At 36.1% G+C, this 72,089-nt stretch overlaps 2 protein-coding genes and 1 non-coding gene across 3 annotated transcripts; 2 read left to right on the top strand and 1 right to left on the bottom strand.

Annotated features, from left to right (window-relative positions):
* Positions 1-13,538: 13,538 nt before the first annotated feature.
* On the top strand, positions 13,539-13,645 carry LOC114380671. The gene has a single exon (XR_003659844.1). It is a non-coding gene; the product is annotated as a small nucleolar RNA R71 (small nucleolar RNA).
* Positions 13,646-38,712: 25,067 nt separating this feature from the next.
* LOC114378581 (probable aminotransferase TAT2) lies at positions 38,713-48,441 on the bottom strand. Its single transcript, XM_028337218.1, has 7 exons — positions 48,096-48,441; positions 44,018-44,357; positions 41,581-41,799; positions 41,059-41,118; positions 40,489-40,644; positions 40,260-40,353; positions 38,713-39,096 (listed from the first exon to the last, which is right to left on the bottom strand). Exons 1-7 carry the CDS (start codon positions 48,410-48,412, stop codon positions 38,963-38,965), a joined length of 1,320 nt encoding a protein of 439 aa, XP_028193019.1. The 5' UTR covers positions 48,413-48,441; the 3' UTR covers positions 38,713-38,962.
* A 14,330-nt stretch (positions 48,442-62,771) lies between these two features.
* LOC114378935 lies at positions 62,772-65,411 on the top strand. The gene is made up of 3 exons (XM_028337519.1): positions 62,772-63,546; positions 63,799-64,530; positions 64,663-65,411. The coding sequence occupies exons 1-3, from the start codon at positions 62,772-62,774 to the stop codon at positions 65,409-65,411; spliced, it is 2,256 nt and encodes a 751-aa protein (XP_028193320.1).
* The last annotated feature ends 6,678 nt before the right edge of the window (positions 65,412-72,089 follow it).

Raw genomic sequence — 72,089 nt, 5'->3', positions numbered from 1 at the left:
ATTTGACACTTGAGTGTCTGCATAGGTGCATGCATGACCAGTTTTGCATAAAGTTTCCAAATCATCATTTTTGCATTTGTGTCATGGAAATAATGTGGGGCATCCCTTTTATCCTTGAACTAAACCAAACCCTGACATGTATCATGTCTAGCCATTCTACAAGCTTTGAGCCAAAATCCTGACTCACCATAAACCTTGACCCAGGGTGAGAATGTCAATCCTTACCCTCGGAAGCAAAAAAAGGGAGAGAAGGAAAATTTCCAATCAAAGGAAAAAAGAGAGGAAAGGAAATTCCCAATCAAAGAGTGGGAGAAAGCAAAAAGAAAAGAAAGAAAATTCCCAATCAAAGAATGGGAGAAAGTAAAAAGAGAAGGAGAAAAAGGAAAGAAAGCTCATGATCAAGGATCAAAAGAAAACAGAAGAAATGTGTAGAGAGGTCTTTGGACCAGACAATATCTGAACAATACGGAATTGTCACCAAATGAACAAAAGAAAGAAAAGGAAACCATAACCTAAAAGTGGTCTTCTCCCTTTGATTACCAACCAAAATCCTGTGCGTCGGTGACTTGTTCGCCTCGCGTCAAACAAAAACAGAAAAGGAAAAAAGCCAACAAAAAATCAAAAGCCAAAAACACACAAAAAACCGAAAAAAACCCATCAAAAGAACCCATTCCCAAGGGAAGTCCTATTGATCCATGATCACGCATGTAATTTTTGATTTGATAGGAAATAATTTGCAAAATCAGGTCATGACATATCTATGGTTCGGAATTAGGATAAAACACTTACCTGTGCAAGATTGATACACTTTGAGTGGATTTCTTCTGTTTTGTCAAACCCAATGTTTCCTCTAAATGGTCATTTAGAAATGAAATGCTAAACATCCAAAATCTCATTTATGGTTATGGGGGATTTCATCAACATACTCTCCTTCCCCGGTGGACGCATTGTTTTTCACTCAAAAAAAAGCATATGCTGCTCTAATCAGTTGGAATATTTGTCTCTTTGCTAAAGCATGTTTGCATTTTAGTGGAGAAAACACCGAGACTTTTTCAAGTCTCACAAGTTATTCCAGAACTACGTAGGTCTGAGTTCCTCATTGGAGGATACGTAGGAGCAAGAGCCTCGCTTTTGTCGACCACACCACCTTTTGTTACCATGACCCAAGAGCTGGTAGCCCGTGGAGACGCCTTACGGTTATCCGCACCTCGTCATTCAGTGACCCCAAGTGTGATTGATAAGCAGAGGCCAATGTGGTCATCTGCGCCCTTTCCGGAGATGTCAGCATCTTCCGGTGGAGACTTTTTCAAGTCTCACAAGTTATCCAGAACTACGTAGGTCTGAGTTCCTCATTGGAGGATACGTAGGAGCAAGAGCCTCGCTTTTGTCGACCGCACCGCTTTTTGTTACCATGACTCAAGAGCTGGTAACCCGCGGAGACACCTTATGGTTATCCGCACCCTTTGTCATCCAGAGGCGACGGGCCCGATGACACGCGGAGACAAAATTTGGTCATTCCGCACCCCTTTGCCATTCAGACACAGTCGTGTCCGATGGCGCGCAGAGACAAAAATTGGTCATTATGCACCCTTGTGTCATCCAGAGGCGGCGGGCCCGATGACACGCGGAGATACCTTACGGTTATCCGCGCCCTTTTGTCATCCAGAGGCGGTGGGCCCGATGACACGCGGAGACACCTTACGGTTATCCGCACCCTTGTGTCATCTAGAGGCGGCGGGCCCGATGACACGCGGAGATACCTTATGGTTATCCACACCCTTTTTGTCATCCAGAGGCGGCAGGCCCGATGACACGCAGAGACAAAATTTGGTCATTCTGCACCCTTGTGTCATCCAGAGGCGGCGGGCCCTATGACACGCGGAGATACCTTACGGTTATCTGCACCCTTTTGTCATCCAGAGGCGGCGGGCCCGATGACAAGCAGCGGCCAATGTGGTCATTCTGCACCCTTGTGTCATCCAGAGGCGGCGGGCCCGATGACACGCGGAGATACCTTACGGTTATCCGCACCCTTTTGTCATCCAGAGGTGGCGGGTCCGATGACAAGCAGCGGCCAATGTGGTCATTCTGCACCCTTGTGTCATCCAGAGGCGGCGGGCCCGATGACACGCGGAGATACCTTACGGTTATCTGCACCCTTTTGTCATCCAGAGGCGGCGGGCCCGATGACACGCAGAGACAAAATTTGGTCATTCTGCACCCTTGTGTCATCCAGAGGCGGCGGGCCCGATGACACGCGGAGATACCTTACGGTTATCCGCACCTTTTTGTCATCCAGAGGCGGCGGGCCCGATGACAAGCAACGGCCAATGTGGTCATTCTGCACCCTTCGTCAATCGCGGCCGACAAGCCCGTTGACATGCGGAGATTTACATCATCTTCCGCACTTACAAGATCTGTCACACTGACTTTTGAGTCATGCTGACGGGCGGAAATACCCGAGTGGTTATCCGTATAAACATTCTTTTGCTATCTGTAAGACAAAACGCTTGATAGCATGCAGAGACTAACATAGTCTTCTGCACCTTTTGTTCCTCCGGGATCAACAAGTCATTTACATGCGGAAATTTTATGGTCACCCGCGACTCTCGTCAACCGAGAGGAACGAAATTAGTGTCATACCCTAATTTCGTCCGGGGACCTTTGCTTGATGACATGCGACCTTTCTTTGGTCCTTGTGAGGTGCTTGGCACCCATCATTAGGCAATTTGTGAAATTCCGGGAACAACAAGTCATTTGCATGTGGAGATTTTATGGTCACCCGCGACTCTCGTCAAATCGAGAGGAACGAAATTAGTGTCTTATCTTTACTTTCCTTTTATCTCCAATAAAAGACAAGTAAAGAGGGGCAACTGTCATACCCTAATTTCGTCCGGGGACCTTTGCTTGATGACATGCGACCTTTCTTTGGTCCTTGTGAGGTGCTTGGCACCCATCATTAGGCAATTTGTGAAATTCCAGGACATGCCGGAAAACCAAAAAAATATTGATGCACAATCCGTAAGTTTCCGTGACACACCGGAAATCAAATGGAAGCATCGTTGCATAATTAAGTGAGATTCCGTAACATTCCGTAAGTCAAAAAGGGGATGATTATGTAATCCGCAAGGTTCCGTAACATTACGGAAAGAAAACAAGTATCGTTACGAAATTCGTAAGTTTCCGTAACTTTACGAAAAAAGAATCACCAAAAAAAAGCAGAGGGAGGTGTACTTAGTAAAAATGGGGGTGCAAATAGCACCCAAGCCCACTTGGGCCCTCCAGAATATTCCTCCAGAAGGCTGTTGCTTCTGGAGGAAGCAACCTGGCTCGCCTGGGCGAGCTGGGCGGCAAGCATCTCCCTTATTTTGCTATAAATAGGGGAGGAAGTGAAGAAGAAAAGGGTTCAGCCCCTTAGGCACTTCTCTCTCTTTCGAATTTGCTTGGAAAAATTGTTTCCGTGAAGAAAATCTAAGCCGAGGCGCTTCCGAAACGTTTCTATAATGTTTTCCGTGAGGAATTTCGCGAAGGTTTTTGACCGTTCTTCGACGTTCTTCATTCGTTCTTCATCGTTCTTCGATCTTCAACGGGTAAGTACCTCGAACCAAGCTTTTCGATTCATTCTATGTACCCGTAGTGGTCCACATTGTGTTTCATGCATTTTTATTCTCGTTTTGTTTACTTTTTATACCCCCTGTTGACGTGCTTAAGCCATTTTACTTAAGTCATTTCTCGCTTAACTTAAAAATAAAATCAATTTCCACCGAACGTTTGAATTGTATTATCCGTTAACTTCGGTTAAAATAAATTCCGACCGTTTGGTCGTGTTGTAACCACGTTCGAAATCAAAAAGAGGTAAAAAAATAATATAATAATCAAAAAAACATCTTTTAGCAAAATAAAGCGGAAAATCAATCGGACGTTTTCTCTTTGGGATTTCTCATTCTTAATCGAATTGATTAATAACTAAAGTGAAACTAAGGCTAAAATCAACTCGCCTAGTCAAGCTCGTCCATAAAAATAGGCTCTTGAAGTTTGTCATTTCAATTTCTCACTAAGTAAAATGGATCATTTTCAAGGTCCAGCGCCTTAAAATGATCACCTCTTAAGTAAAAAAGAATCACTTGATAAGAAAGAACTACGTAGGTCTGATTTCCTCATCGCAAATTGAGGAATACGTAGGAGCAAAGGGAAACACCCTTGTCGACCACAAAAAGGGAAAAATATAAAAAGGGTATAAAGGATATAAGGACATAAAAGGGAACGTAAAAATCAAAGTCATGTTTGCACATTCGATTAAAGGCTATCGTCCCTTGGGACGGACGTGTGGGGTGCTAATACCTTCCCCGTGCGTAAATACAACTCCCGAACCTTTCACTTAAAAGTTCGTAGATCGCGTCTTTTCCGGTTTTTCCGACGTTTTCCTCAAATAAACGTTGGTGGCGACTCCGCGCGTATTCCTTTCGTGGAACACGCATCCCACGAGTCTCGCATCGCCCTCCCGTCGAAGGGTAGGTTGCGACAGCATCCAACACGTAAAGAGTTAAAGAATCAAGGTCGTCATGAAAATCATCAAAGCATCTCAAACATGGCAAGATAGTCAATCAGCTCAAGAATGAAAAGTGAGAAAGCCTCAAAAGATATGCACTCTATCTCTCAAGTGTCTAGGCTATTGTTTACTCTCAGAGCACCCATGAAAACAAACACCACATAGACTTGGCAAGACTAAAATTGACAACCACATCACAAACACATGCACATGAGGATCAAAAGGTCTTTTAAGGTTGTAATGGGTCAAAGACAAGGTAGATGAAAGTATGGGATAGTAGCTAAAACCCAAAGGAATAGAGGAGCAATGGGGAATAAGTGGGAAGTCATAAAAAGTAGTAAACCCCAAAACCAAAATTACAAATTAAGCTTTAAAAAGTAAACCCAAAACAAAATCAACCAAGTCCCCAACCAATCCAAGTCTTCAAACCGAAACCCCATTTATTCAACTTCATTCTTTTTCTTTTTTTTATTTGATTTTTTTTTGTATTTTTTTTTTGAACGTGAACAATAGCAATTGAAAGCATTTGAAAAATAAAGCAACAATTAGGCAGTGTATGTATACATCATCAAGCATGGCCAATAAAAACATATCATCCAATGAAACATACCCCCCCCCCCCCCTCACACTTATTCCCAAAACAATTCCAAAGCTCCAAAATTCCTTAAGGGTAGGGTGAAATCATGGTTTTTCACTTAAGGCTTGTAATGAGCTTCAAAACAAAGAAAGGGGAACATAGGCTCAAAGGGGCTATCAAAGGAATTAATTCAAGGTAGGCTCATTTAGCTAGAGGCTTATAAGAACAAAATGCCTAAATTATCTCCCAACATGCATGTGAAGCAAGAAGTATCAATAAGAGTCAAGCCAAGGCTATTGTGCAAGCAATCAATGGGGCAAAACACACCGAATAAAATAGATGATGATGGCTCAAATTCTCACTAAGGGTAAATCTATCACTTTCAATTCGAACTTTCAAAACTAACTTGACATGTAGAGAAAAACAAGGGTTTCAATTCACAAAATGCTAAGAAACTCCTATTTCAAAAACAATTACCCATTACCTGTACATAACCCAAAATTCAAAGAGGAACATGCAATGTTGTACACAAAACATAAAACCAAAATAACAAAATTAACCTAGAAAAACCTAATAAAATTAAACTAGAATACCCAACAAAATTAAATAACAATCTCCCCCCCCCCCCCCCCACACTTAAACAACACATTGTCCTCAATGTAGCACAATCATAAGCTCAAAAGAACAATCAAAACAATCAATAAATTTGGACAAGTGCAATAAAAGTAAAGAAGGAGGCAGAAAAAGAAAACTCCCTAAGTCATGGCGGAAGAGAAGTAGGGTGAAGTAAGGAGGTCTCCTCCACCACTACATCCACTAAGCAGGGATTTATGAGGAATGGTTTCAGCCAGTGTCCATTGACCTTGAAGCTCTTATCTGTGGATTCACTTTTGATCTCAACTGTACCATAAGGAAAAATATTAGTCACCACAAAAGGACCAATCCACTTTGACCTTAACTTACCACTCATGAGTCCAAGCCTAGAGTTATACAATAAAACTTTTTGTCCAACCACGAAGTCCTTCTTAGCTATCAAGTTGTCATGGAACTTCTTGGTCTTCTCTTTGTAGAATTTGGAATTCTCATAGGCTTCTAACCGGATTTCATCTAGCTCACTTAGTTGCAACTTCCTTTCCTCTCCAGCCTGATCAATAGAGAAGTTGCAGGTCTTTACATCCCAGTAGGCTCTGTGCTCTATCTCTACAGGAAGATGACATGCCTTGCCAAAGATAACCCGATAAGGAGACATTCCTATGGGTGCTTTGTAGGCAATCCTATGCGCCCAAAGAGCATCATCCAGCCTGGTGCTCCAATCCTTTATGTTTGGCTGCACAATCTTCTCCAAGATCCTTTTTATCTTCCTGTTTGAAATCTCAACCTGCCCATTAGTTTGGGGGTGGTAAGGTGTGGAAATTTTGTGCATGACCCCATACTTTTTTAGCAAGGCATACATGGACCTGTTACAAAAATGGGTGCCTTGATCACTAACGATGGCTCTATGGACTCCAAACCTGCGAAACATATTAGATCTAACAAAATCCACAACGACCTTAGCATCGTTAGTTCTGGTGGGTTTGGCTTCCACCCATTTTGAAACATAATCAACAGCAAGGAGAATATAAACAAAACCAAAAGAGACAGGGAAAGGCCCCATAAAATCTATACCCCAGAAATCAAACACCTCACAGAATAACATGGGTTGTTGAGGCATTTGTTGTCTCCATGAAGGTGAGCCGCCTGCTCTCTGACAAGGCTCACAAGTGCTACAGATTTTCCACGCATCCTTGAAGATGGTGGGCCAATAGAAACCGTAGTCAAGCACCTTGCGAGCTGTCCTCTGTATGCCAAGATGACCACCTGGTGCAGAAGAATGACAGAATTGCAAGACCGAGTCAATCTCATGGTCTGGAATGCATCTCTTAATAACCTGGTCACTGCACAACTTCCACAAATAGGGGTCCCAAATATAATGCTTAGCATCTCTCTTAATTTTATCATTTTGAGCTTTAGAGGCTAAGGGAGGAAAAACAGAAGCAACCAAATTATTCACAATATTAGCAAACCAAGGAGTGGGGAAGGAATCAGAAATACTATACAGAATGTACAAATGGTCATCCGGAAAATCATCCCGAATGGGTGAGTCCTCAGACGCACGCTCAATCCTACTTAGGTGGTCAGCCACGAGGTTCTGTGCACCACTCCAATCACGGATCTCCAAATCAAACTCTTGGAGCCAAAGCATCCACCTAATAAGTCTAGGCTTTGATTCAACTTTCTTCAACAGGTACTTCAGAGCTGCATGGTCAGTATAAACAATAACACGAGTACCAAGAGCAAAAACTATCGCTAATAGCTCCTTCTCTGTGGTAATGTAATTTTCTTGAGCAGCATCCAAAGTTTTGGAAGCGTAGTAGATCACCCAAGGCAGCTTATCAATCTTTTGAGCAAGGATAGCCCCTAATGCGTAATTGGATGCATCGCACATTAGCTCAAATGGGGCTGTCCAATCAGGTGCCCAAATGATAGGGGTGGTAGTCACCGCACGCTTGAGGAAATCAAAAGCCTCTTTGCATCATTCATCAAAATCAAACTCCACCTCCTTTTGCAGCAGATTGGATAATGGAAGGGTCACTTTGCTAAAATCCTTGATAAAGCGCCTATAAAACCCTGCATGACCAAGAAAAGAACGAACCTCTCGCATGCAAGAGGGGTAAGGCAATTGTGAAATAACATCTATTTTTGTAGGGTCTACCTCTATGCCCCTATTCGAAATGATATTCCCTAAAACTATACCTTGTTCTACCATGAAGTGACATTTTTCAAAATTCAGCACAAGGTTAGTTTCAATGCATCTACTAAGAACTCTATCCAGACTATCCAAACATGTATCAAAAGAGGATCCATAAACAGTAAAATCATCCATAAATACCTCTATGCAACTCTCTAAAAAATCACTAAAAATGCTAAGCATATACCGCTGGAAGGTATCAGGGGCGTTGCATAGGCCAAAGGGCATCCTCCTATAGGCAAAAGTGCCAAAGGGACAGGTGAATGCGATCTTTTCTTGATCCTCAGGAGCAATATGAATTTGTAAATAACCTGAAAACCCATCAAGAAGACAGTAATAAGATTTGCCTACCAAGCGCTCAAGCATTTGATCAATGAATGGCAGGGGAAAATGATCTTTTCTGGTTACCAAGTTCAGCCTCTTATAATCAATGCAGACTCACCAGCTGTACTGCACTCTTGTGGGATAAGCTCATCCCTTTCATTCTTAATTACTGTGAGGCCTGTCTTCTTAGGAACTACTTGGACTGGACTCACCCACTGGCTGTCAGAAATGGGGTAGATGATTCCAACTTGTAAGAGCTTGGTCACCTCCTTTTTCACCACATCTAGAATGACGGGGTTGAGTCACCGTTGTGGCTGCCTCACTGGCTTAGCTCCATCCTCTAAAAGTATCCTATGCATACAGGTAGATGGGCTAATACCAGGAATGTCTGCTAAATTCCATCCAATGGCTTTCTTGTGCTTCTTGAGAACTAGCAACAACTTCTCCTCTTGCTCAGCAGCAAGGGAGGCAGAGATGATCACTGGAAATTTTTCCTTGTCCTCCAAGTAAGCATATTTGAGGGTTGCTGGTAAGGGCTTCAACTCTGGTGTGGGTGGTGGCTGAACAGTGGGAGGAACCAGGGTAAGGGAAGAAAAAGGTTCCTCAGCATGTACCCCATAAAGCAAGTCAGAAGTATATGTACTTCCTGTTGTAGAAGCAAAGCTTCATGGTGAATCAAAGGTGATTCAAAGGTATTTTGATGATAACAATGATGATAACAAAAGATGATGACAAAGGAGATGACAAAAAGCTCAAAGATCAATCAAAGAACAACTCAAGTAAATCAAAGATCAATCAAAGGACAACTCAAGTGAATCAAGAACAATTCAAGAGTTCAAGATAGGAATCAAGAAGAATTCAAGACTCAAGAAGAAAGTTTAGAGTCAAGAATCAAGATTCAAGGTTCAAGATCAAGATTTAAGACTCAAGATTCAAGAATCAAGAGAAGGCTTAATCAAGATAAGTATGAAAAGTTTTTCTCAAAAATTGAGTAGCACATGATTTTTCTCAAAACATGTTTACCAAAGAGTTTTTACTTTCTGGTAATCGATTACCAGATTGCTGTAATCGATTACCAGTAGCAAAATTTTTTTGAAAAAGTTTTCAAGTTGAATTTACAATGTTCCAATTAATTTCAAAAAGTTGTAATCGATTACAATGTTTTGGTAATCGATTACCAGTGTGTTTGAATGTTGAAATTCAAATTCAAATGTGAAGAGTCACATCCTTTCACAAAAAAGCTTTGCGTAATCGATTACACTGATTTGGTAATCGATTACCAGTAATAGTTTCTGAACAAATCAAAAGATGTAACTCTTCAAATAGTTTTTGACTTTTTCAAATTGGTTTTTAAGGTTTTCTAAAAGTCATAACTCTTCTAATGGTTGTCTTGACCAGACATGAAGAGTCTATAAAAGCAAGGCTTTGTTTTGCATTTCATTATTCTTAAACACTACTTCAATCAATCTTGAATACTTTTCCAATCAATTACACTGATTTGGTAATCGATTACCAGTAATAGTTTCTGAACAAATCAAAAGATGTAACTCTTCAAATAGTTTTTGACTTTTTCAAATTGGTTTTTAAGTTTTTCTAAAAATCGTAACTCTTCTAATGGTTGTCTTGACCAGACATGAAGAGTCTATAAAAGGAAGACTTTGTTTTGCATTTCATTATTCTTAAACACTACTTCAATCAATCTTGAATACTTTTCCAATCAATCTCTTACAATCCTTTACAAGCCTTGAATCTCTTTGAACTTCTTCTTCTTCTTTGTACCAAAAGCTTTCTAAAGTTTTCTGGTTTTCTAAGCCTTGAAAACTTGTGCTATTCATCTTTTCATTCCCTTCTCCCTTTGCCAAAAAGAATTCACCAAGGGCTAACCGCCTGAATTCTTTTTGTGTCTCTCTTCTCCCTTTTCCAAAAGAACGAAGGACTAACTGCTTGAATTCTTTTGTGTCTCCCTTCTCCCTTGTCAAAGAATTCAAAATGATACAGTCTAGTAATCGATTACCAGATTGCTGTAATCGATTACCAGTAGCAAAATTATTTTGAAAAAGTTTTCAAATTGAATTTACAATGTTCCAATTAATTTCAAAAAGCTGTAATTGATTACAATGTTTTGGTAATCGATTACCAGTGTGTTTGAACGTTGAAATTCAAATTCAAATGTGAAGAGTCACATCCTTTCACAAAAAAGCTTTGTGTAATCGATTACACTGATTTGGTAATCGATTACTAGTAATAGTTTCTGAACAAATCAAAAGATGTAACTCTTCAAATAGTTTTTGACTTTTTCAAATTGGTTTTTAAGTTTTTCTAAAAGTCATAACTCTTCTAATGGTTGTCTTGACCAGACATGAAGAGTCTATAAAAGCAAGGCTTTGTTTTGCATTTCATTATTCTTAAACACTACTTCAATCAATCTTGAATACTTTTCCAATCAATCTCTTACAATCCTTTACAAGCCTTGAATCTCTTTGAACTTCTTCTTCTTCTTTGTACCAAAAGCTTTCTAAAGTTTTCTGGTTTTCTAAACCTTGAAAACTTGTGCTATTCATCTTTTCATTCCCTTCTCCCTTTGCCAAAAAGAATTCACCAAGGACTAACCGCCTGAATTCTTTTTGTGTCTCTCTTCTCCCTTTTCCAAAAGAATGAAGGACTAACTGCCTGAATTCCTTTCTCCCTTGTCAAAGAATTCAAAACGACATAGTCTGAGAATTCTTTTGATTCTTCCCTTTCCCTAATACAAAAGTGTTCAAAGGACTAACCACCTGAGAATTCTTTTGTATCCCCATTCACAAAGTATCAAAGGTTTAACAGCCTGAGATCTTTGTCTTAACACATTGGAGGGTACATCCTTTGTGGTACAAGTAGAGGGTACATCTACTTGGGTTTGACTGAGAACAAGAGAGGGTACATCTCTTGTGGATCAGTTCTAGTGGAGGGTACATCCACTAGGTTCAAAGAGAACAAGGGAGGGTACATCCCTTGTGGATCTTTGCTTGTAAAAGGATTTTTACAAGGTTGAAAGAAATCTCAAGGACCGCAGGTCACTTGGGGACTGGATGTAGGCACGGGTTGTTGCCGAACTAGTATAAAAACTCTTGTGTGTTTGTTTCCTTCTTCCCTACTCTTTTACTTTTCGCTGTGCATTTTAATTTCTACTTTTACTTTTGGTTAAGTTTCTCTTCTACTCCTTATTCTCTTAACTACATAGTAGTAGCCTTAGAAGAGTAAATTTTTAATTAGTAAAGGTTTAGGAATAATTAATTCAACCCCCCCTTCTTAAATATTCTGAGGCCACTTGATCCAACACCTGCAACATGGTTAGTGCATTCTGACTCTAAAAAATCGACATCAAGAGGTACAACATCAGACTTAAATTCAAATTCACACTCAGCATGAAAGTCAGCCATAGGATCAAATTCAAACTCAGATTCAGACTCAATGCATAAGCAATAACAAGTATGCAAATCAGATAAAAATGGATGTTTCCTACCATGAAGAATAGAATCAAAATCAAACGTATAATCATCAACAATCTGATCAATTAGCTCAGCACGAAAAACAGAATGATCCTCAGATAGATGTTTCATGGCATCAAGAATGTTAAAATGGACAACAATATCACCAAATTCAATAGACAATGTGCCAGCATAAACATCTATCTTGGTTCGAGCTGTTTTCATAAATGGCCTACCTAAAATAATTGGAACTGAACCATGGGAAAATCCCTTTTCCATATTAAGAACATAAAAATCAACAGGAAAAATAAGTTCACCAACCCGAACTAGCACATCCTCTATGAAACCTGCGGGGTAGCAACACTTCTATTTGCCAAATGAATCACCACATCTGTAGATTGCAAAGGTCCAAGAGATAAATAATTGAAAATTGACAAAGGATTGACACTAACTGATGCTCCTAGATCTAGCATGGAATTCTCAAATTTATTGTTCCCAATAATGCAAGGTATAAAGAAAGTACCTGGGTCCTTACATTTCTCAGGAATGTGAGGAACATATTTACCTATCAATGCTGACACATTTCTACCCATGCTAATCCTTTCATTGCCCTTGAACTTCCTTTTGTGGGTACACAACTCCTTTAGAAACTTCACATATCTTGGAATCTGCTTGATGGCATCTAGCAGAGCTATGTTCACCTCTACTTTTCTGAAGGTCTCCAAGATCTCCTTTTCCACTTCTTCCATTTTTTTGTTTGGCATTGCTCTAGGTGGGAATGGAATAGGGATAGGAGGCTGCGGTAAGTCAGAATTACTAAAAGAAGGTCCACCTACATGAAAATTTTTGTTTGGAAGCTTTCTCTTTTATGCAACTATCTCATCCTCTTTTTCAGGTGTAGAATGAAGCTTGACAGGTTCAGGTGTAGGTGCTGCTACTGGTGGAGGCACTTGAATTTGGTTTCCATACCTCAAGGTGATGGCACTCACATTTTTCGGATTCTGCACAGTTTGTGAAGGAAATTTGTAAGAATTTTGTGACTGAGCTTGGTTCAACTGAGTAGCCATCTGCCCCATCTAATTTGTCAGACTCTGAATGGAGGCTCTTGTGTCTTGCTGAAATTGCATATTCTGGATGGTCATTTGCCTCACTAACTCTTCTAAGGAAGGTTGAGGAGGAGCCTCAGCTGCTTGTTGTCTTTATTGTGGCTGCTATTGTTGCTGCTGCTATATTAGAGGAGGAACATATGGCTTGCTTGGACCAGCAACATTCTGAAAAGGAGGGATAGGCTGTTGTTGTTGTGGAGGACTTGTCCATCTCAGATTTAGATGATTCCTCCAACTTGGATTGTATTTATTGCTTAAAAGGTCATAATTATTTTGTTGTTGTTGGTTTTGCTACTGAGGAGGTCTATTATAAATGTTTGCAGCATAAGCTTTAGGTTGCTCATTGATTCCAGATTGCTGCAAAGAAGGACAAAGATCTGTATGGTGATCTGCAGAAGAACATAGACCACAGACTCTGGCAAAAGGTGTAGATTTTTTATTCATGGCAAGCTGAGTTACCAGGTTGACCAAGGCATCAAGTTTTCCTTCAAGCTTTTTATTTTCAGTAGATGAAGATGAATCCGTGGCCACCTCATGGACTCCTCTAAGAACAATAGCATCATTTCTTGCACTGAATTGTTGGGAGTTGGAAGTAATCTTCTCAACCAAATTCCTAGCCTCAACAGGGGTCATATCACCAAGAGCTCCACCACTGGTAGCATCAATCATACTCCTCTCCATGTTGCTAAGTCCCTCATAGAAATATTGAAGAAGGAGTTGCTCTGAAATCTGGTGGTGAGGACAGCTTGCACACAATTTCTTGAATCTTTCCTAGTACTCATACAAGCTTTCTCCACTAAGTTGCCTGATACCTGAAATGTCTTTTCTGATGGCAATGCTCCTAGATGCAGGGAATAATTTCTCCAAGAACACCCTCTTAAGGTCATCCCAGCTGAAAATGGACCTGGGAGCAAGGTAGTATAGCCAATCTTTTGCCACTCCCTCCAGAGAATGAGGAAAAGCCTTTAGAAAGATATGATCTTCTTGGACATCAGGGGGCTTCATGGTGGAACAAACAATATGGAACTCCTTAAGATGCTTATGAGGATCTTCACCTACAAGACCATGAAACTTGGGCAGCAAATGTATTAGTCCAGTCTTGAGAACATATGGAACACCCTCATCAAGATATTGAATGCACAAGCTTTCATAAGTGAAATCAGGTGCAGTCATCTCCCTAAGAGTCCTCTCATGAGGTGGAGGTTGAGCCATGTTCTTAGTATGAAAATTAGTAGTCGAATGCTCAAAATCAGAATATTCAGAATCACCGGCAATAGAATACTCAGAATGCTCAAAATGCACAGAATGACCAGGATGCACACTATGCCTAACTAATCTATGAAAGGTTCTATCTATTTCAGGATCAAAGGGTTGTAAATCACCTGGATTATCCCTACTCATGCACTATATGCAGCAAATCAAGTATCTCTCAGCAAGCACCTAACAAGTGGGTAAAACTACAGCTATACTCAAACGATATCCAAATGAGCTTAAATTTTGTGAGCAACACCTTAAAATCATGAAAAGATAGCACAAAAAATTTCAAACAAAAATTCAAAGTCTAACTATGAAAACTACCTAAGCAAAGTTTAGAAAAATAAGACAAAAATACTTGAAAAAAAAACTTAGTAAACGGCTGATTTTTCAAGTTTAAAACGGCTATGGACATCTGGTCAATTTCCATGGCATGGGAAATTTTCTTCTACCCCAAATGCATATATAATAATAGTCGTTCTGATACCCGGAGCAAAAGTTATGGCCGTTTTAAGTTTTGCTGAAAACAAGTTCCCAAAATTTTTGTCTCTCAAATACTACCACACCAAGTGCTCCTAGTATTTTTCACACAAAATATGGATCAAAAGAAGCTACCACACAAAAAATCAGCCAAAAATAACAACTCTAACTATCAAAACAAAAATCGCTAATTAAATTGCAAAATCATTCGTTAATTCACTGTTCAGTACTGTTCACAGCAAAACACAAAGTTGAATCAGTTGCTGAATTAGTCACTAAAAATAGTGGCTAAACAGGGAATGCAACTGAAATGCAAAACAGAACGCTACACAAAATAAGATAACTAAACACTATTATGAATCTTTGGCCCACTACTCCCCGGCAACAGCGCCAAAATTTGATCGAGGCCGTACCTAAATCAAATAAACATTAAAAATGCAGTATCTAGGTAGGTCGTCTCCCAACGAGCAATGGTCAACCAAACGTTCATAACAAATAGTAATAAAATAGTAACGAATTGGGGGGGGGGGGGTTGTTTGTTTTTGTAAATTAAACAGCCAGCAAATTTTAATTAGAAAATATCAGAATTAAAAACACGTTGTTTCTCCTTGATTCACAAGCAAGTCTCTTTATCAGTTCAACCACTTAATCCAACCCTAAATTAAATTACTAAGTGAAATTTAACATAAGGCAGTCATTATGTGATTAAGCAACACATACACCAATTAATCATGAACGAACTGATCATTAAGCATGAACATAAATTAAGCGCAAAGACAATTAATCAAGCACTAAGCATGCATGGATTAATAGCAACAAATATAGAGTAATTGGTGAAGAGGAAAAACTGATCAGAATTTAATAGTAATAATAAAACCTCAAAGAAAGATGTGCTTGATCCTTAAGAGAAAACAACGTTGGAGACTTAGCCTTCCATTAATTAGTAGAAAACGAAATTGTAGATTGAAGCAGAAAACGAAATTTTATTGCTACATGAATAGTAAAAACTGGAAATGCAAAACCTAAAATTATTCTTTCTCCCAAAACGAAAAGACTCTAAAACTAAAACCTTGGTGTTGTTATATTGGTTCTCAGCCCCAAAGCTTACAAATTTGTTTTAAGTCCAAGCACATAAATAAAATAAAATCTGGGCAAGATAAGATAAGATTTGATAAAATAAAATCTAGATGAAATAAAATCTAGATAAGATAAGATAAAATCTAGATGAAATAATATCTAGATGAGATAAAATATGGATAAGATAAGATTTGATAAAATTGTCTGCTCTCTTCAAGTCCAAGCCCAATTCTGGATTCAAGCCCAATTGCTTACAATTCTCCTGAAATTAAATTAAAAACACAAAATTAGTCCAGTAGGCCCAAATGATAAAAATGCATAATTAATTTGACAATTAGGGCTAATCAGTAATTATAATGGTGACAAAAAGGGTTAAGAAATAGGAGAAAATGATGACACATCAACATGAAATGGAACTTCAACGTCTCAACCAAAATGAAGAGACCGACAAAAGGAAAAGAAGCATAGCACTCAAAGCCTCCTCCTCAATGCAAGAAGAAGAAGAAAAAGAATCTGATGATGAAGAGAACTTCTCTCTCTTTGTGAAGAAGTTTCATAAATTCGTCAAAAATAGAAGAATGGAGAGAAGCCATAACTTCAACAATGGGAAGAGATCCCAAGAAGTTTCTCCAACACTTAAATGCTATAAGTGTAATCAACCTGATCACATAAAGGCAAAATGTCCCTCAAATGAGTCATGGCCCGAGAAGAATGAGAAGAAAAGCTATAAAGAAAAAAGATCCAAGAAGGCATTTATTGCTTGGGATGACAATGACTCATTTGATGGTTCGGAGAAGGAGATCAACCTTCTATCCAAGGACTATGAAAGTGATGAGAACATCTCTCAAGAAGTTCAAGTAAGAAAAACAAAAGTCTGACTTCCATCTTTAAAGATCTAAGCACTTCAATCATGAAAAAGGTAACATCAAAACATTATCTTTTAAATTAAGTTGGTTGAAATTTTTCTTTCATTTAACTTGTTTATATGATGACTAACAAAATTTTATTTGTTTGTCTTGTTTGATTGCTATAATGAGTTTGTGCTTATATGTTTAGTTGAGTTATCTTCCTTTCTCAAAATATGAAGCTTATCACTAAAATAAATCTTAATGGTTGATGATGCCATGATCTATATCTTTCAATTGTTGTATGATTACTTGTATGATATGTTTAGAAGTATTTGATTGATTGCTCATGTTTTTCAAAACCATTATATTATATAAAATTATTTTTGATATATTAAAACTTTCTATGTTCATCTTGGTAAGTGTTGATTTTTTTTTTGTTTTAGAAGAAGTGTCTAGTAATCGATTACCTTCTCATGTAATCGATTACAGGCAGTTAGGCTAAGTGTAATCGATTACAACATTCCTATAATCGATTATGTAATTGATTACAATATTCCTGTAATCGATTACAGGTGTCTGTGTCTATAAATTCAAAATTTCAGAAACCGCGAGAACGCGATTTCTGCAGCAACTCGAACCTAAAATCCCTAAAACTTCAGAACTTGATTTCTCCCTCAACTCTTAACCAAATCCCGTCCCACAAAGCCCAAAATTCATCATTTTTCATTCTTTTTCATCTCCGCCGATTAAAACTTCCAAAAACACCTCCAAATGTCAGAAGCCACGGAACTCGAAGCCACGGAACATCCAAAGTCACTGGAACTCGAAGCCACGGAACATCCAAAGTGCAGACATCTCAAATTCCTCCCTCCATATCATCTCCTATGTTATTTTCCTCGGAAGAACAACGTATCCGGTACAATTCTCTTTTCTCTTCTTGTTCCATTATCGACCCTAAGTTTGTAGACTTAGCTTTCTTTGATGATGAAGTGTTTGATTTCTTTCAAGCATTTCAAAATTCTAGTTTAATTCAGTTTATCTCCATGAAACTTCCTTTTTACCCTGAATTGGTTAAAGCTTTTTATTCTAACTTGGAAATTCAAGAAGATTTCTTGATTTTCGAAGTTATGGGATTAAGATGGTCATAGACCAGTTCCTTTTCTTTGAACTCACTAAATTATCCAATGACAGTGTACCATTTGAGGGTACACTTGATGATGAGTGGAAGCTTGATTTTTCTATGTCTGATGCCCGCCGGATGGTTTGCACCAACCAAGCAGATATGACTGGAAGGCTTCTTGCCGATTCATTGGCATTTGAATGTCGCATCATGCACTACTTGATTATGCGCATCCTACTCCCTAGATCTTCCAACCTTGCACAGGTTTCTGAGGAAGATTTGATAATCATGTGGGTTTTCTTAACCGGTCATCAAATCAACTGGGCCCATCTTGTGAGATATCGCATGCATAAGGCATTGCGATCAAATGCTCCACTCCCATATCCCTATTTGATTACTTTGTTTCTACAACATTTTAATGTTCCTCTTGACTCTGAGACCTTTGTCAAAGTCAAGAGATCCTTCTCGATCGGTGCAAATGTATTCTCTTCCTTTGGTTACCGCAAAGAGCGTAATGGCTCTTGGGTAAAAAAGGTTGCTCAACCAAATGATGATGAAGGACACTTACCGGTTGAAGGGGACTCTTCTCTCCTTCAGAGTATTTTGGACAGGTTTGATGGACTTCAAACCTATGTTGGTGAGAGGTTTGACTCCTTGGAACGTCAAGTGGATACACAATTTGAGGAGATAAACTCAAGAATTGCAAAGGTTGAAGAAGATGTCATCATCATTCGCAATTGCCTTGATTTACCTCCACCACCACCATCCTCATAGATTTAGATTATTACTATATTTTGTTTCTAAAGCCTTGTATTTGGCTATATTATTATGACATTTGAACACTTTGTATTTCTTTTAATATTTGCTTAGTATGACTGAACATGATGTTTATGGTTTGTGATATATGACTAAGTGGTTTGCATTTCAATTTGGTTTTATTCAAATTATGCTTTATGTATGTTTTAGAATCATTTATGTTTGTTTTACAAATTATTCTTTGTGCATGTTTTAAATTATTCATGTTTTATGCACTTTGGCCTTTTTGATGTTGCCAAAGGGGGAGAGAAAAATGGGTATTTTAGAAATCAAGATATTATATTTTCAAAGCTTTAAAATTAAGCATAAATTCAAAAAGAAAGGGGGAGAAAGAGATGAGTGAATGGTAGAACAAAACTTGTATGTATCCTCTTGATTTCAGAATTGTCATTATCAAAAAGGGGGAGATTGTGGAAGCAATGACTTCCAAGATTATTTTGATGATGCCAAAGAATCAAGAGTTATGCAAGTTCCAAAGAATCAGGAGTCAAAAAGCTTCAAGAATCAAGATTCAAGAATAATCAAGTTTCAAGATTCAATCAAGTTTCAAGAATCAAGATTCAAGAACAATCAAGATCAAGATTCAAGAATCAAGAGAAGACTCAATCAAGATAAGTACTTAAAAAGTTTTTTAAAACATTGAGTAGCACAAGAATTTTTCACAAAATATTTTACCAAAGAGTTTTACTCTCTGGTAATCGATTACCAGAAGGTAGTAATCGATTACCAGTAGCCAGCATTGGTTTCAAAATTGATTTACAAAGCTGTAATCGATTATCATGAGCATGTAATCGATTACCAATGTTTTAAAACATTAGATTTCAAATTTCAAGAGTCACAACTAGTGATAAAACATTTTCAAATCATTTTAAACTTGTGTAATCGATTACACAATACTTGTAATCGATTACCAAAGTTTCTAAACATTTTGATTTTCAAATTTAAAACATGAAGAGTCACATCTGTTGATGTGTAATCGATTACACCTTGATGGTAATCGATTACCAGTGACAGATTTCGAAAAAATAAATTACCAAAAAGTCACAATTCTTAAAGTGACTTGTTTCTGAAAAGTTTTTCAAAAGTCACAACTTTTAAAGTGACTAGTTTTCAAAAGAGTTACAATTTTTAAAATGTGACTATTTTTAAAGAAATTGCCAAGAGTCACAAACTTTAACTTGAGTCATCAAATGATTATAAATATGTGACCATGGCACGAATTTCAAACAACTAAGACTGATTCCTTTCATTCTAAAAAGATTGATTTCTTTTTATGATCAACAAATTTTTTTCATAGAGTTTTTGTTCAGTACTTTCTCTTCCAAGAAAAGTTCATTGTTCAAAAACTTGTGCTACTCTTCTTCTTCATTCACTTCTTTCTCTTGTCAAAAGATTCAAAGGACTAACCGCCTAAGAATTCTTTTGTTTCTTCCCTTCTCCCTCTTGACAAAAGATTTCAAAGGACTAACCGCCTAAGATATCTTTTATTTCTTACAAAAGACTTCAAAGGACTAACCGCCTGAGATATCTTTTGTATCCCCGTTACAAAGATTCAAGGGACTAACCGCCTAAGAATTCTTTGTCTTAACACATTGGAGGGTACATCATTTGTGGCACAAGTAGAGGGTACATCTACTTGGGTTGTTATACTGAGAACAAGAGAGGGTACATCTCTTGTGGATCAGTTCAAGTGGAAGGTACATCCATTTGGTTGTTCAAAGAGAACAAGGGAGTGTACATCCCTTGTGGATCTTTGGCTTGTAAAGTATTTTACAAGTTGAAAGAAATCTCAAGAACCATTGGTTGCTTGGGGATTGGATATAGGCACGGGTTGTGGCCGAACCAGTATAAATCTTGTGTTTGTCTTCTTCTTCCCTACACTCTCTTAATTTCTGCTGTATACTTTTAATTGCTGCTTTTACTTTTGGTTAAGTTATTGTTTTTGTTCTTTACTTTCTTAACTTAGTAGTAAAATCCTAGTTGAATCTAGTAACATTAAGAAGGATAATTTTTTAATTAGTTAAGACACATTAATAATTAATTCAACCCCCCCGCCTTCTTAATTATTCCGAGGCTACTTGATCCAACAATTGCTTGATATTGTTGGTGTTACACCAACAGGAATGACATTCTCCACTGTTTTTGCTTACTTGGAAGGAGAATGTGTTAATAATGTTGTTTGGGCTCTACAGGGGTTTCGGGGTCTTTTCATGAGTGTTGATGCACTCCCCGGGGTTATTGTCACCGACAGAAATTTGTCTTTGATGAATGCAGTGAAAACTATATTCCTAGATGCTATGAACTTGTTGTGTCCTCCGATAGAAATATGTCACCGACAGAAATTTGTCACCGATAGAAATATGTCACCGACAGAAATTTGTTTGGGCTCTACAGGGGTTTCGGGGTCTTTGATGAATGCAGTGAAGGCAAAGTGCAAAACCCTGGTTGCTCAAAAGAATGCATGGGATTATGTGATGGAGGCTTGGGGGAGTTTGGTTGACTGTCCATGTGAGAGTTCTTTTGATGAGTACCTTAAAAACTTTGAAATGGGTTGCTCTCCGTGGTCTATGTTTATGGACTATGCGTGTCAAACATGGGTGATTCCGCAAAAAGAAAGATTTGTGAAAGCATGGACCAACAAAGTAATGAATCTAGGAAACACAACCACTAGCAGGTATCAATATTGTTTTTTGTTTATGTTCATTTGTTTAAGTGTTGACTTAAATGAAAATGTTACGGTTGTTTACATGTTGTTGTATATTTCATATGTAGGGTTGAGAGTGCTCATTGGTCATTAAAGAGACTCCCACAAAATTCTCTTGGTGACATATGTAGTGTTTAGGAAGCAATGAATAATATGATGACACTTCAACACACCCAGATTAAAGCATCTTTTGAGACAAGCATGCACGTGGTTGGGCATGCGTTTAAAGTTACCTTGTACAAAAAACTATCGGGCATGGTATCAAGGTATGCTTTAAATGAAATTGCTGCTAAGTATGAGCATGTACCTTATGCAGGCAAAAACCCTTCACGTTGTGGATGTGTCATGAGGAGTACTCACGGTCTTCCATGTGCATGTGAGTTGTATAAATATGTTGTTAGCTCCATACCACTCGAGAAAATCCACATTTTTTGGAGAAGACTTAGTTTTTCAAATCAAGGGTTATGTGAGACATAGGTGACCATAACTGAGGAGATGGAAACCATATCGAAACGCTTTGAGCAGCTCGATGTTTGTGGCAAAGTACATTTGAAGTCAAAGCTACGAGAAATTGCTTATCCTGATATGAACTCCATGTGTCCTCCTCCAGAAAAGGGGAAGACCAAGGGTGCTCCAAAAAAACCGCTGACCAAACAACAAAAGTCAAAAAAATGCGATCCATCTTATTATGAGTACATTGATGCGTTACACTCTGTGCAAAATAGTAATTCTTCAGTGAAACATAGTGCATCATCATCTTAGGAACCAATACAGAGACAGAATATTTCAATATTGGATCAATTTCATCCGTGCATCCACGATTCTATTGAAAACATTATTGATGTTAAAGCGGATGCTAACTGTGGTCACCAGGCAATAGCTGCGTTATTGGGTATGTAACACCCTGATATATATCTATATATTATTAGTAGTTATGTTTGATGTTTGATTATTTGTTGTGTTATTTTATCCATAATTATTTTCAAGGAGGTTAATTTATTTAATAAAGGGGTGTGGGTAGATAAGGATCTAGCTTCTCAAAGAAGCATCTTGAGAAAGCTTCTCAAAGAAGCCACTAGGAAGCTTCTTGAGGAAGCCTCTTAATGAAGCTTCTTGAGGAAGCTACATGAGCTTCCTCGGTAAAAATGCTTTCCAGCCTTCTTTAACCGTTGGATCTTCTCGAAATTTGGTCTGCAGATTCATAAGACAATTTTCCATGATCTGACCGTTGGGATCTTTGAGAAGATATCTGAAGTGTGCTTGAAGCTTCCGTTCCCGAGAGCATTTCTTATTTAAGCATTTCAGCCTTTGCTTTCGTGTAGCTTAGGAAAAATGTCATTTCTTCTCCTTTCTTTCTTCCAAAGCCATTTCTAACGTCCCAAGCACTTTCTCCATCACCCACAGCCACCATTAGCCACCACAAACTATCGTTGTTCTCCATTGAAACCCCACACCGAGAGGAACCCTTCAACCGAAGTGGAATCTTCCAACTTGGCTTGCGGTTTCGGTAGAGAACGAAACCCTAATTCGACCTTTCATTTTCTTTCAAGGTAACCATGGTTCTATGCTTGTTTCTTGTTAGTTTCATCTTGTCTTTGCATCTTTTTTGACTTTGGAACCGTCATTGCATGTCTTATGCTTCCTTTGAAAAACCTTAAAGAAAGAGACTTTGTAAATGTTATCCTTTCATGAAATGCATGTTATTTTCGTAACCTACACTGAACCCCGGTCACATTGGCGTGGTCGAAATTTCCAAATGATGTTCCTTTGTAAAACCCAAAATGCTCTCAGCTCTTTCATGTAGTGATGTGGGTGTTTGACCCAGAGCACTGTTACTAGCTTTATTTTCTGAAATCCATATTAAGTCTCCTTCGTTTTGGCATGGTAGAGGCTTGCGTGGAATCGACGAGCAAGGACAAAAAGTAATCTTCAAGTGACGCGACGAGGAACCCGCGGGGTAGCCCACAATAGGTGAGGAGAGTTTATTATAAAATTTACCGTTTTAACACCATAGCTAGGGTCAGGGAACCTAGCTATGAGGATATCTGCCTGTCCATGTTGCATGTTATACAATTAAAATATTTTTTTCAATATTTTGTATAATAATTTTAAATTATTTATAATTTTCAATTGAATTATTTTTATAACTAACAAATTTTAATTAATTTAAATATAGTCTTAGTTTTGGAAATCTTATCTAATCTAATCTTAGTCTTAATTTTGGATATCTAATCTAATATTAGTCTTAATTTGGAAAATCTAATCTAATCTTACTCTTAATATGGGAAATATAATCTAATTTAATCTAATCTACTCTAATCTTATATTACCATACATAATTAAATAAAAAAAAACTAACCAAATTATATAAAAAGGAAGACTAACATATAAATCAGAAAAATTATCAACAAGACTAACCAAATAAGTCCATACATAATAAAATTTTAATACATGATTAAATTTCACAAATGGTTACAATACACTAAAAAATAACTACACTAAATTTTTTTTACAAAATCACTAAAATAAAAACAAATTTTAAAAAATAACTACAGTTTTTTTTACCAAAAATAATACTATTTAAAAAAAACTTTAAAATTTTTTTAAAAAAATACCATATGGGGGTGATCCGTATGGTTTATACGCATTTACAATCCGTATGAACTATACGGATCCGTATGGCCAAAACACTAATTAAATTTTAATAAAATACAACAAAGTTTTTTACCATACATAACAACATTTAAAAAAAAAACTCACAAGAATTTTTAAAAAAATAGCAACAAAAATAAAAAATTTAAACATTATTTCTAGTTTATTATTTTTATTTAAAAAAAATCCCATACGGGGTTTATACGGATTACCTGGTTCATACGGAATGGCAATCCGTATGAACCATACGGATCACTGATCCGTATGACAATAACACTAATTAAATTTTAATAAATAACTAAAATGATTTTTACCATACATAACAACTATTAAAAAAAATTAAAATTAACTCACAAGAATTTTTTTAAAAATTGCAACAAAAAAAAAAATTTAACATAATTTCTAGTTTATTATTTTTAACTAATAAATTTTTTTTATAAAAATACCATACGGATTGTCTTCACTGATCTGTATGGAAATAACACTAATTAAACTTTAATAAATAACTAAAATAATTTTTACCATACATAACAACTATTAAAAAAATTTAAAAATAACTCACAAGAATTTTTTTAAAAATTGCAACAAAAATAAAATTTTTAACATAATTTCCAATTTTTTATTTTGAATTAATAAAATATTTTTAAAAAATACCATACGGCCGTATGGCCACAACACAAAATAAATTTTTAAAAAAAACATAAAAGAAATTTACCAACAATAAAATCTAATTATTTTTAATAATAACTTAAATAAATTTTACCAAAAATAAAAGGAAGAAAATTAAAAATATTTTAAAAAAGAAAAAATAAATAAAACCCATAAGGATTGGTAATCCGTATGGGTTTTTTCCGGTAACACGCCATTTTTTTTGGGAAAGCTTCAAAAAAAACCAAGACCAATAACAATAAACAACAAAAACCAATTACATAAAACAATACAATCATGCAACAACATCATAATAGGAAATAATCATTTAACACTTCAACAAAAATGACTTGAGAGGGAACGGACCACTTACCTCGAAGAAGATGACCCAATAAAGGAGAAGAAGAACTGCTTGTTTCCTTTGACAATTCTAGTTCTCCCCAATACTCAATTCTAATATTCTGTGGTTGAGTCCTGAAACGACCTTAGTCAACATATCATTGAATTCAATGAATGCCCTTATGTCCACCCCTGCTCATAAGTCAAAAGCCCATTGATCAAATTCTTATAATTTTCCATGAAAATAGGTTGTTCTAGTGGGTCAATGGTGCAATTAATTTATAAATTATAATCGTGCGAAAAATGAAGGACAAGAAGGGACATAATGAGATAGAACAGAACTGCATCAACTGAGCAAGAATTTAGTAAAATGATTGATAGCCACTCGCAATTATCATCAGCGAAAAAGAAAATCAATAATGAGATACTATGATTAAAAGCAAAGTCTAGAGAAGCTAGCATAAGATTGCAAGAAAAAAGAAAAAGAAATAAAAACAAAATCACAAATAAAGAACAAAAGACTGGCTTGCACAGAAACTCTTTTAGTTAAATAATACACACTTGAATTTTGGCTTCCCACCATTCATCATTAGCAACAATGGTTTTCTTCTCTCCATCCCAGCTAAGACTAGTGTCCTTCCCAATAAGCTTAGCCTATAATTGTCATTCTTTTTTCAAAGAATCCCACCTATTTCTAAATTGTTTATATTCATATCTCAAATTTGTTGCCTTTTTGAACTTTTCTGTAATATTTGTCCAACCAAGCTTAGTAAAGTGGTTGTGAGGTTTATTTCTAGCATGCACCTCTTCTATGCACACTTTCAACATAATTTCAATATTTTTATCACACCATTATGCTTTCTTTCTTTTCATAGGAACTTGATTAAGAGTCATTTCACAAACTTAAATGAAACAAATAAAAGCATAACCCTAATCCAAAATGATTCAAAATTTAATGAGAAGAAAAAGAAATTAATGAAGAATTGGTTAACCTGTGATGTTAACCAAGGAAGAAGAGATGACGAAGGATGATTTGAAGAGAAATCAAAAAAATGGAAGAGAGATTGAGGAACGGATGAGGAGAAAGGCACAACACATAACTTGTGAGAAATAAGAGAGAGAAACTTTGAGGGTTTAGAAAATATGAAGGGCATGCTTCATCATTTTAAAATTTTTTGTGGACATAAATATCGTCCAAGTATCATTTAAGGAACAGATTCCCAAAAAATACAAATTTCACAAGCTGATAATTCGAACTTCAGAAAAGATCTACGATAATTTTTACTTTTATAAAAGCTAAAACATTCTTAATAACCAAACACTAAAAATAAAAAACTTTTTTTTAATGGATAAGATGATGAAAGATTTTTGGGTTGCGTCCGCCGATAATGCCTCACTTCAACCCCTCTAAATGAAACACAAAGTTCATAGAGTGAGAAGTCTGGTCTTGGAAGCAAGATGTTTGCACCGGGGCGAGCAACCGTTGCCACATCCAGAAGTGATGAAAACATCATCACTTGATGATGATTGGTAAGGAAGGTCACGAGACAGGTATTCAGCAATTGCACTATTTCCAATAAGACAATAATTAATAACATCAGCGACACAAGTGATGTGAAAAAGTGTGCACCATAACCCAAAAAATTTCCTTGTGGAACTTTAAATCAATTGATGTGGTTCTACTCAAATTTAAAAGAAGAGAAATTAATTCTATGATACTTTTGAAAATTAAACTTTTTTAAAATATTTTTTTAATAAGTTTTTAGTATTGTTAGTGACAAACTTTCTCTCCCTCTCATTCTTTCTTCTTAGTATGTTTAAACTCATTCAAATGAAAGAGAGATGAATGCAGGAATTTAGTTTGTGTTTGACTCTTTATATATGTTGTGCAATTGGAAGAATGATGGCGTTGGAGTATAGTTTGTGCAACATAAATCTTGAAGGCCTTGTGAAATTGCCATCTTCCCACAAGGACTTCTTGATTGGAAGAATGATGGTGTTGTGGTGCGGTTTGCTTACGTATGTTGTAGGTCAGAGAAAGGAATATAACGGGAGCAAGAACGTGAAGAACTGATTAAGAGAAAGTGAGCAGTTACGTACTTTGTTATAGTTGAAGGCTAAAGTAGTGGAAACAGTTACTAATTAAATTTGACTCTTTATAATATGCTATTGATTTTAAACAAAGGCCAGAATGAAAACCAAAGTAGTTACCAAAAAACAATATAGAGTATTAAATGCATATTAAGGGCAAAAACGAAAAGTAAAAGTGAAAATCAAGAAGCAACAGTTGTATCGTCTTTAGCTATTGCATGTAATAGACAAGGGGAGAGAGGCACGTGTCTCTCTACATATCTTAAATAATAATAAAAAACTAACATGAGAATAGTGAGTAGAAGTTTAAAAATTAAAAAATATAAAATTGTTTAAAATTTGTGGACACCAAAAAGATAATATTTCCTTTATTAACAGTATAGATCATGGAGATTTTTAAGAGACCCACGGGTCTGGTAGTTTTTTCTTACTCGTCGCATTGAGAAAAATTTTCACACTAAAATTTTATGATATTATTATTTTATGATTTCACTTATTGCCTATTTTGAATCCACAAAGAACAGAAATTATGATGACATTCCCCGGCAGACATATGGTTAAGAATCATTATATATGAGTAGGAAAGTTATGGTCTTATTGACATATTTAATGGTGGTTAACTATATTTTACAAATGGTTAATATTATCATAATGGTATTGACTATAACACGTGATTAATTACATGAGTGTAAATATGATTAATTATATATCACAAATGATTACTAATCTTGTGAGATTATTGATTGTCACACGTAGTTAATTACATGAGTGTAAATATGATTAGCTTTATTTTACAAGTGATTAAAAATATCAAATGAACGTAATTATATCAAATATCAATCACTACTACAAAAGGCGGATTCAACATCGGTGTGTTAACATTGGTTATTAAAAAACTGATGTTAACATATGCGCGGTGGTATAATTGTAAATACCGTGTATACGTTAACATCGGTTTTGTGAAAAACCGATGTTAACAAAGTTCATTAACATCGGTTATTGGAGAACCGATATTAACATTTATTAGTTAACATCAGTTTTTAAATAACCGATGTTAACATGTGTTTATTAACATCGGGTTTTTAGAAAATCGATGTTAACGTTTGATATGTTAACATCGGTTTTCTCCAGAAAACCGATGTTAACCTTAACATCATTTTGTTAACATCGATTTTTTTAAAAAACCGATGTTGAAGTTATATTTTAAAAAATATGGTGAGCCCTAAGAAGCTGGCGCTCTGTCTTCTTCTCCATCTAAGCTTTCGCGCTCTCTTCTTCTTCTAATCTCCGTCTAGCGAAACTGTCTCTGTCTGCATCTGAGCATCGTGTTCGTCGCACTCGAGCATCGTCTTCGTCGCACTCAAGCATCGTCACAAGTCTCTACTTCTTCTCCTTCGCCACCATACCTAGGTATGTTTCGTCTCCTTTGCGTTGTCTTTTCCTTCTCTCTGTCTTCTTCTCCATCTAAGCTTTCTTGCTCTCTTTGTTCTCCATCTACCTTGAAGTTGTATGTTCTCCATCTGACCATCATTTTGTCTAAGGTCGAGCATCGTGTTCGTCGCACTCGAGCATCGTCAGAAGTCTGTGCTTCTTCTCTTTCGCCACCTCACGTAGGTATGTTTGGTCTAATCCTGTATAAATATTTGATTGCATTCATGTATCGCACACTTAGTGAACTAAACATGGCTAGGGTATCTCATATTTAACTCGAGCATCGTGACAACTTTGTGCTTCTTCTCCTTAGTGAAGTTTCCCTTACCCTTATTGTGTTCTTGTAACAGTTTAAGAGTTTAAGAGTTAACGCCTCCTAGTTCCTAAAACCTTCCTTAAGATTAGAGGACCATTGGTTAAAATGAAAAGTAAAATCATTGTCCATTGCTTTGATCCATGACCATAGTAGGAATAGGGCATCTTCTAACAGTATGGTTCCATGAAAAGTTGTATCTTGGAACACCACCTTATTTCTATGGTGCCATATTGTCCAAGTTAAAGCAATCCACTAGCATTTCCAGGTTTTGGACCTGACTCCATCTGCTACCTCCATTCCATGTTGCAGAAAATGGTCCCTATATTTTGTGGCATTACAGTGATAAGATTAACCCAGGACATTGATTCCCACCATAAAGGGAGGGTTTTGCTACAATTGAAGAACAAGTGTTCAGCCCCCTCCTCCTTATTTCTGCATAAAGGACATAGCATATCATCTATCGGTATTTGTCTCCTTCTAAGGTTTTGCTTTGTTGGTAATCTATCCCAAAGTAGCCTCCAAGTGAACATTGTTGTTTTTGTGGGTATTTTGAGTTTCCATATTGCCCCATAATCCTGTTCCTGTCTTGCCTCCATCAGCTCTCCTCATATCAAATCATATCCACTTTTTGTTGAGTAGTCTCCTGCAGGCTCAGGTTTCCAAATCCAAGTGTCCTCCCTTAGGGGATGAAGTTGCTGCTGTGATATGTCCCCAAGAAAACTATCCGCCATTGCTATTTCAGAATCGAAAAGGTGTCTTCTCCAATTAAGTTGTCATTCCCAGTTTGAGTGCTATTTCAAGAAAACTACCCATGCAATCATTATTTGGTTTGAGTGTCGTTTCATTTGTTTTGCTTATGCTCTTCTTTCCCAGTTTAGTTAGGATTCTTTTATCAACTCGTTCTTTTAATCCAACACAATGTCAGTATTTTGGTCTAAAAGTTAAGATAGTTCCAATGATTGCTTTTTATGCATATTTTTGTTTGTGAAGTGATCCTAAGAATTTTTGTATGTAGCTTGTGTAGAAAATTGAAACCAGTAATTTGAAAATAGGATGCTTAAACTGGTTTAGGCTATAAGAAGCAAGTTTTAACCACTATGCTACATAAGCCAGTAGCATAGTTATGAAACCAGTAATTTGAGAACAAGATGCTAAACTGGTTTAGGCTACAACAAGCAAGTTTTAACCACTATGCAACATTTGCTTTTAACCAATGTAGTGTATATGGTCCTTAAGCACACGGGTTAGTAGATCAATGTTTAGGTCAATGTATATGAAATAACATCTTTTCTCTTTTTTGCTTGATCATTATTAATTCTGATGGCAATATCAATAGATACAAAGCCACAACTGATATAGAAGTGGCCCCTGCAGCAAAATATAGAAGTTTAGTTGCTGCCACAGCTGATATTCTCTGGATTCAAACTCTTCTCTTGGAACTTTCAGTCCCTCATTGTAGACCTAGGTAGGTTAATTATTCACCATGAAGTAAAAAGAGAGCATCATTTGTATATGCAGATAGATATATAACATAACAAGGCAGCTAGAGAAAGAGAAAATATAGAGAAAGAGAATGATAGTAAGGGAGAAGTTCATTTATGTTCCAAATTTCAGTGACATGATTGATTCATTGATTAAATTCCAAGCAGCATGGCTAAAAGCTTTTGAGTTCTACCCTTAATTGTTTTTTTATTCTTCTGTATTTTATACTTTGTTTTCTATAGTTCATTTCATCATCATTGTAACTATAGCTGCCCATTATAAAATAGCTTAGACAATCTAGGTCTGCTGCTTCTGAACCTTTTATTTATCCTTGAAGTAGTTTATTTTTTTTATTTGTGTTCAACTAGTGAAGAGTGAAGACTGAAGTTGTTCTGTTAGACTCGTTGATTTTCCTTTCATTTCAACGGAAGCCTAAGCAATACACTGCCACTGAATTGCCAGTAAGAAAAATTGGTCATGAAACACACACAAACCCTAATGACACACACACAGACACACACGTATGATAGAAACACACAGACACACACTGATGACACACACACACACACACACACACACACACACACACACACACACACACATACTCATCATACAAAGACACACACAAGTTTGATAACAAATTTGTTCAATTATACATGCAAAAATTTGTTCAGTTCTGACTTGTTAGCTGTGACAAGGTAGCTGGCCTCTTCATAAGGTACTTATCTAAGTTTAACTTAAATTCTACTGTAGTGGTGATGACCTACTAATATTAGTGAAAACAAATTTGCCTACTGTACCTTAGTTAATTTGTTCACAGTTGTAAAAAATGAAATGATTTTAACTTGAGTTATTCGTATTTTAAGTTTTCAAATATGCTTGCATGATTGTTTTTTTTTTTTTTTTTGCACTGCAAAAATCTGAAGATGGAAGTCTGTCTCCATTCCATTTAACCAAGACCAAGTGTGGAATAGATACTACCTTATGCACCACTTTTTTAGGAATTTTGAAGAATGACAGTAGGTAGATAGGAAGGGCTGTTAGGAATATCCTGCCTCCCATAGAGAGACATCTCTGCTTCCATTTGGCTACCTTAGATTCAAACTTGCTGATGAGAGGCTGCCAAACATCCCAGCTTTTAGAGGTGGACCCTACTGGAATTCCAAGGTAAGAAAAAGGAAATTCCAACTGGCCACAATTAAGGTAGCTAGCTGCTTCCCTGCACCAGTCCAAAGATTTACCCAAGCACCCAAATTGGCTTTTAGCATAGTTAATCTTGAGTCCTGAAACCAACTCGAAAATTCTGAGGATAGATTTCATGACTCTAACATTAGTTGTAGTTGCAGTTCCAAAAAACAGTGTATCATCTGCATACTGCAAGATGTTAATCTCCTCCTTTTGCCTCCCGACTTTATAGCTGCTGAAAAGGTTTTTGGAGACAGTTGTCCTCATCAAACCAGTGAGTCCCTCAGCTGCTATATTAAATAGGAAAGGTGCAAGGGGATCTCCTTGCCTCAGTCCCCTCTCAAGCACAAATTCTCTAGTAGGGCTGTCATTGATCAAAATTGATATAGTTGCACTAGAAAGGCATCCATGGATCCATTTTCTCCATCTTTCACAAAATCCCATCCTCATCATCATATAGTTTAGGAATCCCCAAGAAACCGAGTCATAAGCTTTTTCAAAGTCAAGTTTGAAAACCATGCAGGGGTTATTTTTGAATTTAGCTTCAGCTAAGACCTCATTAGCTATCATTACACCATGGAGGATATGTCTGCCTTTGAGGAAAGCAATTTGCCTTTCATCAATTAAGTGAGGCAGCACAAGAGGCATCCTATTAGCCAGGACTTTGGACATTATTTTGTAGACACACCCTATGAGAGAGATGGGTCTATAGTCATTAAGAGATTGGGGGCTATTGGTTTTGGGGATGAGGGCTATGAAGGATGCATTACTTCCTTTGGGAAATCTGCCATTAATGAAGAATTCATCAAAGAATCTGATAAAATCAGGTTTTAGAGTTTCCCAAAACTGTTTGATGAAATTGAAATTCAAACCATCCAGGCCAGGACTTTTATCTCCCCCGCAAGCCCAAACTGCAGACTTGATTTCCAGCTCAGTGAATCTATCAACAAGGCTTTCCTTCTGCCTTTGATCAAGGGAAGAGAACTGGATCCCCTCCAAGGTTGGTCTGCAAGGATTCTGCTCTGAGAATCTTTCTTTAAAGTGCTGAAGAACTGCAATCTTGACACTGTTAGGGTCATGGATCCATCCTCCATCAATACACAGACCTTGAAGAGCATTAACCCTCCTTCTATGATTGATGATTCTGTGGAAATAGGATGAATTTCTGTCCCCTTCTCTTAACCACTTCACTCTGGATTTTTGCCTCAACATAGATTCATAGGCAAGGGCTGCACTCCATAGCTGCTCCTGCAGTGATTTCTTGAGGTCTGCCTGAGTTTGGGATATTGTTGAGGCATTAACACCTGCCTCCATGTCATTTATCTGCTTTTTTAGATCATTGATTTTTCTTGCAGTAACAGACCCGTTCTGTGAGCTCCACTGTCTTATGCAGTGTTTGAGGAACTTTAATTTCTGTTTGAGAACATAACCACCCCAGCCATTAGGATGATAATTACCCCAGCTATGAGCCACCATATTCTGAAAGTTTTTGTCCTTCAACCACCAATCCATTACCTTGAGAGGTTTGGGCCCCCAATCAATGATTGAAGACCTCAAGAGGATGGGGCAGTGGTCTGAAAAACTTCCCACTTGCTGGATGAGGTTGTGTTGCTGTCTAGATATCTGATACAGCCTTGGAAATTTCTGCATTAATGCAACTCCTTCACCATTCCAGCAATCGGGAGTGATCATAATATAGAAAAACTAAGATGAATTTAATTTAAATTACTGCTTTGTTATCATTCTTGATGGATGTTCTAGCATTCATGAGTATTGACTTTGGTTTAATGGCTTCCATTTCTTACTATATGATTAAATCTTGCTCTGATATTGGATGACCATTGGTTGAAATGAATACCAAAATCCTTCTCCAAATGTGTCAGCCATGTCCATGACCATTGGTTTTTTTTTCCAGGTTATCATAGACTACTTTTAATTGACATTGTTGTTGAAGGTCGTTCGGGTTATAGCAACTCCAGGTACGTACGTAGGAACTAGCATGTATATACTGTTGTTTCATTTAAAATATTATATAGTGGTGTTTGCTTTAAAATGTTATATACTGGTGTTTGATGTAAAATGTTGCATACTGGTTTCAATGAATGAGGAATTGAGTCCCTTAGGAAATGTATTGATGTAAAAAACAGAAAACCTTCTGCAGTGCTTATTTTTCCACCCACATTTTTTTATCAGCCAAGATAAATTATATTTATATATATTGTGAGTACCAGAGATACAAAACAGTACATGAATTAGATTGACTTGCCAGCAACATGGTTTCAAGCTCAGACTGAGATCAATCTCACAAGGAACCAAAGCTATGTATTACAAATACCTACAACACCCACTGTCTATGGTTTCTACCCCCCTGAAAAGACAAATCCCGATGCTATGTTAGACGACCAATAGCTGTAGGTGAAGGCAAAGTCCTTCTCAAAGTTCTTCAGCCATGTCCATAGTGTAAAAATAGCATCCTCCATTAACTTGTTACCATCAAAAGTTTGATTAGAGAAGATGATTTTATTCCGATGTTGCCACACTGTCCATGTGAGGGCCAGCCACCAACTTCTCCATCGGTTAAGACGAATTCTCAAAGAGGGGAAATTCAGCTAAAGTTGTGATAAAACAAGACATGAAGGGAAGAAGGCATAAATATGGGTTTAACAACAATGAACGTGAGAAGGCACAGAAGAAAAGGGTGGTGGATGATGAAACTGCCGACAAACATCAACTGGATGAAGTCCTATGAAGATCCTCCTCATTCTTAAAGAGGGGAACGAGCAACAATTTGAAGGTTTTACATTCAGGAACTAAAGAATTCAAAATAGCTAGTAATAAGAGGGATTTGTTTATGGGATTTTCTGAGCACCAAGAGCGGCTACGCAAGAAGTTTACACTTGAGGAGGGAAGGATATTTGCAGCTAATGAACAAGTTTCTTAACTATTTGTCCTTAAGATTTTACTGTTTCTTTTTGCTAATATGTAAATATAAATGGTATAAGGGTATTCCGTAAAAACATGGTCTATATTTACTTCTAAGATTGTTAGGGGTAAAAATAACCATGTCCCTATGGCATAGCCTTATATTATTTATATTTACATATAAGAAAAAAAAAAAATCTGAAGGACAAATAGTTAAGAAAGTTGTTCATTAGCTGGAAATATCCTTCCCTCCTCAAGTGCAAGCTTCTTGCGTAGCCGTTCTTGGTGCTCAGAAAATCCCAAAAACAAATCCCTCTTATTACTAGCTATTTTGAATTCTTTAGTTCCTGAATGTACAACCTTCAAATTGTTGCTCGTTCCCCTCTTTCTTTTCTGCAAAAAAGAAAATCAAATGTTGTGAAAACATGGATGAAGTCCTAAGAAAATCAATATCAAAGAAAACATGGATGAAATCACAATTAAAAAGCACAACTACCTATCTTTTAGAGTCCTTTGGTTAATTTGTCTTGTCTCCTTATGTGGTGGGGTTTTGTTTAATAATGTTATACTTTTGCCTTCCAAAAAAAACTTATGACTAATCCTCTTTTCATTAATCCAATTTTGTATGTTATTGTATAAAAGATCATGGGTTCTCCACCTGCCTCCACTACTCCTCCTCCTCCTTCTCCTCCTTCTCCTCCTCATCCTCCTCGTCCTCCTCCTACTTCGGATGCATCGGCTTCGACGTCTGCCGTGAAGCGGACACGCAAAGCCTCACGCCTACGATCGTTGTCCACTAGACCACCTGGTGTTGAGAGACCAGTGGTGCATGTTGATCCTGCTACAGGGAAGGCTGACGGTCCCCACAAGAAAAAATTAAGAACATATTTGGGGATTGTGGCACGTGATAAGGTGGACATCACCTACGAGAACTGGAAGGAGGTCCCTACTGCTCAGAAGGACCTGATTTGGGAGGATATTCAGGTATTTCTCTTTTCTTATTTGATTGTGTGTAATTAATAGCCAAAAAATTTCATTATTTTAACAAATAAACTTTGTTTCATGTTGTCAGACGGAATTTGATATCCTAGAGGCTTCTGACAGTAGGACGAAAAGGAAGTTACTACAGACCATGGGGGAGAGATAGAGGCAGTTTAAATCAGGCCTCACAAGGAAATGGGCCCTTGCAGCCGATCAGGACGGTGTCGAGGACACTGTCTGTGACAAATACGACATCAGCAAGGAAAAGTGGGCCCAGTTTTGCCAGACTCACAGAGAACCTTCTTGGGAGATATGTTCCTTTTCCATTTAAGTTGTTTTTCATATTAAACATGATGTTGTTATACTTCATTCTACCCATTTCAAACATTATTGTTTAATTTTTCCAGGATGTGTGCATCAAGGCACATGCCATCCAAAAGCAGAATACTGCCCCCCACGTTTTGTCTCGTGGGGGTTATGATTATTTGGAGCAGAAGCTCCTGGCTGAGAAGACCAAGAAGAAGATGCAGGAAGTTGCACAGTCAGGAAGCGTTGATGGCGTCATCGACCCTCCATCCCCGGTCAGACGCCACGTGAAGTGGAAGATGGCCCACACGAAGAAGACAGGGGAGATGACGACTGAGGCCGCAAAGGAAATCGCTGAGAAGATTGTAAGTCATTTTCAACTAACCATTACAATTATGTTTCAATATTTTGAGAATTCCATGTACCACTGTGTGTTTTTTGTGCAGGATTCGTTTGAGGAGCAGGTCACACAGGGATCGTTCGTCCCCCATGGACGTCAGGATGTTCTGGCCGCTGCTATTGGACGTCCAGAGCACCCTGGACGTGTCCGTGCTGCTAGAGCCGGTGTCACCATCAAGCAATACTTTGGATCGGATCCACGGACGTCCCGCAGCGCTTCCTCCCTGCCTCCTGATGAATTACAGCAGCTGACTCAGCAGATCAGGGACCAGCTAGAGGAGTCCATCACAGAGAAAGTGACGAGGCAGGTCATGGCATCGTTCAGCCAGCTTCAGTCACAGATGCAATCTCAGGCACCTCCTGAGCCTCTGGTTGGTCCTGGTCCCTCCGGTCCTCGGGTGAGCATAAAGGGGAGTTGTGTTGATCCCTCAGGAAACGATCCTGAGACGGGTGACTCTGACAGGTATGGCTTGTACATAGAAGCAGATCCTGCCCGCCTAGTTGCCGTGGGGAGAGTTTATGAGGGATCCACTCTTGTTCATAACACTCCTTTGTTGTCTGGCCAAGTAAAGGTAAGTGTGGACGAGGTTAAAGATGCAGATGCTGCAGTTCCTGTACCCACTGCTGAGGTTTCCTTAGTGGGGCAGGCACTTCACACCTTCCTTGCATGGCCAACACATCTGATCAAGTCTTTATCAAACCAGGTACTTATTGTCCTTACTATATGTTTCTTCTTTTTAAATTAATTCATTAAGCGTGTCTCAAATTTGGCTATTTAACTTTGTTTCATGAACAGGTAATTGTGTCTCCGCCAAGACCACCTCCGAAGCCCGATCCAGAGGTCGATGATCCGCTTTATCTGATGACATTGACCATCCCAGAGCTTTTCTTGAGGCCTTATCAGGTTAGATGGGATGCCACCGTGTTCGGGGTCGTTAATCCAGATTTCCCCCTGTACATAAAGCACGAAGACCTCTCCGAAATCGCACACGGTGGTCAATGTCTCAGCATATCAGCGTTACATTTGTGGATTCTGTAAGTCTTTATATAAAAGGCTTTTATTTACCTAAGTTATGGCTTTCAATTCATAAATATTTAACTTTGACTTAACATAAACATGCATCTCATTGAAACATGTATGCGAGCGGTGAATTCTGATATCTATGGATTCCTCGAGCCTCAGTCCATTCAGAGGTCTGGGCAATCACAGTTTGAATCTGAAAGTTACATAAAGAGTTGGATGCAGAGTTCACAACGCGATGTGTATCTTGGAGCCTACCTAAATGGGTAAGTCACAAAATAACAAAATTTAATTAATGTTTACTAATGTACTAACCCATTTTAGGTTCCACTGCAGCGAACATTGGCAGATGGTGGTCATCCTGCCCAAGGAACACTTAGTTGTCTGGTTTTGTTCATTGCATAACAGGCCAGACAACTACTTTAAGGGGATTATTAATAGGTTAGTGTTCTTTTCAATACATTTGCATTGTAATACCTCAACGTACAACACCAGTTTTTAATTGTTACTCATATGGAACAGTGCTATCAAGGGTCTTGATGATGCTACACAGCCTAAATCAAAGGCTCCTGCTAGGTGGATTGTCGTCAAGGTACATCATTTACATAAAACTTCCACTTATATATATTTCTTTATGTGTCTGTACACTAGTTGTTTAATTAATATCCAAATTTCATTATGTATTTAGTGTAATAGACAAAAAGGAACTACTGAGTGCGGCTACTATGTTATGCACTGGATGTCCACCATCATTTTAGGAAGTTTTAGAAATAATTGGGAAGCTGTAAGTTTATTTCAAAGAAAATCGATTTATTTATAATTTGTATTACATTATTAACTTAATATGATTTATTTAATCATGCAGTATTTTAACGACCCTAGACCATTGGAGCCTGAGAGATTAAAAGCATTGCGGATCTAGTGGGCACAGTTTTATCTCCGAGTTAGAGATCAGGCCAAGGATTTAGGGACATTTTTTTTTACATTTTTTACATTTTCTATGTAACATGAACATTGAATTCATTTGTTGATTGTTCTTTATAATATATAAATCTGCTATTTGATGTTTATTATCATTAAAACTGCTTGAAAGCAGAATAAAATGTTTCTTTGCTGTGAATTGGGCCTCCTGAAATTGCATTTGACAGGAACAATTTTGGGTTTACTGTAAAAACAGAAAGTATATATAAAAAAATATTTGAAAACAACATTGGTTATTAACAAAAACCGATGTTAATATCATAACCAACATCGGTTATAATACAAAACTGATGTTAACGTTTGTATATTAACATCGGTTTTTTGTGTATAACCGATGTCAGCGTTTGTATTTTAACATCGGTTATCTGTAGATAACCGATGTCAACTAGTGTACATTAACATCGGTTAATTATAAATAATCGATGTGAATATTTGAATATTAACATCGGTTATTTATAATTAACCGATGTTATACACAAAGAACTACACCAAATAAGTGTATGCATCATCAACGTTGACATCGATTTTCTAGAAAAACCGATGTTAAGGGCATATATTAACATCGGTTTTTCTCGAAAACCGATGTTAAACTAACATATTAACATCGATTTTACTGGAAAACCGATGTCAACGTTTATCATGCGTACACTTTTTTTGTTGTTGTTCATTGTGTTTAACATCGGTTATTTAGAGAACCGATGTTGTCATATGTATGTTAACATCGATTCTCCAAAATCGATGTTAACATTCATACATTCAACATCGTCACTTTCAACATCGATTTTAGAACCGATATAGAATGTTCTAAATAACCGATGTTGAAAGTGTATTTTCTAATAGTGAATATGTGATTAATAACATCGCAGAATTATTTAAAATATCTAATACAACAATAAACACAAATACCAATTGATAAACACTTAGATTCTTGGAGAATCCTTCCTTAAAAGCTAGTGATAAACTAGCTTGCTAACAATAAAACTGAAAAAAATACAGAGAATCACAATTATTTGTAAAACGATCCAATTCGCAAAATTGGATATTTGAGAACCTATTAGGTCCTCAATACAACATAGTAGCCGCCTTAATTTGTGAATTTTATTCAGTTGTCTTTAAACACTTTCTTGCATGCCTTTCACAAAAAGATTTTACCCTCTTCAAACCCTCTAACAGAGCAAATGGATCAGTAGCGAAAATAATACGAATCCAATTATTCAGCCCTACCGCAGTTCCTGCAAAATAAATTAAGAGGTTCCAATTTGAGTTTATTATTTATTTTAAATTATAATAATAAGGTTCTATTTAACTTATTTTTTTCAAATTTAAAAGTTACTTTAAAATTTAAATAAAATATAATATCTCTAAACCTAAAATTAAAATAACCTTTAGTAATTTTATATTTTGAAATTAATAATTATTTTCAAGTTAAAATTTCTTAGATTATATTTTTTTTATCTTGAAATTTGAAATAAAAGAAATAGAAGCTAAAAGATCTTAAAATTAATTTTTTAAAAGTTTTTAGTTAATTTTTTCATCGGAAAACAAATTGTGTTTTTAAATTCTTCTTTTCTTCAAATTTTCTCTTGATCAATTTCTCCTTTTAGAGAGAAAAATAATTCAACATAAGTTGTGTCAAATGTTATTTAATATTTAACAAATTTTTTAATTGTTAATAATGTATTCATCACACAGCCTATATTCTAGAACTGCTCCATTTATCTTAAAAAAAAAGAAGAAGAAGAAGAAAGAACTGCTTCATTTATTAATAGTTATGTAAAACCATTTTGAGTTTTTTTTATTAAAACGTTGTAATTTGCTTTTAAAATTTCTAAAATGGTATACATTTTAAAAAATTATCTTTATTTTATAAACTAGACATCTGAAAGTCGACTTGTTTTGTTTTTCTACTTTCTGACATATACAAATATTGACACAACTTTCGGAATCATAAAAAATTTCTTCAACAAAACTACGTCGGCTTTCAGAAATCTGACTTATATCATAGAGGTAAATTTTTAAAACAAACAATATAATACTTTGGTAATTTTAAAAGTAAAGTACTACCCCATTTTAGAAAAAACAAAATTCCAACATTTCCCTTCACCTTGCTTTTGTTCAAAGGTCAACATTCTTTGTTTTTAGAATTTCCTTTTCTCCCTATTGGACCTTTAATTGGAAGGACAAAAATTTATTGATAGATGAACATCAACATAGAATCATCCTTTTTGTTTTGAAGTTGAGTAATTGATCTTGATAATTTATTTTGAATTATTGAACATAACTCAGAAGTGTGACTGAATTAATTTTAGCCTCAAATTTTACATTAAAAATTGTGTCAATTGATTCTAAAGATGCAAAATAATATCTGAAAGTGTAGCATAATTTATGATTGTACCTGGAAGAATGATAACGGATTCCTCCTTAGCAAGCTTGAAACAAAAATCAATATCATCGCTAATATCCTCCAGAAGTGAAAGGTTTAGTCTTACCTGTATTTCATTCAAGAATAAATAAAAATAACCTATAAAGAAATTAATTGAATAAATAATATTAGAGTTCTTTTATTAAGACATTTTATTCTCTTCTCAAAGAACCTCAATTGTGATATATCCTTAGTTCCTCACCATCATAGCCATGGACCCTTCTGGTTTATAAGGGCAAATAATGTATGGATTATCCTTTAACTCTTTACAGCATATATATGCAGCATGCCTCAAATTATCAATGGTTTTCTTGAAGAAAACCTCTTCAGTATGCGCAATTATCTGAGGTAGAGCTGCCTGCCAATCCAGAAAAGCCATCAATTAGATCAAAGAAATTAGTAATAGATGCAAGAAAATTCTTCTTAACCTAGAATTTTGGATGAAATTCTAAAATATATTCGCACCAACATATGAATACTAGTCTAGTCTTAAGAATGCTAGCTTCTAGTCTATTTCATGAAAATTAAACCAAGTGTATTCCTTAAAATGTAACATTTCTTTTTATTGTTTTTCATACTTCTCTAATTAACTTCATAAAAATTGAGTTAAAACTTTCTTCTCTTTTCTTTCTTTGCTTTATATTTTTTTTGTTATTTTTCCACTTCAGGTGGTACTATCAAAGCTTTAAATTAAATCAAGTTGTTTCGGTTAGAGCAAGTATCCATTTGTGTACTAGAAAATTAATTAACTTGCAAGAGAAAATTAGAAAACCTGGATGAAGGTGGCAGGACCTCCCAAAAGATCAAAGTACTTTTTAATTCGCTCATCTACCTACATAGGGAAACATATGGTTTAAGAAACCACATAATGTATTGAATAATATGAAGAGCCATTTAAAATTTAGAAGTAGAAACAAAAAATTTCATTTATGAAATGTTTATATTTTAATGTACCGGTCAACTATTGAAACTTCAATATAGAATATACTAAAGAATAAAGCAATCAAATAGGAAATTAATAAAGGTAGTTCAACACAATAAAATAAGCACTACATAGAGTGGGAACCATCAACAAACAATCAAATATACTGAAAAAAGGTTTATTAATTCCCTTGTCTAAGAACATAAATCTCAGATCAGAGATAAGACCAGTCAAGGAACTTCTCCGATTAATTAATGAACTTCTAATTGCAGTATGATTATTCATGTACCATGGGATCAATGATCTAAGACTCAAGATGAAAAATATAAAAAGATTCAAAAGTTAGTTAAATAGAGTGGGACAGATTAAAACCTTTGGATTTCTAAAAGTGCCAGATGGATCATTTGTAACAAACCAACCAAGCCTCCATCCAGGAACTATCCATCTCTTAGAAAATGAGCCAAGAGTCAGAACAGGAACAATAGAGCCAAAAATTCCCATTGGCACAAAAGGCTTGCCCGCAAATGCAAGGTGACCATAAACTTCATCAGCAATCACAATTGTTGCAATCCGTTTTGCAGTTTCAGCAATCTAAAGTCCAATATACAAACAATTAAGTTATTATTTTAATGTTGTCAACTTTTAGAAACATATTTTGTCCAAAATAGTTACTGAGTTTAATTAATGCATCCCCTGATAATTTAAAGTATCAGCCAATCACAAATCTATGATAAACTTATGAGTTTATCAAACTAATTCCAAATAAAAAATGAAATTAAATAATCTCATTTTTAATGAACAATAGAACTTAAATAATTATCTTATTTTAAATTTCATCAAATAATATATTTATTATCACATTTAATGCATCATTTTCTCTCTCTTTCTCATGTCATTTATGTGTAAAGCTAAAAAAAAGTTAAAATTTCATACATATAACTCTCTTTATTACACACTTTTATTATTATTTAAGCTAAATTATAATTTTGATCCTTTATAATTTTAAATTTATAATTTTATTCTTTCATTTTCAAATCAAGACATTTAGTCTCCCTATTTTTCAAAATATGCAATTTTAATTCTTCCGTTAATTGATCATTTAAAATCAAACATTAACTTTGATGTAACATATTAGTACTGACATGACACTTTATGTAAGCTGTTGACATGACATTTATGTCAACATCTTTTTTATTTTTCACTTTATTTAATTTCTTGACATATAAATGTCATGTCAACGGTCTACATAAGTACTATGTCAACGCTAATATATCACATGAAAATTAATATTTAATTTTGAATGATCAATTAGATCAACTGAAAGAAGGAATAAAATTGTTTATTCTAAAAAAATACTAAATGTCTTGATTTAAAAATATGAAAAACCAAACTCACATATTTAAAATTATAGAGAGACAAATATTACACTTTAGTCTTTTATTTATTCATTCCGGAACTTATATAAGTATAATACTTCTATTTTTTCCAATATTTTCATTATAACTGTTAATTAAAAATGATAGATAAGGAGTATAATTGTTAATTAAAAATTATAAATAAAGTTATAAAAATTGAAATTACAATTATCACACACATATCCTATATTTATTACTTTAAATTTATAATCCAAGAGTAAATTTTATTGAAATAGAAATCTATTTCTTAGTAATTGAAAAATTAGTAACTAAGTTCATATCTAACAACTAAAATATTAGTCGATAAGTAATTATTTTTTAAAAAAGTAGTCGTTAAGTAATTGATTAAAAAGAAAAGTAAAATATTATTGATCAAAAGATTATTTTTTATATATTTCAATCATATTAAATAAATAATAAATAATTTCTCTGAACATAAAATAAATAAGAAAGGTGTATCTAAAGGAATAAAGATTTTAGATTTTTTATTAATTAACAAAAATTATTAAGATTTTAATATTTTTATAATTTATTAACTTTAAAGTATGCTCAAAATGTTGAAATTTTAATTTTTATAATTTTCGGTTAACAATTATATTTTTTATTTATAATTATTAATTAACAATTTTAATGAAAATATTGGGAAAAAATTGAAGTATTAATGTATTATACTTCCAAGTTGTATTACAGTAATAAAAAAAAGTGTGTGATAAAGGAAGATATATGACATATGTTGATATAGGTACCATGCATAAAATTTTAATCTTACACATAAATGATATGAGAGAAAAAAAATGCATTAAATATGATTATAGGTGCATTAATGACAAAATATTTAGAATTATCTAAATTTAATTGGTTATAAAATTAAAAATGAGATTGTTTAATCTTATTTTTTTTTACTTTGGGTCAATTACACAAACCCCAAGTTTAATAACTTTTACAATAATTACTTTAAAAATTATATACTATATTTTTTTATTGGTTAAAAGTATACTTTTTTACAGTTACAGTACATACAAAATTAGATTAAATTAATATGCAGGTCCTAAACTATTTGACAATTTTTTACTTAGGTTCTTTTTTTTTTTTTGATTGAGTGCTTGAACTTGTATTAATTTTTTGTTAGGTCTATGTTGTAACCGAATTGCAAAGACCTAATTGTAAATAAATACAGATTCAAAACCTTAATTGAAAAATAATAATTCAAAGATCTATTTAAAAATAGAAAATAAATCTTTGAACTTTCTTTTTATCTATTAGGTCCTAAGCATGTATTATAATTTTAGATGGCTAACAAAAAAATAATTCAATAACCTCTAAATTAATTTAACCTAAATATTAAACTTAAACTTATTGAGTATCAAGTCACATATTAGGCAACTAAAACAAACCTTCTCCAAATGATGGTAACTATACACATTCCCACAAGGATTCCCAGGATTTATAATCACCAAAGCAACAGTGTTCTGATCAGCAAGAGCTTCAACAACATCTAGATCAACCTCCCAACCTTTCTCTGGAAGCAGATCATAATGCCTCACTTCAACCCCTCTAAATGAAGCACTAAGTTCATAGAGTGGGAAGCCTGGTCTTGGAAGCAAGATGTTTGCACCGGGGCGAGCAAGCATTGCCACTGACACATCAATGGCTTGTGTGCATCCACAAGTGATATAAACATCCTCACTTGATAATTGGTAAGGAAGGTCACGAGACAGGTATTCAGCAATTGCACTGTTGCAAATGGGACAGTAATAACATCAACAATGACAAAGTACACCATAACCCAAAAACAAAGTGTATTTCTACTAAAATTTGAAAGAAAAATTAATTCTACGGTACTTTCAAAAAAGTACACCATTACCCAACGTCCTATCCAATACCTAGGAAATGAATAAAAAATAGAAAAAAGAAAAATGAGAGTTATTGATGAAATGTTTAAAACAAAAGATAATTTATGTATCATTTCTTAATCTAAAGATTTTAGTATTGTTAGTGAGAATTTAAAGATTCAACTCAAATTTATGAAATCATTCTTTGTACAGTATAATTGTTTTGCATGAATGTGTTATAAAGCCTTAAAGGAGCTCAGCTTCTTCAAACAGAACACATGCGTCTTTCATAGCTCTTTTTTAGTGGCTAATAAATGGGCTCGGGTTATAGAAAACATCTGTCCCTTTGTTTTTTTATTTGTCAATATTCATCTTCACAAATTTATGCAATAATGCAACTATGTACAGCATTTACAAGAATCCATCACATTTTCAGAGATGGGAACGCAGTGGTGAAAGACTGAAAGCTACTTTTGTTGAAGAATGTCAGTTACTTGGTTTAAGAAGTGGGACACGTTGAAATAGACAGAAATAAAATACGTACGAGGGGTAATTTTGACTTTTTAATTTTAGTGTTTAATGTAAAGAAAATATTCCTTAATTTAGTCAGTTACAATTTTTCTGTTGTTTGTGGCGCTTTCTACCAAGGAGCCGCGTGTTAAGTGGCTCACGCGTGGTGAAGGAAGACACATAGCTACAGTACTGCGAAAACACATTTAAGTCCCTATTCAAATTTTCTAAAAGGACATTTAAGCCCCTATTAAAAGTACGTTCTTCCCCACGCGCTTTACGCCTGTGCTTGCCCCTTCGTCTCTCTCCTCTTCTTGTTCCTGTTCAGCCGTGAAATCTTCGTGAGGTTGCGGAACTTCACGAATCCACGAGAATTGAACGTCCTCAAGAGCCGCTCGCGGTACAGCGCGGGGTTCAAAATGGTATTGTCCTGTCGTCTTGCCATGAATCTGGCGTTGCAGATAGATGAGGGTTAGGGTTGAGATCGTCGCGGCGACGTGGGCGATGTAGCGAAGGTAGGCGCAGAGGAGTTTTTCGAGGCTGGAGCATTCAAGGAAGGGGATGCGGAGTGCAGCAAGATGAAATACTCGGGTGAAGAGAAACATGATCGTTACGTAGTAGATGCAAGATGGAATGGAGTTGTTTTTTTCTTCCTTTTCAAACAATCATGTACCTACTAAAATGAAATATTTTAATTGTTCCCCTTTTCCTCTCATCTACAACTAATTTGGCCCCTTTTCTGTTTGCCTTTTAGTTAATTTGCATTTTTGGTTTGGATCTACATTTTTCTTTATATCTATTCAAATTGAGTGGAGTGATGGGATGAATGTGAAAGAGTGCCTGCCTCATTGTCTGGTTTTATAAATTAGGAATTTTGCTTGTTTCTTTTTTCTTTCTGTTTTCCCATATCCCTGCAAAACTGAGGCACAAATGTATGAGCAGTTGAGGAAAATTTTGTGGATGTGGTGTCGGATAACCGACGTAGAGGATGGGGCTTCCGGCAACTGATTGTGCGGCGTCCTTGTTCTCAACCGATTTCTTCATCGGAATAACAATGGCTAAAAGCTTTGGCCAATATCCACATTTGAGTAAAGGGTGTTTGAGACATTCACTATTACAGTATTTTTTTAATTAAATAATTACACTACTAAAAACAAAAAAACACAAATTAACTTGTCAAATCTTTAACAGTTGTTTTTTTTTTAAAATTATATCCAGCTATCCTAAAATGATGAAACATATGTGAATCATTTGAAAAAGTTAAAAAATCATGCCGGTTCACCCTTGGACCATTTAATCTATGGGTCCATGATAGAAAGCGTCATCGTTTGTTTCTGTCCCACGTCTATAACATCTCTCTTAAAACAATTGATGTTGTTCTTCCTTAAGTGAATGGATCCAAATTGAACCTTAATTGCTCATTTGTATCTTATTTTATCAGGCTACAATGAGTTTATGTAGGGATAGTTTTACTGAAGGGTGATGGTGTAATGGAGGTGGTTTTGTTTTGTAATATTTTTATATAAGCAAATATTAATTGTCAGTATTGGTGGAAAATTTAAATTATGACCTTTCTTCCATTTTTTTCTTTTATCATTATATCAATTTTATATCACATGTTTTGTAACTTGTAACCAGCAGGAAGAAGTTGAATGCGGTTGAAAGAAAAATAACAAGACAGACATATAATTATTATATATAATAAATTTATTGACTTCTAATTGTCTTAATTCTTACATTCTTATGATTTTATTAGTTGATAGTATAAAAACAATTTACAGTGTTAATACATAAAACATTTTTTAAAAAGTGCAACAATACCATTTTTTTCTGTTCTACAATATTTAGAGATAATTTTAAGTGTTTTTGTATTATATTCTTATATCAAATTGAAATTTCACTTTCATACTTAACACGGACTTTAAATTTGGACCTTGTCTTAATTATTCACGTGAAAACTTTAATTTTAATTAAAATAATACTAAAATTACCTAAAATGTTGCATCTAACTTTTGTCCTGCTTTTTTTTGGTACTGTTTTTTTTGGTACTGTAATTATTGTCTTGTTTCGTAAGATGTATTTTTTTATATAAAAAAAAAAAACTAAAACATAATACTACACTTAGAGGATCTTCAATCAATACAATTTAAACAATTTATTTTTTGAATGCTTTATTTTCCATTAATTGGTTGACTATGAAATACTTAGGGGTTGATTTGTTGGGGGCTCAGGCAGTTTAATATTGACTTAGTTGGTTGAGTAAGATGTGAGTTACTATACTACTTTATCCTATAGTATAATTACTATATGCTTCTATGTATTGTTTCTTATCTTTAGTGAGGTATTTCTTATGACCTACAAGATGTGGTTTACTCTAATGATATCAGTTTTGCCTATAAAAAATTATATTAATTTTTTTTTAATTATAAGCAATTATTGCTTATAAAAGTAATCAAACTTAATTTTAAGTTCCCCAATAGATCTCCTCCGGTACTAAAAAAATTAAGCAACAATGTTTTAAAATAAGATTTAGATATATTTTTTATTCCAGTGAATTCACATTTTTTTAAAAAAATTTTGTAAGCTTTTTTATTCATTTTTAACTACTTTAAATTTATATTTTTTCAATTTTGGTTTGTAAGTTTTATTGTTTATTTTTAGTCCTTGTTAGTTTATATATTTTTTTAATTTTAGTCTTTTCAAGATTTTAATTTTTTTATTTTTAATTTCATAATAAGTTTGTGCTTACAGGAAGTAAAATTCTAAAAAACACAAACTTGTACCAACTAAAAATAAACAAAATATTTTTCAGAAACCAAAATTAAAAAAAGCAGGCATACAATAACTAAAAATAAACAACAAAACATATGAGATTAAATTGAAAAAATATAAACTTAAGTTAACAAAAGAAAAACATATTTAAACCTTAAAATAAACCCTCGTTAACCAACTAGCATCGAAGATGCTCTTAAAATTAAGCTTAATAATGAAGAAGTGAAAACAAGAAAAAGATGGACAGAGTTAATTTTATTTTCTGAAAGGAAACAATGTGTATAACATGCAGCACACGAATCTGAAATTCAAAACACACACAAAGAGAGTGTGAGAGAGAAAGGAAAGAAAGCATTACATCCTGGCCTGTGGAAGACCTGCAGTGGGAGCATAGCCACGAAACTTGTGTGACTGAAGGGCTTCGGAAACAGCTTCTTCAGCTACAGTTGAGATGGGAAAATAAGTGGTGAGAGTTGGATCCCCCATACCCAGAGAAATAACTCTCTTGCTACCATCACCATTCTCATCTACACTTTTCATCAGAAGGCTCATGAAACCCTTAATGGTAATGGTGGAATTAGCTTTGGATTCATGGTTTTTTCTATTCACGGTCACAACACCATTTTCCATGATGTCTGGCTTGCTCAGTTTTTCTGGGGTGTGGTGCCTCACCATGGCATCTTTGTGCTTATATAAAACATTTTAATTACAATGTACGGTCACGGTAATTTTTTTTTTATTAAATATGTTTTTAGACTCTCAGTTGGAAATATTTTTTTTAGTCCTGTAAATTTAAAATTATTCTTTTACCTCTTAAATTTACAATTTTTTTCTTTTGTAAGGTGTGAATCAAATAAAAATAAGAAATTCATAATTTTTGGTATTTTTATGTCATAATTTAATTTTTTATTTTATTTTTTAAAGTATATTTTTTGGGTGGTTTGAAATTGTCAAAATCAAGTTAATAAAAAAAATTAAATTAACTTTTAAAGTAATTAATGAGTTTCTTAATTTTTTTATACTGATTTGATTATGACAATTTTTTACCATCATAAGTGTAGTTTAAAATGTAGAATAAAAAATTAAATTTTGACGATTAGAAGTTATTGTAAATTTTAAATTTATTATTTCATGTTTAAATTTTATCGTGCATAAGGATTAAAAAATATATTTTATGAATTTCAAAAATTAAAATAAATAAGGACTAAAAAAAGAATAAACTATTTTAAAGTACTAAAATTTAAAGCTTTTTTTTTATGTTTGCAATTAAACTTTTTAAATCAGTGCACTAAGATGAAGTTATATAAATACCTACATTTTAAGTAAACACCTACATTTTAGGCAATGGTGATGTAGGAAGGATGTTGACATTGTGTTTCACTTTAAATATAAATATAATGTGTACCATACATTAGTTGCACGTATGAATCACCACTATGTTTTATTCGACACGTTGTATTAGGTTGTTGTAATAGGTATAAGGACATGTACAATAAGTAGCATGTTGGAAATAGGAAAATCAGAAATAGAGAAGAAGTAAAGATAGATTTTGGATTGTTTGGTTTAAAGAAAATAAGTTTTTAGTCTCTTAAATTATTAGAGGACTGTTTTTTAATCTCCAAATAAAATTCATAGTTTTTCAAATTTAAAAATATTTATTTTGATCTTTTTTGCTCAAATGAAATTACATTTTTTAGTTTCTCAAATTTTAATGAAGAGATTAAAAAGAATATTATTTTAATTTGAAAGATTAAAAAAAATATTTGGAAGACTAAATAAAATAGGTATTCTAAGTTGAGAACGAAAACATAATTAAGTAAAAAGTATAAGTGAAATTGAGAAAGAATGATAGTGAAATTTCTTTCAAACTTGTTTGATTGATTGTCACACTATTATAAATTAGGTTTTTAATATTGATTTTTAAGTACTTTCAATATTAGTTATGAAAAACAAGGTTGAAATACACTATATAACATTGGTTTTTACAAAAACCAATGTCGTATGATAAAAAATATACAAAAAATGCAAAAACATCATCGATTTTGGAGAAATCGATGTTGTCACTACTATAAAATAGACCTTTAACATCAATTGTTTTCGACTTTCAACATCGTTTTTTAATCGATGTTGAAATCACTGACGTTAACGACATCAATGCTAACATTGATTTTCAAAAAATCGATGTTAACATACACTACACTACATCAGTTTTTAAGAAAATTGATGTCGTATGATAAGCAATAAACAAAAGAAATGTAAAATATGCAAAAAAAAACAAAAAACATCGATATTCCCTAAAAATCGATGTTGTGGTGTATAAATCAAATCAGTTTTTAGAAAAATCGATGTTGTCGCACAACTAATAGTTTTCCTAAAAACCAATGTTGTGTTGCACACAACAATATCGGTTTTCAACATCGATTTTTTCATAAACCAGTGTTGATTTATGCACCACAACATTGATTTTTCAAAAAACTGATGTTGATTTATGTACCCCAACATCGATTTTTAAAAATCGATGTTATTTTTTGCAATTTTTTTAATATCCTATTTATTTTTTAATATTATCCAAACCTGCAAATTAAAAAACAGACCAATCCAAACAATTTCATAGTACAAATTTTTATATTATTATTGAATAATTACTATCAATTATAAGAAATAGTTAAAGAAAATAATAATGTCATTACATAAAATCATCTACTATAACCGAATCTAATTAAACATAACTATACAATTGTAAAATTCCTTAAACACCTAGTGTTTTATTTTTAACTCTGAGATAACATCTTGTCCACTGAATGCAAATTGCTTTTAATCTCTCTGGTTCCAACGGTCTTGAATCAGTAAAATACTACATGATATAATAAAACATAACTTAATCAGTATAAATAATAACAAGTATAACAGATGAAATTAGTTTTGAAATAAACAATTACCATTTCTTAATTATCCATAAAACCTTATAGGACTATCATTGACATCCAATAGCTGCACTCAGTGCTTGCTTCCTCTTTGTTTATTACACTAAATTCAATAAGATATTCAAAGTTAACCAAAAATTAGTGTACATAGTAATAAAATGTAATTTTTAAGACATCAACCATTGTTTAAATGACTTATTTTAACTGGAATCCATTTAGCAATAGCCTTGGATTTACTTCCTTGAATATCATTGAATCCCTTCAAAGCACTGGTTAAAAGAAACATGCATGCATATAGTACAATTAAAATATTGATGTCTTACAAATGATAAAGTAAATGTCTTACAAATTACAATTGACCTGTTGTACTGTTTAGGGTCCACAAAATACACGTGGCACCCTACATGACACTCCGAGACATGTGTCAACCCTCTACGTCAACCCTGCATCACGACAGGTTATTTTAACCTATTAATATTTGAATCTCTTTATCTATTGACAGATAGTTAATTATCTACAAGGCCACACATTATCTACAAGGTACAATTATTTTTTTGCTTTTATCTCTAAACTACAATTTATCTCTAACATTATCTTCACGCTACTAGCTATTATCTATAAGTTGGAAATTATCTACAAAGACTATAACAACCCCTACAAACAAGGATCCGTAGCTATGCTTCACTCCTATAAATACTAGGTTCCATTGAACCGTCAACACATCCCACACATTCCAGCACACGAGCAACATGCCTGTGCACATCTCTCTCTCTACCGCTCACTCAAGCTTACATTTAAGCATATACTTGCTTTATCTCCTAACTCATATACTTACTTGAGTGTCAGAGTCCTTTGTTTTGTAGGTCCCTCCTCCGGTCCTCTTAACAAAGGTGCCTTTTAAAGCCGATGTGTGAAGTTCGAGAGCCTACTTTGGTCACGTCCTCCCTGATGTGTCCTAGCTCCATATTTAGGTAAGTAAACTTGTTAATAACTCCTTTCAAGTAGTTGTCAAACTTATTGTGCAAGGAACAGAACTAGACGACAACATTGTCCTTAGGACATATAACGCCCAGTTGCCAATGTACACTGCATTGGAGAACATTAAGTTATTTTAGTTCATACATTATTTAAATTGATTTGTTCAATTTAACTTACACATTCAAGTAGGCTCCTAGGTAGACATCTCTCTGTGAATTTTGCATTCATTTCTTAATATAATTCTTATATTCAAATTGTGATTGCCCATATCTCTGTATGGATTGTGGCTCAAGGAATTCATACACAGAGGCATTCCCCGATCATAAACTTAACTAATTCATATACCGATCAATTTAAAGCAATCAGTTATGTAATGGACTATAATGTAAAGTGACTTACAGAATCCACATTTGTTTAATAGAGATGTTAAGACATTGACCACTCTGTGCTATTTCAGAAAAATCTTCATACTTTATGTATAAGGGGACGTCATCATTATACACCCCAAACACAGTTGAATCCCATGACACTTGCATAGGCTTAAGGAAAAGCTATTGGATCATTATTGTCATCTGGTATAGAGGATCATCATCAGGTTCTGACCCATTTATAGGTTTCGTCAGTCCCTCAGGTTCCTATTTATCCTACACAGTTAATAAACATAAGTCAATGACAATCAACACTTTATTTGTAATAAATCTTTTTTTAATAATAAAAAACACAACAAAAGGAAATACCTGCTCTGAAAAATGTTGTACAAGATGTGTTGGCCAAGCAAGGAAGGTGTTAAGGGATTGCTATGCTAATTGAACCTCTTGAATGGGGTACAGGGACATGAGCATCAGCATCTCGAACTTCCTCAAGACCAACCTTCACTTGATCATTGCCCAAAGGAACTTTGTGGACAGTTGTCGACCCCTCATAAACTTTTCCAAGGGCAATCAGGCAAGAGGGATTGCCATCAACATACAACCCAAATTTGTCTAATTCACCCGTGTTTGGGTCCTACCCCAAGGGATCAACACTACTTTCCTTTGTGCTGACACGAGCAGCAGAAGGACCAACCTTAGGCTTAAGAGGCAGTACGAGTCCCTAGGATTGCATCTGCGACTACATTTGTGACTACATCTGACTAAAGGAGAACATAAGTTGTTGAGTCACTTTTTCATTGATCGATTGCTCCAACTTGTCACTGATTTCTGTGTCAGCTACTCCGTAATATTTTCTGTTAATCGATGCAACTCTTAGGGAGTGATCGACGTAAATATGCGAGAGATTTTTGAAGCTTGTCCAAAGTATTGTCTGATCATCACACCGGCTCCAACAGCATGGACATGACCAGAGTGCTTTAGTCACCCAATGGCAGTTGTCAGCACATTCTGACATCCATGGGCGACAAAACTGCCCTATGCTAACTGCTTTTCAAGGAAATCTTACAGTCAACAAAATAATGCATGAGTTTACGGACTACTGTTGTTATTATAAAAATTGACCATTGAAAAAAAAACTTACAATCCTATCTATAATTTCACGTGCCGCCTCAAATGTCATCTCTCCAGATTATTTGGTGCGAGTCATCTTCCACTTCACGTGTTTTCTAATGGGAGATGGAGGATCAACGATTTTTTCTGTGCTCTTGGACTGGGCTACATGCTTCAATCATTTTTTTTTGTTTTTTCCTCCATTAATTTTTCTTCTGGTAAATCATAACCCCCACGAGACAACACGTGAGGTGGAATGTTTAGTTTTTGGATGGCTTGAGCCTTCTTTCTAACATTCTGTCACAATTAGACAAAAACTTGTCAACAAAATGCGTTTGAAAATAATGCATAACTATCAAATTTGTAAACAATGCAAGTAAACTAACCTCCCATGAAGGGTCTTTACGGCTCTGACAAAATTGGATCAATTTTTCCTTGGTGATACCATACTTCTCATAGACAGTGTCATCCTCCTCCTCCTTGCCTTGTGCTAGAGCCCATTTGAAGGTCAAATCTGACTTAAACTGCCTCCATCCCTTTCCTACCGTCTTAAGGATTATCTTCTTCGTCCTTTGGTCAAACGCTTCTGGAATATCAAATTCAGCTTACGATACAAAAAATACATTTAATAGTTATGCAATAACATTCAACATTATAAGATTTTTAGTACAACCAATTACAATAACATTCAACATTTAATTCAAATACCTGAGTGTCCTCCCAAATCAAATTCTTTTAACTTGTAGGAACTTTTTTCCAGTTAACAAATGTAACATCCACATTGTCTCGAGCGATGATTCCCAAATATGTCCATAATTTCTTTCTTTGGGGACCATCAACTTTCCCAGTGGTAGGATCCATATGAACCATTGGTTTCTCCATCCCGACGGGTATGGTAGCCAATAATCTGAGCCATGTTGCTTTTCTAGTCTTCTTCGGTGTAGACAACAAAGGTGCTGACTCAGGAGGAGGAAGAGAGCTCGGTGGTGTAGTCATGTGCTTGTTAAAAAACAACATTAATTAAACTCAACTCGAAAGTATAGTTAGTTATGTAATTGTAAATATGGAAACAAGTAAATATAAAAAAAAGATTACATTATATGATGTTAACTAATTATCCTTCATCATGATCATTACAATTTGCAAGGACGTTGTCAACTTCTTCTTCTCCATTGGCATTAGGCATTTGTGTGGAGAAAGGAGTGAAACAAGTATCAACTATTAAATCATCATCTTCAAGATTAAGACCAATGGTTTTTCCGTGTAGAACCCATGACCACCTTTCATCACAAGGATCTTGAACATAAAACACCTATTTAGCTATTTCTTCCATAATGAAAGGCTCATTCTGATAAGCTAGTTTCTTCATATATACCAAAGTATATCCGAAATCATCGGTTTGCACACTGATATTGTTATCAACCCATTTACACTTGAAAACACACACAGTGAATTTAACATAATTAAGCTTCTAGATTTCTTTAATGACTCCAAAGTAAGGCATGGATGCTAGACAAGGATTTTCATCATGTACAGTAGCAAAGTGTTGGGATTCAGCCCTACAACTAACCCTGTTGTTTTGCATTGTACTCTTATCATCTTGTGATTTGGTGTAGAACAAATACTTGTTGATATCTTATCCCCGCCAAGTTCTAACATTTCTTTTAAGCCCATTTACTAACTTCCTTAATGTTTTAGAAGCATTATCATCACCAAAGATTGTATCTTTAAACCAATTTAGGAAAGTCTTGTTATGCACTTTCAACACCCTATTCTTGGTCATTTTTGGGCTACTTTCCTTGACTAAGGCTTCGTGACAAACTATGTATGGCAGAACTTCATTACTGTTATTCAATATATACAAATGAGCTAGTTGCAATTCCTCTAGACCTAGAGTTATAACATGCAGCTCTCGTGAACCCTTACCTCCCACTCTCTCATCATGTTGAGACTCGGGAAGTCCAACAGGTTTTGCCTTTTCAATGTCCTCTGAGCAAAATTCAATAGCTTCTTCTACAATGTACCTTTCAACAATGGATGCTTTAGGATGGTGTAGATTCTTTGTATACCCTTTTAAGATCTTCATGTATCACTCAACCAGGTACATCCACTGTAAATAAACAGGACCACATAATTTAATTTCCTTCACCATATGAGCAATTAAGTGAACCATGATGTCAAAAAATGAAGGAGGAAAATACATCTCCAATTGACACGAGATAATAGCAGCCTCATTTTCCAAGTCATCTAACTTTACAGGGTCAATGACTTTGCTACAAATGGCTTTGAAGAAAAAACATAGGCGAGTTATGGTATGCCTCACTTTGTTAGGCACAATGTCTCGAATCGCCATGACTAACAGTTGTTGCATCAAGACGTGACAATCATGAGACTTTAAGCCAACTAATTTCAGACCTTTCAGCTGCACAAAACTCTTAATATTTGAAGAGTATCACTGTGACACTTTGACACGACACAAACACTGACACAAACTTGTCTTCTCCTTTCTTGACAAAGTATGACATGCTAGAGACAAATATATTTTCTTACCATCAGAACTTGGATGTAACTGGTCACATACACCCATCTCAACTAGATCTTGACAAGTATTCAAACCATCCTTTGTCTTGCCTTGAATGTTAAGAAGTGTGCCGATGATATTATCACACATATTTTTCTCCACATGCATAACATCGATACAATGTCTAACATCTAGATCAGACCAATATGAAAGATCAAACAATATCAACCTCTTCTTCCATATGCAAGTTTTACTTTTCAGCTTCTTTTGGGTCTTTCCAAATATAGTATTGATGTCCTCAACCCGCTCAAGAACCTACTGGCCAATTAACAATATCTGCGCATTTTCATGCTCTTAACTTCCATTAAAAGCTTTTTTCAATCGCCAGTAAGGGTGATAAGGTTTCAGAAAATGTTGATGCTGAGTGTATATTGTTTTTCTTTCATGTTTCAATTGTACGCAGCTTGTGTCCTCTTCACAGATAAGGCATGCACAATGGCCCTTAACATTGCATCCACTCAAATTCCCGTATGTTGGAAAGTCATTAATGGTACAAAATAGCATTGAACATAACTTGAATGTCTCATTTCAATACCTATCAAACACGACAACCCCCTTGTCCCATAACTTTGTCTAGTTTTCAATCAAGGGACTGAGATAAAAATCAATGTCATTTCCTGGCTGTCTTGGGTCCGATATTGTAACATCCCAATTTTTCGTAAATAAATTTAAAAAGCTTTTTAGTAAAAAAATAAAAATAAATAAATATAGAGCAAATAATAGGCTGAGTACCCTAGGTATAAATAGTTATGTTAAGTCAGCTGCCTCCTTTTGGCCTCATTTTCGTTTTTCCCCTTCTCCTCTCAAAACCCTTTCTTCTTCCCGCAACCCACCAAACCAGTCTCAGAAAAACGACGATCTCGAACCCGTTCACCGTTGGATCGTCGTGCAATTTGAGTATCATGTTCGCAACAGAATTCAGAGCATTCTCACCGTTGGGAATTTCGATATCATGTCTGAACTGAGAGAAACACCCTTCGCATTGTAGCCTTTTTCTTTCCCGCAGAAACCCAGAGCTATCTTGGTAAAACTACGATCCCGGTTTCGTTAACCGTTGGATTATTGTGAAATTTGGATATGTTGTTCGAATTTCAATTCCGCACGCTTCCACCGTTGGGATTTGCGAGATAATATTCGTGGAGGGAGAAAAAGGAATCGCATGAAGACAGTATAAGTGGAGGTTTCAATCTCTTCTCCGTCTCTCTGACGTTTGGGAATTCTATCGGAGCAGTCGGAGGAATAACTGAAAGAATTTCAGGGAACCGCTAGAGATGTTGCTATCCCTGGCTGAAGACACGTGAGTCCGCTCAGAGGTAAGGGATGAGTTATTCACAGTTGGGGATTAGTGAGAACATGTGTAGGCATCCTTAGAGGATTAAATTGGGGTTTTATTTTGAGATGTTTATTAAATTGCAATTTTTCCTTTATGATTATAAATAAAATATTGATGTCCTAATGAAAATTGCTTGATAAATTGTGTTCTTGATATTTGTATATTTCGACCTATGATTTTGATATAATTGTGTAATATTAGTTAAGGGGTTTTAGTCCTAATGTTGTGATAGTGTTTTATATAAATTGTTATATTGAGGATATGAAATGATGATTCAAATTGTGAGTATGTGATGAATTGTAGAAGAATATGTTGCTTTGAGATTATAATATTGTTATTGAGATTGAGTATAAATGTAAAGTTGAACATGTGTTAATTTGTAATATACGTGTAAACATGTGATGGTGGATTGTCACACTATGAGAAGTGAAATTGTGAATGAGTTCTAGTTGTGGATAAGTGTGTAGTTAACACTTGATGTGAAATTACTTGTGTTGTAAGCTATGAATTGTACAATAACCCGACCAGTGTTATCTTGAGAAAAGCGTTGATGCGCAGTGTTAAAGAGAAAATGTAGGTTTCCTATTTAGGAGCCAGTGTTAAATCATAGTGCGATTGTGTTGAACGTGTTTAAAACACGAGTGTAAGGTCGTGGGTATTGTATAATTCATGAGCAGTGTCTGCATGCAAAAATTATTTTAGGGGTTGGACCTGAATCAGGAGGGAGAGGCCCTGACGGACTCTTCGGAGTGTAGGCCTTGGGGGTCACCAGGTTTGAGTGCTCCTTTAAGCCTATGCTGATCTCATATGGTTGGAGCATTCTCGCAAAACATCGTGACCCTGACTGGTCTCCCTATGATCTTACTTAGTGAGAGTGACCTGACAAACCCATTGTGTGGTGTGTCTTGTTATGTACTCCTAAGCGCCCCAGGGTGGTTTTTCACTGACATGGTACCACATTGCATATAAGATTGAGTCTTAGCATAACTATTGCATATGCTTGCTAATTGATGTGTTATTATATCTTGATCGAAGTGTGGGATTCTTGTGTAATGTGATTGATAATTGAAAAGTGAATTTTGAATGATGAAGTGGTGAAGTTACGTGAGCTATGTTTAAGCAAGTGGTATCTCATTTATATAATATGTATATTTAATTGTCTTGTTTCTCTATTAGCTAGGAATGTGATAACTCACTCCCTGTGTGTTGTTGTGTTTGGATCCTGTGATGATCTTGAACTTGTGTTCGGGGGAGCAGATGAATAGGTGGATGACTATGAAGAACCTCATGCTAGAGGACACTGTTAGCCCATATTTTTTGATGAGCTAAAAATATGCTCTGAATACGAATTTTGTTGGATACTGTTCGAATCGAAAAGAAAGAAGAGTCTATTGAAAGGGATTCACAGGTTCAAGGAAGTATTTACGAAATATAAGGCTAAGACAAGAAGGAGGGCTTCGAACCATTGGGCGATTCGAGCTGGTGTATGGTCGAGTCGAAGTCAAGGCAGCAAGATTTCTGGACTTAGCACAATTTCTGACAAAACTTCACAAAATCAGTTCGACTTCGAGCAATGTGGATAACCGTTCTAAGGAGCAGTTATGTGCATGTAAGGTGTACGTAGCAGGACACTTGGCATTAGGATAGTGTTCGACCGTTAGGGCAGTTTATTTTCGAATGTCTATATATAGCAGTTTTTAGTCAGATTTCGAGGTCGCAAATCATTTCTACAAAATCCTTATATACTCAAAGTACCCAGCGCAGAGAGAAACGAGTACGCAAGGAAAATGTATGATTGTGAACCATTTTAAGTTTCTGTAAACTTTACATTTCGAATGCAATGCGTTTTACGTTTTACTTTATAATTCCTGTCTTTTAAATGGTTCATTCGATCGAATGAACTCGTTGAGCCTTTTGATTCTGCAATTTACCTTTCCCTTGTCAATTTACTTCCAGCATTTCGATTCTTTCAAAGAATTTTGCTTTCTGCAAACCTCAAAACCAATGAATGTTCGTTGCAACGATGAACATCAAAAGCTTTACGTTTAATGCAAACACACAAATGGCATGCTCCTGAGATTCACTAGTTGATCTCGCAAGCAATTAACTTAGACTAGCGGTTGTTTACCAAATTCCAGCGTAAACAAATTGGCACGCCCGGTGGGACCGGTCAATTGTGTGTTTCTGCTTTAAATTATTGTTAAAGTTTTATTCAGTGCTGTTGGTTTATTGCACTCTTAATTGTTTTGATCTTGTATGCATTTAAGAAGTGGGAAATCTGTTCCACACTTAACAGAATTTAGAACTCGTACAAGGATGGCTAGACCACCCCCAAGTAATCGAAACAATGACCTTCCAAATATGGAGGGGCAACCAACGCAGACATCTGTCAGTAATGCCAATATAAATTCTGGCATAGGAGCAATTCCTGACCAAACTGTTGGCACGATAAGTTCGACCGCTTCGACGGTTATGAATCAGACATGGGTAACTTCTCCCATGACCAACATGACGTTGGCAAGTTCGACCACGTCAGCGTCTGCTTTTGCCCCATGGAATAACCCTAGTTTAGGGAATCCTAGTGGAAGTCCCTTTCGACCGCTTCAAAACCCTCTATATGGCATGCCTACATCTTTGATGGCAGGGTTGCAAAACTCTCAACCAAATATAGAGAATCTTAATATGTCCTCTCCATCAGGGTCTGTAGCGGGCAATCAAGGTAGGATAATTCCTCAACATTTAACCAATACGTCCGTTTTGTCACTCAGACAACAAATGGATGAAAGTAACCATGATATGGTTAACATGTTAACACAACAAATAGGAACTGTTATTAACCCCTTAATTCAAAATACAAATGACAGTTACCAAATGTTAACAAATCAAATAAGTCGAATTGCTGACTTTTTTGGGGCACCACCCGTACAGCAACCACCAATTCGACAGATCCAAATACAGGCGCCTGTCCAAGAGATACAGATGCCTAACAATCCAGGGATGCAAATGGCTCAAGCACCACAACCATTGGCTTGCATAGAGCCACCAGCCCAACAGGTCGAACCAAACCCTGGTATAGTATTGGTAAATAGAAACCAAAATGCTGATGAAGTAATAGGGAATGTTCAACAAAACCGTTTCGATAGGCAGAATAACCTGGCCCAAATGGTCGAAACAATTCTAGTACAAAATGGTTTGAACTTGGGTTTACACAGGCCCAATTTTGTGTCCCCATTATCTGAATATGTGTTACAGACAGAATTACCAAGGGGTGTGAAAATCCCTAAGTTTACTAAGTTTGCAGGAGAGACAAATGAGTCCACTGTCGAACACATTGCTAGATATTTGGTCGAGGCAGGGGACTTGGCTAATAATGAAAATTTAAGAATGAAATATTTCCCTAATTCCTTAACTAAAAATGCTTTCACATGGTTTACAACCCTTTCTCCTCATTCCATACATAATTGGAACCAATTGGAGAGGATTTTCCATGAGCAATTTTATATGGGACAGTCTAAGATAAGCCTTAAAGAGTTAGCCAGCGTGCGACGCAAGGCACCTGAATCAATTGATGATTATTTGAACAGATTCAGACTCTTAAAGGCAAGGTGTTTCACCCAAGTCCCTGAACATGAATTAGTCGAAATGGCTGCTGGTGGCCTAGACTATTCGATTAGAAAGAAATTAGATACCCAGTATGTAAGGGATATGGCTCAATTGGCTGATAGAGTTCGACAACTCGAACGATTGAAGGCTGAAAAGGCTAGAAATTCTAAATTCCACAAGAAGGAAAAGGTTGCATATGTCGAAACCAATGACAGTGACCAGGAGTTCGATATTATTTATGAAGATATCAAAGACAATGAGGTTGATTTAGCAGAATTAAAACCTGCACCTCCTTATGTTTGTAAACTCCTGAGACCTTCCAATGGAAAAAACCCTGTTGAACCTAAAAATGATAAATTTGTGTCTAAAACTTATACATTTGACATAACTAAATGCGATGAAATATTTGATTTATTAGTCACAGATGGCCAGATTGTTGTTCCTAAGGGCTTGAAAGTACCCCCAGTCGAACAACAGAAGAAAAGGGGTTATTGTAAATTTCATAATTTCCTTGGCCATAAAACCTCACGTTGTGTTCTTTTCAGGGATTTGGTTCAAAAGGCTCTCGACGAAGGGAGGCTCAAATTTGGTGAGAAACCAAAGGTTGTTCAGGCAAATGCTGAAACATCCAAAGCTGCTGAAACTCTCTATGTAGAACCCCAAGAAATAATGATGGTCGAAACAATGGAGTTGTCTCAGGTGCAAGTTCAGGGCATATCTGAAGAGGATTACAACGAACAAATGAAGGTTGTGTATCCTCAGGCTGAGGAGGATTTAATTGATTTCTTGAATAGATGCAAACTCGAAAACAAGATTGTGATGCTCTGCCCTCGCTGCAGTGCAGTATGTGATAGGGAGGCTACTGAGGGCCTCAAAGAATACCAAGTTGTTAACAAGGGGGCAAAGCAGAACCAACGTTTCGATAAAGGCAAAAGAGTTATGGTGCAGTCGAACACTAATCAGAAGTCTGGTCGAAGGAATACTTTCGCTCCTCCTGGTTCAGTTCCGGTCGAAAAATGGATGCACCAGGGACTCATAAGGTTCAACAAAGGGGCCATGGAAGTAGGCGGTTCGAGTGGAACGAAGCAAATTGGCCCACAGGAGGCTAATAGGTACTCTTATAGGAACAATTACAAAGGAAAGAATCCTATGACGAGGACCCAATGGCGTAGGTTCCAGCGTCAGAAGAAATTGGCCCAACAACATCTGCAAACGGGCCAGTATAAAGAAGTATCTAGGAGGCCAGTAAAAGAGAGACTTCTGCCTCCAGTGGATGAAGATAAGATGGAGGATGAGGATCTACTGGATTCTGAACCAGACTTTGATGTCATTTGTGTGGTATCTATCTTGCCATCTGAATATGATGTCCAGTCTGAAGTTATTGAGATCGAAAGTGAGTTCGATCATTTTGATATGGCTGACCCAAAGCCAGTATGTTACTATGTTATGAACAATGGCTGTGTGGAAGAACAATTAGCTTATTTCGAAAGGCCAGATTTTCAGATGAAAAGTCATCTCAAACCTCTTTTCATCAGAGCAAAAGTTGAGAATATTGGCATCAACAAAGTGCTCATAGATGGAGGAGCGACTGTTAACTTAATGCCTCGATCTATGCTCCACAAGATCGGGAAACATGACACTGATCTATCTGCCCATAACATTGTGCTTTCGAATTATGAGGGTAAAACTGGCTATTCTTTGGGAGCCATTCAAGTAGATGTTGCTGTAGGCAGTATAGTTCGACCAACTCTATTCCTGGTGATACAGTCTAAGGCTAATTTTAACTTGCTATTAGGAAGGGAATGGATTCATGGAGTTGGGGCTGTGCCATCTACCCTCCACCAGAAACTCATTATCTGGAGGGAAGATGGGATTGTTGAAAATATAGAGGCAGATCAAAGCTTCTATAAGTCAGAGGTTGATAATGTTACTGCACAAACCTTTGACAAAAAGTTGGCTAACATAGCACCTTGTGGTGACAAGGAGGCTGTTTTCGAATCAAGTGACAATGTTATCCACTCTATCAAACTCCATCCTACCTATGGGTTTATATGGGAGAGGGAGGAAATTGATGCTGTTCCCTCTGAAGATGGAGTCATTCCACCGACTGGGTGGAATATATATGAAGATTAATATGACTAAGGCCACTGCATGGGCCAGAATTACGGCTTATATGGCCGAAAATAGACTAAATACGGCCTTTGAGGCTGAATCTCAACAAAATATGGCAGTTGAAGCCAAGATCGAAGATCATGAAAACAAAGAAACAAAGGATCGAAGACTGGATTGCATTTATGACGATGAGCCGCTGGGTTTTGAGAAAAATCCCATAAGTGAGGTGCCAAAGATGCAGGCTCAAGATCCTTTGGAGGAGATCGACATTGGAAATGGCTCGATAAAAAGGCCAACCTATATCAGTGCCAATATCACCTCAAGTCTAAAAGAAAAGCTGGTGCCTCTTCTTAGAGAATTTAAAGACTGTTTTGCTTGGGATTACCACGAAATGCCTGGGTTAAGCAGAGAAATGGTCGAAATGAAATTACCGATTAAGGAGGGAAAAAGACCAGTAAAACAACTACCAAGAAGATTCGCACCAGAAATCATGTCCAAAATTAAGGAAGAGATCGAAAGGCTGCTGAGGTGTAAATTCATCAGATCTGCCAGGTATGTCGAATGGTTAGCAAATATAGTCCCTGTCATTAAAAAGAATGGAACTCTTAGAGTATGCATAGATTTTAGGGATTTAAATAATGCTACACCTAAAGATGAATATGCTATGCCAGTAGCGGAAATGTTGGTAGATTCGGCAGCTGGCTTCGAATTTTTAAGCATGTTAGATGGTTATTCTGGTTATAACCAAATATTTATTGCTGAAAGTGATGTGTCGAAAACAGCATTTCGATGCCCTGGTGCTTTAGGCACTTATGAATGGGTGGTTATGCCCTTTGGGTTGAAAAATGCTGGGGCCACTTATCAAAGGGCCATGAATTCCATGTTTCATGATTTTATTGACACATTTATGCAAATTTATATTGATGATATAATCATCAAATCCTCCTCAGAAGATAGCCATTTGGATTATCTTAGGCAATCTTTCGAACGAATGAGGAAACATGGATTAAAAATGAATCCATTAAAGTGTGCTTTTTGTGTGCGTGCAGGAGATTTCCTTGGTTTTGTGGTGCATAAAAAAGGCATTGAGATAAATCAAAATAAGACAAAGGCTATTCTTGAGACGAAGCCTCCTTCGACCAAAAAACAGCTTCAGTCTTTGCTAGGAAAAATTAACTTCTTGAGGCGATTCATTTCGAATCTAAGTGGCAAAGCTCAAATTTTTTCGCCATTACTTCGACTCAAGAAAGATGAACCATTCGAATGGAATGAAGAGCATCAAAAGGCTTTCGATGAAATTAAAGAATATCTGATCAAGCCTCCTGTGTTAATGCCTCCTAGTCGAAACAAGACGATGAAGTTGTATATTGCTGCATCTGACAAGACCATTGGTAGCATGTTGGCTCAGGAAGATGATGATGGCATAGAGCATGCAATTTATTATCTTAGTCGTGTACTAAATAATGCAGAAACTAGATATACTGCCATAGAAAAACTTTGTCTTTGTTTGTATTTCTCTTGTGCAAAACTTAAGCAATATATAAAGCCTGTTGATGTTTATGTATATTCTCATTATGATATTATTAAGCACATGTTGTCAAAACCTATTCTACACAGTAGAATTGGAAAATGGGCTTTAGCATTAACAGAATATTCTTTAACTTACAAGCCTTTGAAATCTGTTAAGGGTCAAATTGTGGCAGATTTTATTGTAGATCACTCAGTGATCGAAATGTCGCAAGACTATGTCGATACAGAGCCTTGGATTTTGTATTTCGATGGTTCGAAACACAAACATGGAACTGGAATTGGAGTTTTAATAATATCCCCCAATAAAGTTCCAACTAAATTCAAATATAAAATCAAAGGGCTTTGTTCTAATAATGAGGCTGAGTATGAGGCTCTAATTACAGGCCTTGAAATTTTAATTAACCTGGGGGCAAGAAATGTTAACATAAGGGGTGATTCAGAATTAGTGTTGAAGCAATTAACACAAGAATACAAATGTGTTAATGAACACTTAGCAAAATATTTTGTTATGGCGAGTTCTCTTCTGAATCATTTCGATTACATTAACATTGAGCATATACCTCGACAAGAAAACCAAGAAGCAAATGATTTAGCCCAAATAGCTTCAGGGTATAAAATGTCGAAGGAAAAGTTAACTCAGTTGATCGAAATAAAAGATAAACTGGTGTTACCAGAGCCATTAAGCACTAAATTGCCAATGCCAAAACTTGTGGGGGCAAGTATACCACAAAATAATGAAGATGAAAGCATGGATGATCTCCAGGAAAGAATTCAAATTTTGGCCATTGACAATATGTTAGATAATGATTGGAGAAAGTCCATTGTTGAATATTTGGAAAATCCAATAGGTAATGTGGCTCGAAAGATCAAATATAGGGCTTTAAATTACGTGATTGTGGGAAATGATTTGTTTAAAAAGACTGCAGAAGGAGTGTTGCTAAAATGTCTAAGTGAATCGGAAGCATACTTGGCAGTTTCCCATGTTCACAGTGGGGCCTGTGGATCGCATCAAGCAGGCCATAAAATGAAATGGCTTTTATTTCGACAAGGTTTGTATTGGCCTTCGATGTTAAAAGACTGCATAGAATTTGCTAAAGGCTGTCAGGAATGCCAAAAGCATGCAGGGATATAGCATGTACCTGCTAGTGAGTTACACTCCATAATCAAACCTTGGCCTTTCAGAGGATGGGCTTTGGACTTAATTGGTGAAATCAAGCCCGCTTCTTCTAAGAACCAGCGTTATATTATAGTTGGTATCGATTACTTTACAAAATGGATCGAAGCAGTTCCTTTGCCAAATGTTGATCAGGAAGCAGTAATTAGTTTCATTCAAAATCATATTATTTATAGGTATGGTATTCCTGAAACAATTACCACTGATCAAGGTTCAGTTTTTACTGGACGAAAAATGCAAGAATTTGCCCAAAAAACTGGCTTTCGATTATTAACCTCAACACCATATTACGCGCAAGCAAATGGTCAGGTCGAAGCAGCCAATAAGATTGTAATTAACTTGATTAAAAAACACATTGCCCTAAAGCCAAGAAATTGGAATAAAACGTTAGATCAAGTTCTATGGGCATGTAGAAATTCTCCTAAGGAATCAACTAATACTACCCCATTTCGACTGACTTATGGGCATGATGCTGTACTTCCGGTCGAAATACATTTGCAATCAGCCAGGGTACAAAAACAAATGGACATTCCAATCGACCATTATTGGAAAATGATGTCAGATGAGTTAGTTGATTTAGATGAGGAGAGATTAAGAGCATTAGAAGTTTTGACTAAACAAAAAGAAAGAGTTGCTAAAGCTTATAATAAGAAAGTGAAGTCAAAAGCTTTTAATGTTGGAGATTTAGTTTGGAAGGTTATCCTGCCCATAGATAGTAAGGATCGAGCCTTGGGCAAATGGTCCCCAAATTGGGAAGGACCGTTTAAAATAATTCAGATCTATTCGAATGGTGCTTATGAGTTAGAAGAGCTAACCCCTCAGAAACGTACTTTGAGCATAAATGGTAAGTATTTGAAAAAATATAAACCAACACTGCTCGAAGTTAAAATAAGCATAGAATAAGAGAAATACGGGAAACATAAAAATGGCGATAACAGTAAATTGCCACGAAAGGGCATGTGTCAATATTACATCGAAAAGTAGAATCGAAATACAGAATTCGAAATAAAGAAATCATAAGTTCTACTAAGTCATGACCAAATCCTCATACAGCTTTTTCAAGGTGGTCATCTCTTTAGTTAAGACCTGGTCAGCACTCTCCATAACCCTTGCCTCATCTGCTACAGCTTGAGATGCGCTAAAGGCCTTCAGGCCTTCCCTCCCTTTTTCAGCAACCAGTTTCTGAATCGAGTTAGCGGCCTTCTCCTGGAGTTCTTTGCGTTTGGCCTGCTCTGTTACAATTTTCTGCCTTAGATCATCGACCTGAGACAGCAAATTCGTAATAGTTGCCTCCCAGGAGGAGATGTTATCATCACAGGCTTTGATCTCAGAAGATCCTTCTTTCGCCTCTTTGGTGAGACGTTCGACTTCATGTTGAGCAGCTCGGGCTTTCTCGAGCAGAAGGATATGTGCCTGTTTCTGGGCATCCAGTCTGGCGCCATTTTCGCGTTTTTTCTGCACAGTACTTGCAAATTGGTCAATGATGGCCTCGATTTGGATAACTTTGCCTAGAATCTCATCAGAGGTAAGGGGGTTGTGCAATTTCTTCAAAAAGTTCAGGTGCTCAAAGGCAGCAGAGGGGTTCTCTTCAATGGATTTAAGCACATCTTCCCGTGCGTATTCCATGGATAACTTCAAGAGCAGAGAATCTTGGCGTACTAAAGAGTTTATTTCGGCATCAGATGAGGACGAAGCACCAGGAATCTTTTCACTTGAGGTGTTGGCTTGACTTGTGTTCAGCAGGAGTCGAAGGGCTGCAGCAGGGTCTTCGTCTTGCATTTGAATGAATGTATCTTCTGCGATCCCTATGCTAGCGGAAAGCTTAGATGTTGAAGACGCCGGGTAAATGTCCGAACCTCCAGCTTCAGCCTCTTTTATGGCCTCTTCATCGGAAAAGTTTTCTTCGGATGAACTTTTCTGACTCGATCCATGAGGACTGCTGGATCCAATGCCTTGACCTTCACCCTGTTCCTCAACATTCACTGCATCCGTCTCAGGAGCGGGAGATGTTCGAGCATGTGAGGGTATTTCTTCTACAGAAACATTTTGTTGTACCTGATTCGAATTATCATGGAAAAAGGTTAACAAATAGTTTCGTATAAGCTATGATTTAAAACACATTAAGAGGATGATACCTCGACGGCAGGTTGTTCTTGTGGTAAGTCCGGTTGATCGACAGGGTTGCCCATCTCAGCAATAGAAGGAGTAGCCTCTACTTCAGTGCCGTCAATATCGGTCGAAGGTGGTTGGACGTCAACAGGTTGATTGTCACCTTGTTCTTTTGAAGGCTTGGTCTTTTTCTTTTTCTTCTTGATTGGCTCACCACCCTCAACAGCCACAGAAGGTTCAGGCTCGACCTGCTTCACTTTCTTTTTCTTCTTAGGAATTTGAGCCTGGGAATTGCCTGCCTCTGTTTGTTCAGCAGACTTGGTCGAAGTCGCAGGTAACTTTCTTTTTCTTATAAGAGGTCTTTCCTCTTCTTCCTGCATTACGAGGGTAAAGAATTGTCAGAATATAGACTTGAAAGAAAGCTATAATATTGACATTAGAAATAAAACTTGCATCTTTCTCTTCGTCTAATTCGACGACCGCATGCTTCGAGCGTTTTGAAGTCGTGGTAGTATCAATGCTATCATCTTTCTTTTGACTCTGAAAAAATAAAGAAATATGAGGCAAGACGTTAAGAGTAAAAGATAAGTTCAGAAGAGTTACCTTCTCTTCTTGTTTCCCTTCTTGGATCTTCACCCCAGTGGGTTTCTTGGGTCTCACATCAGCTCGAGACGTTTCAACACTTTTCTTCGTCATGATTGTTTTGCCTGAAAGTAAGAATATTAGAAAAGGCAAAAATACATATCAATTTAGAAAGTCAAAAGTAATTTAATACCTCGAGCTTGAAGGTTTGAGCGGATATTCTCGACCGTTGGTTGTGTAAAACCACTCTCAAGTCTGGAGATCATGATAGTAGTGTCTCCAACTGAACGGGTCGAATAATATTTCTCCCACCAGGTAACAAACCCCATGGTGTAGAAGTGGGAATGGTTGAACTCAAAAGGATGCAGGTTATAGTTTTCATCAAGAGAAATCTTCAAAAACTTCTTGAAAGTCTTTTCCGAAAGATTGGCCCCTCTTATGACGTCTCGAGGATCTTCGAACAAGCTTTTAGGACGGATTTGCGAAAGGCCAAATTGTCTTGAAACCAAATTAGGCTGGTATCCAACCAGGCCTAAATAGTTCGATTGAACACCTGTACGACAAGACAGGATCTGTGGATTCAAGTAAAATGACCATATTTCGTTCACTTCTTCTTCATTGTCCGGATCGACAGCAGGAAAATAGTCAGTGAACCAGGCCGGGCCAACCTCTCGACTAATGAATGGAGCATGTTGGGGAAGAAACTTGTCAAAGCTCAGAAAAATCCTCATGTACTTTAGGAACAGCTTTTGTGAGTTTTGATCTAAGGTCTTGGGTGTTAATCGAAGTGCTCTCTGGCCTTCGATCGAGCGATTTGCAACTTCTTCAGCATAATCTTGTGGGATTATTAATCCCATTTCTTGTTCGAAAGTGGCATTAAGCCACAATTGGAGAAGCCACATAGGCCCGGACACTAAGAAGGAAGACCCATCCTTCGATTTCTTCAGATCATCGCATGCCTCACCAAGCGATTCGTATAGCACTGCTAACAAGAGGCGTCCAAATCCAAAGTTCTGACCTTCATGAATTTGTAATGCCATTGGAATAAATCTTTTGGCTACTTGCAAGGATTTCGTGCAGAAGACATAGTGGGATAGCCACAGGGTTAAGAAGGCTACGTGCTCTTCATCTGAAACCTCCTCTTCGACGGGTCCTTTGTGTTCAGCTATATATTTGGAAAAGGTATTCTCCTTATATACTAGCTTGATATTGTCACTAGAATTAGTGGGGTCATAAGTTTCTCCGCTAGGCCTAAGGCCTGTGAGGGCGGCTACATCTAAGAGAGTGGGGGTCATCATACCACATTTAAATTGAAAGGTGTTGGTAGAAGACTCGAAAAAGTGCATAGCTGCTATCAGCATTTCTGGTCGATATTCAGGACCAGATCGAGAGAATTGTATCAAATCAAAGATGCCATATGTCTTCCAGAAATCCTCATACGCTTGTTCGACTCGATCAAGCCAAGGTAGGTAATCCCTATGGGCTATTGACGGGGCGGATCGAAAGAGTTTGTGGGGTTTGCTTAAACAATTAAAGTTGTAAGGCTCACTATCAAAAATCCTAGGTTCGCAAGTTGGGTAGCAGGGAAATACCTTGTTCATTTTACTCGAAAGTGATGCTTGGTCTGGCAGGGGTCCACCGAAAGCGTAAACTGTTCTTTCCACTGCGAAAGGGATCATCACCTCCGATTCCCAGGTTTCTGTGTGTTTGGCGTCACCATGTGGTTCTGGAACCACCTTTTCTCCATCAGTCCTGACTGTAAAATGGTGCCACTTCCCAGCAAACGGAACTGATTGTTCTTGCGACATCGTAAGAAATCTGAAAGAGGATGATTCTTACGAAGGGTTTGGTAACTGATAGAATCAGTGAGTAAAAGCTTGGACTCACGGAGAACAATGGCAAAGCTCAGAGATACGGTGAGGTTGATGATGAAAGGAGTGGCAAGACGATATCTGAAAATGAAAAGGTTTCGCCGGAGATACAACAGAAGAAGAAGGGTTTTGGAAGCAGAGAAGCTGAAGGGTTTTCTGGAGTTTCTGGCGCTATTTATGGAGTTTCATTTTAAAAAAAAAACAATATAATAATCAATGGTCAAAAATCAATCAAATCATATTTACCTTCCGATTCCCCAGCATGACACGTGTCCCACTCTGCCTAGAAAAGTGGAATCAATGATGGGTAGTGGGAGATCGAGGCGACGGTTACCAGTAAACGTGCCATCGTGTCGCCGTTCCAGGGAAACTGTTAGAAGAAGAGAAAAAATGTCAACTTCTCATCTTCCTTCGATCTCGAATCGAAGCAGACATTTTTTGGGGGCAATTTGTTAGCCCATATTTTTTGATGAGCTAAAAATATGCTCTAAATACGAATTTTGTTGGATACTATTCGAATCGAAAAGAAAGAAGAGTCTATTGAAAGGGATTCACAGGTTCAAGGAAGTATTTACGAAATATAAGGCTAAGACAAGAAGGAGGGCTTCGAACCATTGGGCGATTCGAGCTGGTGTATGGTCGAGTCGAAGTCAAGGCAGCAAGATTTCTGGACTTAGCACAATTTCTGACAAAACTTCACAAAATCAGTTCGACTTCGAGCAATGTGGATAACCGTTCTAAGGAGCAGTTATGTGCATGTAAGGTGTACGTAGCAGGACACTTGGCATTAGGATAGTGTTCGACCGTTAGGGCAGTTTATTTTCGAATGTCTATATATAGCAGTTTTTAGTCAGATTTCGAGGTCGCAAATCATTTCTACAAAATCCTTATATACTCAAAGTACCCAGCACAGAGAGAAACGAGTACGCAAGGAAAATGTATGATTGTGAACCATTTTAAGTTTCTGTAAACTTTACATTTCGAATGCAATGCAATTTACGCTTCACTTTATAATTTCTGTTTTTTAAATGGTTCATTCGATCGAATGAACTCGTTGAGCCTTTTGATTCTGCAATTTACCTTTCCCTTGTCAATTTACTTCCAGCATTTCGATTCTTTCAAAGAATTTTGCTTTCTGCAAACCTCAAAACCAATGAATGTTCGTTGCAACGATGAACATCAAAAGCTTTACGTTTAATGCAAACACACAAATGGCATGCTCCTGAGATTCACTAGTTGATCTCGCAAGCAATTAACTTAGACTAGCGGTTGTTTACCAAATTCCAGCGTAAACAGACACGGGAACACCACGCTCTGATAGGATGTGACATTAGGATATAGGTTCTATATTAATTGTATGAGACTTATATGATTTTCTTTGAGTCGAGATGACTTTATTATTTATTTGGACAAATTTGAATATGATGTAGAAGAAAATGAATGTGAGCCTTTTATCCATTTGAAAAGCTTGTATTTAAAAATGTTTTAAAAATATTTTTAATTAATATTTGAATTTTTATTCCTTTATTAATATATATGTGAGGGGTAGAGGGTGTCACAGATATTATCATAGACAACATCATGTATTTTCACTTCATGCACAACCAAGGAGGCAAGTTGTCAATTACTAGCAAAATTGGCCACGAAATGTGTTGAGTGCTTAAATTGTCGTCGCAATTCATTCCATCAGTGGCAAGTTCAAGCCTAAGATTTCTTGCCTTTTTGCCGAAATCTGGATAAAAAGGCTTAATCTTCTTCCACTGGGAGGAATCAGTCGGATGATAAATCATTCCATCGTAGTTTCTCGCATCTGCATGCCATGTAAGGTCTTTTGCATCTTCTCCATTAGCAAACAAATGATTAAACCTTGGAATGATCGGAAGATACCACAACACCTTTGTTGGGGGTCTTTCTTTGTGCTTTCGACACTGCTACACTCGTCATCATCGTTCACTTTGTACCATGATGCCCCACACCTGGGGCATTTATGCATTTCTTCATAGTCATGTCTGTACAGTATGCAATCATTAGGGCATGCATGAATTTTTTGATACTTTATACCCATCGGACACAA

This window comes from Glycine soja, chromosome 12 (genome assembly GCF_004193775.1).
Source record: "Glycine soja cultivar W05 chromosome 12, ASM419377v2, whole genome shotgun sequence".
Lineage (NCBI taxonomy): Eukaryota > Viridiplantae > Streptophyta > Magnoliopsida > Fabales > Fabaceae > Glycine > Glycine soja.
The sequence above is the reverse complement of the archived record's forward strand: the minus strand, read 5'-3'. Positions and strand labels throughout refer to the sequence as shown.

What these genes read in the sequence shown, in the direction of transcription:
- LOC114378935 (XM_028337519.1), top strand. Translation starts at nt 62,772, where the DNA reads ATGACTAAGGCCACTGCATGGGCCAGAATTACGGCTTATATGGCCGAA. An exon ending in AACAGCATTTCGATGCCCTG is followed by an intron (nt 63,547 to 63,798) that starts GTGCTTTAGGCA and finishes GTGTGCGTGCAG; the next exon opens with GAGATTTCCTTGGTTTTGTG. An exon ending in TTGGATTTTGTATTTCGATG is followed by an intron (nt 64,531 to 64,662) that starts GTTCGAAACACA and finishes CTCTAATTACAG; the next exon opens with GCCTTGAAATTTTAATTAAC.
- LOC114378581 (XM_028337218.1), bottom strand. Translation starts at nt 48,412, where the DNA reads ATGGTGAGGCACCACACCCCAGAAAAACTGAGCAAGCCAGACATCATG. An exon ending in GCACTTTTAGAAATCCAAAG is followed by an intron (nt 41,119 to 41,580) that starts GTTTTAATCTGT and finishes TTCCCTATGTAG; the next exon opens with GTAGATGAGCGAATTAAAAA. An exon ending in ATCCGTTATCATTCTTCCAG is followed by an intron (nt 39,097 to 40,259) that starts GTACAATCATAA and finishes TTTATTTTGCAG; the next exon opens with GAACTGCGGTAGGGCTGAAT.